The sequence below is a fragment of the Rhinoraja longicauda genome, chromosome 2 (assembly GCF_053455715.1).
Source record: "Rhinoraja longicauda isolate Sanriku21f chromosome 2, sRhiLon1.1, whole genome shotgun sequence".
Taxonomy (NCBI): Eukaryota; Metazoa; Chordata; class Chondrichthyes; order Rajiformes; family Arhynchobatidae; genus Rhinoraja; species Rhinoraja longicauda.
Window position 1 is genome coordinate 113320696 of NC_135954.1, and position 71208 is coordinate 113391903.

Genomic DNA, 71208 nt, shown 5'->3' on the forward strand with positions numbered 1-71208 from the left:
TTTATCTCCATCTTGCCTCAAACACACACACACACACATTCATACATATATACAATATATATATATGTGTGTGTGTGTTAAACTTGTGCAGCGTGTGTGTTGGAGCAATACAGGGGGAACTGCACAAAAGAGGGGGGCTGGGGAGGAAGGATGGGAGGGAAATGGGCAGAAACGAAGAAATAATAAAATCAGAGAAATTAAGCAGCGGGAAAACATTAAAAAATAAAAATAACAACAAAATCTGAGTTGACAGATGAGATATATTCTGCATTATAATGGTATCATCACACACACACTGTTCCCCCACAACACTGATTACACTGCGAGAGGCAGGGTTTGCTTACTAAAATGGCGGACGTTACGCTCCGTTGCGGACTACACTTCATGTGTGCGCAATTTCAACGGAGTAGTTCATCTTGCTCCTCTAGTATCTTTGATTTTGACGGAGTGGTCCATCTAGCTCCTCTAGTATCTGCTCCGAATGGCGGGGTTTGCTTACTAAAATAGATCCGTTGCGGACTACACTTCAGTATAGGCAATTTCTACGGTGTGGTCCATCTTGCTCCTCTAGTATCTTTGATTTAGACGGTATCACAAAATGCTGGAGTAACACAGCATGTATAGACGGAATGGTCCATCTTGCTCCTCTAGTATCCTTGATTCAGACGGAGTGGTCCATCGTGCTCCTCTAGTATCTTTGATTCAGACGTTGTGGTCCATCGTACTCCTCTAGTATCATTGATTCAGACGGAGTGGTCCATCGTGCTCCTCTAGTATCTTTGATTCAGACGTTGTGGTCCATCGTACTCCTCTAGTATCATTGATTCAGACGGAGTGGTCCATCGTACTCCTCTAGTATCATTGATTCAGACGGAGTGGTCCATCGTACTCCTCTACTATCATTGATTCAGACGGAGTGGTCCATCGTGCTCCTCTAGTGTCTCTGACGTTGACTGTCGTGGCGAGGGCGGGTGGTGGTGGTGGCGCGCGCGCGCGCGGCTGCCGGGCCCGGTGCGCATGCGCGGGGTGCAGCGCGTGCTCGGTCTTTCTGACGGTTTGGAAACGGCGAGAGAGAGAGGTGAGGGAGGGAGAGAGGGAGCGCCGCGGGGTGGGAGGGAGCGCCGCGGGGTGGGAGGGAGTGAGGGAGGGAGCGCCGCGGGGTGGGGGGGAGTGAGGGAGCGCCGCGGTGTGGGGGGAGGGAGTGATCGCCGTGGGGTGGGGGGGAGTGAGGGAGCGCCGCGGGGTGGGAGGGAGGGAGCGCCGCGGTGTGGGGGGAGGGAGTGAGGGAGGGAGCGCCGCGGGGTGGGGGGGAGTGAGGGAGCGCCGCGGTGTGGGGGGAGGGAGTGATCGCCGTGGGGTGGGGGGGAGTGAGGGAGCGCCGCGGGGTGGGGGGAGGGAGTGAGGGAGGGATCGCCGTGGGGTGGGGGGGAGTGAGGGAGCGCCGCGGGGTGGGGGGGAGTGAGGGAGCGCCGCGGGGTGGGGGGAGGGAGTGAGGGAGGGATCGCCGTGGGGTGGGGGGGAGTGAGGGAGCGCCGCGGGGTGGGGGGGAGTGAGGGAGCGCCGCGGGGTGGGGGGGAGGGAGTGAGGGAGGGAGCGCCGCGGGGTGGGGGGGAGTGAGGGAGCGCCGCGGTGTGGGGGGAGGGAGTGAGTGAGGGAGCGCCGCGGGGTGGGGGGAGTGAGGGAGCGCCGCGGGGTGGGGGGAGTGAGGGATCGCCGTGGGGTGGGGGGGAGTGAGGGAGCGCCGCGGTGTGGGGGGAGGGAGTGAGGGAGGGATCGCCGTGGGGTGGGGGGGAGTGAGGGAGCGCCGCGGGGTGGGGGGGAGTGAGGGAGCGCCGCGGTGTGGGGGGAGGGAGTGAGGGAGGGATCGCCGCGGGGTGGGGGTGTGAGTGAGGGAGCGCCGTGGGGTGGGGGTGAGGGATCGCCGCGGGGTGGGGGTGAGAGTGAGGGAGCGCCCCCGGGGTGGGGGGGGGGGGTGTGAGGGATCGCCGCGTGGTGGGGGGAGGGAGCGCCGCGGGGAGGGGGGGAAGGGAGGGAGCGCCGTGGGGTGGGGGGTGAGGGATCGCCGCGGGGTGGGGGTGAGAGGGAGGGAGCGCCGCGGGGTGGGGGGGGAGTGAGGGAGCGCCCCCGGGGTGGGAGTGAGGGATCGCCGCGTGGTGGTGGGAGGGAGCGCCGCGGGGAGTGAGAGGAGGGAGCGCCGCGGGGTGGGGGTGAGAGTGAGGGAGCGCCGTGGGATGGGGGTGAGAGTGAGGGAGCGCCGTGGGATGGGGGTGAGGGATCGCCGCGTGGTGGGGGGAGGGAGCGCCGCGGGGAGGGGGGGAAGGGAGGGAGCGCCGTGGGGTGGGGGGTGAGGGATCGCCGCGGGGTGGGGGTGAGAGGGAGGGAGCGCCGCGGGGTGGGGGGGAGTGAGGGAGCGCCCCCGGGGTGGGAGTGAGGGATCGCCGCGTGGTGGTGGGAGGGAGCGCCGCGGGGAGTGAGAGGAGGGAGCGCCGCGGGGTGGGGGTGAGAGTGAGGGAGCGCCGTGGGATGGGGGTGAGGGATTGCCGCGGGGTGGGGGGGGGGAGTGAGGGAGCGCCCTCGGTGAGGGGGGGGGGTGAGGGAGCGCCCCGTGGTGGGGGTAGAGTGAGGGAGCGCCGCGGGAGGAGTGAGGGAGAAGGTTGAGGTTGTGGGGGGGTGTGGTTTCAAGAGGGGAAGTGAGGGAGCGCCCCTGTGTGGGGTGGGGGATGTGGATTGAGGGAGCGCCCCGGAGAGAGGGAGGGAGGGAGCAGGGGAGAGGGTGAGGTTTGAAGAGGGGCGAGGGAGGGGAGGGGGGGAGTGAGGGAGACCAGCGGCGAGAGAGCAGGGAGGGGGGAGGGGGGAGGACAAAACACGTGGGTGGGGGGGGAGGGGAGATGGGATACGAGGGTGGGGGAGAGGGTGTGAGGGTGTGGCTGTCTGGGCAAGGGGGTGGGGGCAAAGGGAGATTGGAGGGGGGGTGATCATCGTGATCAGAGGGTGTGGAGAGAGGTAAAGTCAAAGTCAAAGTCAATTTTATTGTCAATCCATAGCCAGTTTACACAGACAGAAAATCGAAATACCGTTTCCCACAATCCCGAGGAACAATGTGCATAAAACTAAGTTTTATGCACCCCCGCGGGGGGGTGGGGGTAGGGAGAGGTGTTAGATTGTGTGGAGGGGGGGGTAGGGTGTTAAACGGTGTGGAGGGGGAAGGGGTAAGAGGTTGTGATGTTGGGGCAGGTGGGGGGTGAGAGTTAGATCAGGAAGGGTGGGTGGAAGAGGGTGTTGTGGGGAAGTGGGAGGGCGTTTGGGGGGGGAGAGAGGATGAGAAGGATGTTCTGGGGAATCTGGATTTCCAGGGGAGAAAGATGCGGGGGAGACGGGGGGAAAGAAATTGACAATCTGGGGGGCGGGGAGGAGAGAGAGAGGAGGGTGTGTGGTGTGAGGGGCCATCGTGGGGGGAGAGGGAGAGAATGGTGACGAGTAGAGAGAAAAACTGCAGATGTTGGATTAAATCAAAGGTAGACACAAAATGCTGGAGTGACTCAGCGGGTCAGGCAGCATCTCGGTAGAGAAGGAACGGGTGATGTTTCGGGTCGAGACCCTTCTCCAGTCTGAAGAAACGTCACCCTTTTCCTTTTCTCCCAAGATGCTGCCTGACCGGAGGAGTGAGTGTTGCGTTTGGAGGAACGGGTGCCAGGGGGAGAGTGGGTTACTCTGAGGAGAGTTTATAACCAGCATTTTGTGTCTACTTTTAAAAGAGGAGGTTGTTCAGAGGGAGTGTGTTTTGAGACGGAGGGTGTATCGAACAGTTGGAGATTGAGGAATGAGGCGCTCAAGCCTATAATAGGATTGAGACAGAACCGGTGTATGTGAAGAGATAGACACAACGTGCTGGAGTAACTGAGTGGACCAGGCAGCATTTCTGGAGAAATGGCTGCCGTTTAGGGTCGAGACCTTTCTTCAGAATCCTTCTCTCCAGAGATGCTGCCTGACCCGCTGAGTTACTCATGCATTTTGTGTTTCTGTTCAGTGTAAACCAACGTTTGCATTTCCTTCCTATACAAATGTAAAGAGATGTAAGATGCGTTATCGTCCCTCGCTTTTGAGTACGAGCACTACAAATTGACTTGTAGCCTCTGAGATGACTGGAGTGTACCTCTGGACTCAGAACCTGTAGCCTACAGAAGGTGCAGTGTGTGAAAGATGGGATGAAGGTTTGATGAGGGGACTATCATCACATGGGTTGGGTGGACCCATCTCTGTCTCATCATCCCTATGGTGGGCCAGTTGTCCTGTGTTGCTTGTTCCTGTGCTGCAACATCCATACCCGTCTATGTGGTGACGTTGACCTGAGATGAACGTCTTCACACGTACACAGTGTGTCGTTATCAATCCAGCGGTCGTGAGATCGTGCCCACATAGACTCATTATAAAAGGACTGGACAAGCTAGATGCAGCAAAAATGTTCCCAATGTTGGGGGAGTCCAGAACCAGGGGCCACACAGTCTAAGAATAAAGGGGAGGCCATTTAAAACTGAAGTGAGAAGCAACTTTTTCACCCAGAGAGTTGTGAATTTGTGGAATTCTCTGCCACAGAAAGCAGTGGATGCCAATTCACTGGATGAATTTAAAAAAGAGTTAGATAGAGCTCTAGGGGCTAGCGGAATCAAGGGATATGGGGAGAAGGCAGGCACGGGTTACTGATTGTGGATGATCAGCCATGATCACAATGAATGGCGGTGCTGGCTCGAAGGGCCAAATGGCCATCTCTATGTTTCGATACATTCAGAAGAAGTGCAGAAGGAACAACCTTGGAGACTACAGCTTGGACTTGAATTCCTGCCCCCATTTGATATAGTTTTGTCCATAACTTAGTCGTGTACAACAGCAGATTCTGACCTGATCAGATTTCTTTCTTGTGCCCACAAATGTGGTTTGAGAGAACTGATGGGAATTTTCAGCTCTTATCACTTTTTTATACCAAACAAGAAGCTTAACATGCTGTTCTTAAACCGTTACAACTCTTCCTATCACATACATTCTCCATGTTCTTCACATAACCTCCCCACCTTCATACATCCTAGGAGCAGAATTGGGCCATTGGGCCCATCAAGTCTCCTCCGCCATTCAATCGTGGCTGATCTATCTCTCTCTCTGAACCCCATTCTCCTGTCTTTGCCCCACAGCCCTTGATACCCTGACTAATGAAGAATCTGTCAATCTCGACCTTCTACTGAAAACTATCTTGCATTCCCCCTCTTTCCCACTTTTAATGAAGAGTCACAGACATGGAACATTGGCTGCTTCTCTCTCCACAGATGCAGCCTGACCTGAGTTTTTCCAGCATTTTTGTATTTTGTTTGGTAATTGTGATGTATTGGAACTGTAGGCAGTCAATATTTCTTGGAGCACAACAATTCTGCCATGGCTCGAATGCAATTTTGGTGGCCGTGTTACAGGGCAGATGTGTGATGGCACTGGTGTGGGTACTTAGGAGATTTAATATTCCCAGGGTGGAAATTAACTCCAGAGGGCACCGCTGGAAAGTGAGAGGAGAAAGTTTATTGGAGATGTGCGGGGTTTCTACACAAAATGGTGAGGGCCTGGAATGCATTGCCTGGAGAGGTGGTGGAGGCAGATTATGATTGTGGAATTTAGGAGGCTTTTACGTAGACACAAGGAGCGGAGAGATAGACACAAAATGCTGGAGTAACTCAGCGGGTCAGGCAGCATCTCGGGAGAGAAGGAATGGGTGACGTTTCGGGTCGAGACCCTTCTTCAGACTGATGTCAAGGGAGGGGGCGGGACAAAGAGAGGATGTAGTCGGAAGCAGGAAGACGTGGGAGAACTAGGAAGGGGAGAGGATAGAGAGGGAAAGCAGGGACTGTCTGAAGTTAGAGAAGTCAATGTTCATACCGCTGGGGTGTAAACTACCCAAGCGAAATATGAGGTGCTGTTCCTCCAATTTGCACTGGGCCTCACTCTGACAATGGAGGAGGCCCAGGACAGAAAGGTCAGATTGGGAATGGGAGGGGGAGTTGAAGTGCTGAGCCACCGGGGGATCAGGTTGGTTAAGACGTACTGAGTGGAGGTGTTGAGCAAAACGATCGCCGAGAGCGAGGAACGGAGAGATATTGATCATGTACAGGCAGATGGGAACAATTTACCATGGGTTCATGTTGGGCATGGACATTGTGGGTTAAAGTGCCAATGTGGGTTACAGTGCTGTAACTCCATAGGGGAAAGTGGTGATGGGAAGAGACCGCAGGGAAATGCAGCAGTGTTCTGATTGTTTTAGGGCAGTCGGGAAACCGTGTCTATACGTAATGGGGCGGCGCAGCGGTAGAGTTGCCGCCTTACAGCGCCAGAGACTCGGGTTGGATACTGACCTCGGGTGCTGTCTACGGAGTTTGTACTTCTCCCCGTGACCACGTGGGTTTTTTTCCAGGAGTTTCCTCTGCATTCTAAAACTGCAGGTTAATTGGCTTCTGTAAATTGTCCCATGTTTATAGGATAGAACTAGTGTACGGGTGATTGCTGAAGGGCCTATTTCCACGCTATCTCTAAATTAAACTAAAACTAAACAGTATAATTGTGAATATAAGAAAATAACTGCAGATGCTGGTGCAAATCGATTTATTCACAAAATGCTGGAGTAACTCAGCAGGTCAGGCAGCATCTCGGGAGAGAAGGAATGGGTGACGTTTCGGGTCGAGACCCTTCAGACATAATTGTGAAAGCTGTTCTCTACTCAGATCCAGTGAAACTCAGTGTCAATTGACTTGAGGACGACAGCTGTTTAATGTACACACAGAGCAGAGCCTTGGCTGAGTTTGCAGGGGTGGTGACATGTATCCCAGCGATGTCATCACTGAGGCTGCTACTGTGCCTGAATTACACCAGCATTGCAGTGGCAGCTTCTTGTCATAGAGTGATGCAGTGTGGAAACAGGCCCTTCAGCTCAACTTGCCCACACCGGCCAACATGTCCCAGCTACATCAGTCTGAAGAAGGGTCTCCACCCGAAGCGTCACCCATTCCTTCTCTCCCGAGATGCTGCCTGAACTGCTGAGCTACTCCAACATTGTGTGTATCTTCAATTTTAACCAGTATCTGCAGTTTTTTTCCTACACACTAGTCCCACCTCCCTGCGTTTGGCCCATATCCCTCCAAACCTGTCCTATCCATGTACCTGTAACTGTTTCTTAAATGTTGGGATAGTCCCTGCCTCAACTACCACTGACAGCATATTCCACCCTTTGTGTGAATACGTCACTCCTCAAATTCCAATAAACTCTTTTCCCCTTCACCATAAACCTGTGTCCTCTGGCCCTCGATTCACCCACTCTAGGCAAGAGACTCTGTGCATCTACCTGATCTATTCCTCTCATGATTTTATACACCTCTTTAAGATCACCCCTCAGCCTCCTGCGCTCCAAGGAATATAGTCCCAGCCTCTCAACCTCTCCCTCTAGCTCAGACCATCTAGTCCTGGCGACATCCTTGTGAATCTTCTCCGTACCTTTTCCAGCCTGACGTCATCTCAACAAATATTTTGGGAGATGGCTGAGATCAGACTTGGCAATCAGCAGTGAATAATTGCTCTGTTTGATGCTTGCTGCCGATTGTTCATGGTACCAGGAACTAGTGTCCGATCAGTCAGAGCTGCTGATCTCTAATGCTGATGATTCTGGTGCTTGTGAGAGATGGTTGCTTGTCAACAACAGGGGGAAGGGCAAATTAAGTATTTTTGCAGTGTCGGGCACTATTGCAGCATCCCACTTGATCCATACACAGGATCCTCTCACAGAAAGCAACGTTGTAAGGGCATCCAAAAGCTGGAATCATGAGCAAAACCCAAAGTGCTGGAGGAATTCAGTGGGTCGGGCAGTATCTGTGGAGGGAATGGACAGAGGATGCTTTGGGTCAGGTCTGAAGAAGGGTCCCGATCTGCTCGGTTGCCTGTCCCATTCCCTTCACAGACACGTGGGTAGCAGGGATTAGAGGGATATGGGTCACGTGTGGGTAGCAGAGATTAGTTTAACTTGACATCATGTTCGATGCGGACATTGTGGGAAGGACCTGTTCGACTTTTAATGTGGCTAAAGCATAATGCCAGTTACTTTCAACCTGCATTGATAGGTAGACTATTGGATTTCACTACACACTGCATGCATTCAATAATGCCTCTTTCGCAACTTCTACAGATAACAATTTACCTCGGTACCACGCTCAGCACAGACATTGTGGCCCGGAGGGCCTGCTCCTGCACAATACAGTTCCATGTTCTTTGCTGCCTGACTTGCTGAGTACCTCCAGCACGTTCGTGTTTTGTATGGACGTCTTTCTCTTATGTCCAACTGTGTATGTGAAGGGACACAACATGGAGGCAGAGCTCCATGTGGGCTGCCTGCTATCCTGTGGGAGAGGAGAAAGGGTTAATGGCCATAACCTACACCATTGGGAGGGGTGGGTGATGCATGTGCTCATGAGCCCACGATACATGACTGACTTGCTCCATGGCCCGCAGGGCCGCCCGCGAATGTTATCTGCAAAGCAAGTGGTTAGCAACATTTGAATCGTGACGTTAAATCGCTTAATTTTTCTTTCTTCTCTTTATTCCTCTGCTGGCAGCTGTGGGATGAGAAGGTGAGTACCTGTCAGACCTTGGTCTCTTTTCTCTTTCACCCTTCCTAGCTCATTTTCTAAAGTGTGTGTAAAGATGCCACTGGATTGGTGTGATCAGTGTTGCAGTCGACTTCCAGTGCGGTTCCCTGGTGCCTGCGTGCTGGACAGGCTTGTGATTACAGTGTTGCTGCACCTCATTGAGCAAGGCTTTGTGCTAAACACACTGCCCCACCCACAGGAGTGGAGCCACTCCCAGGCACAGCCACGATTCATTTTGCCTGTCCATTGAGATGAGGTAGCATGGTTTCTTTTTGCCGTCTTTTATATCTTCAAGTCGATGAAATTGGGCTGTAAAGCGATTTCTATCCGTCCTAACTGCACCATGACATCCCATCACATCTAGCTTTCTCTACCCTTGCTCCCATCTCTACCCTTGCTCCACACCCATTCTTCCCCAACCCCACCCATTACCCTAATGATGGGGCATTCCCCCCGTCTCAGACCCTCCCTGCCGACCACCGACGGCCCGTCCACACTAGTTCTGTGTTATCCCACTATCTCATCCACTTCCTTACACACTCCATTCCAGCTTTTGGGTGGTCACGGTGGCGCAGCAGTAGAGTTGCTGCCTTACAGCGAATGTAGCACCGGAGACCAGGGTTGGATCCTGACTTCGGGTGCTGTCTGTACGGAGTTTGTACGTTCTCCCCGTGACCTGCGTGGGTTTTCTCTAACATCTTCGGTTTCCTCCCACACTCCAAAGACGTACAGGTTTGTAGGTTAATTGGCTTGGTAAATGTAAAAATTGTCCCTAGTGTGTGGAGGATAGTGTTAATGTGCGGGGATCGCCGGTTGGCGCGGACCCGGTGGGCCGAAGGGCCTGTTTCCGCACTGTATCTCTAAACTAAACTTACCCCTTCCCTTCCCTCTCTCATCCCAACAGTCTCCGCCACAACCCATTGCCCTAATTTAGTTTAGTTCAAAGGAACAGCATCGACACAGGACCTGCCAACCACCGACGGCCCGTCCACACTAGTTCTGTGTTATCCCACTATCTCATCCACTTCCTTACACACTCGGGCCAATTTACAGAGGGCCTATTAACCTACAAACCCACTTGTCTTTAGGATGTGGGAGGAAACCAGAGCATCCGGAGAAAACAATACAATACAATACAATACAATACAATATATCTTTATTGTCATTGTACAGGGGTACAACGAGATTGGGAATGCGCCTCCCATACGATGCAATAAATTAATTAGCTAATCAGTATACACAGAGAGAACGTGCAAACTCCACACGCAGACAGCACCTGAGGTCAGGATCGAACCCGGGTCACTGACACCGTGAGGCAGCAGCTCGACCAGTTGCCCCACCCCTATTGATGAGGCATTCCCCAATGTTGAAACCGCCTCCCTCCCTACCTCCCCGATCTACTCCTCTCCAGCTGTTGCCCCGACCCCTCCCTCCTTCCAAATATCTCAGAACCCCACTTCACCCTGGAAGCCCCCATACCCAACCTAATTCTCTTCGAGCAAGTACCTCAAGTTTACTAAGTGACCTGAACTGTGTCTTTCTGAAGATAGACACAAAATGCCGGGGTAACTCAGTGGGTCAGGCAGCATCTCTGGACAACATAGATGGGGGACGTTGCGGATCCGCACCCTTCAGTGTCAAGTCTGAAGAAGGGTCCCGACCTGAAACATCACCCATCCATCTTCTCCAGAGATGCTGCCTGACCCACTGAGATACCCCAGCATTTTGTGTCTCTGGTATAAACCAGCAGCTAAAGTTCATTTTTATTGCTCCTTGTCTTTCTGATTTCCTCGCTGACTCAATTTGCTCTTCAAAACTATTTTAGTGATTGGACTGCACGCGGGCATGTGTGTGTGCGTAAGACTAACCCCAGTTAAAATGAGTGGAATGGGGCAGTGAGATCAGAAAGACGAGTTGCCGTTGAGGCTAAAGTCTGTTGTCTGGTGTTGGCGGGCTGCATTGCTGTGCTGACTGTGAGCTTTCTTCCCCTGTGTTGTGCTGCACTGTGAGGATGAGGAGCACACGCCATCCCTTCCTGCTGGAGACCGTCTGGATGGACAAGTGGAGGTTCGACGAGGCAGAGAGGTTGTTCCAGGAGGCCGGGCAGAGGCGCCCAGAGGCTGGGGTCGGCCCGTCTGCACGGGACGGGGCGGGCAAGAGGAGGCAGGAGAAGTGCGCTCCGCGGTGCAGGCCGGTAGTGGCGAGGGAAGCTGACCGGCACTGGGTAGAGGAGGCGGCGGGCGAAGCTGGGACTGTGGCCCGCAAACAGCGGCCCGCCGTGGCCTGCCATCACCTGGTGGCCGGGGTCTGGATCAACAGGGGCGCCTTCGACCAGGCTGAGCTCCAGTTCCTCACCCGTTCCCAGGCACGGGCAGTGCCACGCTCTCTCCCCATCCCGAAGTCACCGCGGCCCACCCCAGACGAGGGCTACGGCAGCGTCGGCGCCACACCGGTGACCCCGGCCACACCCGGGCCCCGGGGGAACAGGACATCTCCCAGTGCTGGCGTCTACCACCCACCGGCCCGCGAGGTGTGGCTGGAGCAGCCGCGGCCCACTCCAGACGATGGCTACGGCAGCGTCGGCGCCACACCGGTGACCCCGGACACACCTGGGCGCCGGGGGAACGGGATGTCCCCCAGCCTGCCCATCCGCCCACCTGCCCGCGAAGTGTGGCTGGAGAAGCCGTGGCCCACTCCAGGCGAGGGCCACGCCAGCGTGGGCACTACATCGGTGACTCCGGCTACACCCGAGCCCCGGGGGAACGGGATGTCCCCCAGCCTGCCCATCCGCCCACCTGCCCGCGAAGTGTTGCTGGAGAAGCCGTGGCCCACTCCAGACGAGGGCTATGCCAGCGTGGGCACTACGTCGGTGACTCCGGCTACACCCGAGCCCCGGGGGAACGGGATGTCCCCCAGCCTGCCCATCCGCCCACCTGCCCGCGAAGTGTTGCTGGAGAAGCCGTGGCCCACTCCAGACGAGGGCTACGCCAGCGTGGGCACTACGTCGGTGACTCCGGCTACACCCGAGCCCCGGGGGAACGGGATGTCCCCCAGCCTGCCCATCCGCCCACCTGCCCGCGAAGTGTTGCTGGAGAAGCCGTGGCCCACTCCAGACGAGGGCTACGCCAGCGTGGGCACTACGTCGGTGACTCCGGCTACACCCGAGCCCCGGGGGAACGGGATGTCCCCCAGCCTGCCCATCCGCCCACCTGCCCGCGAAGTGTTGCTGGAGAAGCCGTGGCCCACTCCAGACGAGGGCTACGCCAGCGTGGGCACTACGCCGGTGACTCCGGCTACACCCGGCCCCCGGGAGAACGGGACGTCTCCCAGTGCTGGCGTCTACCACCCACCGGCCTGCGTGTGGCTGGAGAAGCCGTTGTACGACGAGGCAGAGCGGCTCTACCACGAGGGGCGGGCGGCGCAGAGGGACGGCCCGCACCAGAGCGGCACCACACCGCCACCACCCCTCGCCATGGACCCCGGCCCCTCGCCCACACCGGCCCATCGCCACCTCGTCCATCAGGATAACGAGCCGGTGTGGTTCAACAAACCCGCCCACGATGCTGCAGAACTGCACCGCCACCTGCTCGACGCCCGGGGAATGCCCGGCAAAACCCACGAGCTGTCGTCTGCCTCTCCACCAGCACCACCGACAGAGAGAAGCACCCCTGCACCTCGCTGTCCCAGGACCCAGGATAAGTAGGCTTGCATCATACTTAATGCACCCTCACCCAACACAGGGTCCCTGAAGAACCCCACAGGACATTGCCTTTTCTTCCCACTTTTTGAAGTCCTCCAACACACTTGCATCTAATTTATTTTCTTGGGCATCTGGTAAAAATGATGCGGAGCCACACACTCCCATTAAAACATGAGGGGGGGGGGGGTGGTGGGAGTGGTGGGGCAATTAGATTATAAACTTAACCTGGGTGTCATCAAATTAGTCACCGGGGGATCTTACCTGACTCGACTGACAAGTAAAATGAGACACAAAGTGCTGGAGTAATTCATTGGGTCAGGCAGCATCTTTGGAGAAAAAGGATAGAACCTGGATAGGAACCATTTAGGACTGAGATGAGGTAAACGTTTTCACCCAGAGAGCTGTGAATCTGTGGAATTCTCTGCCACAGAGGGCAGTGGTGGCCGATTCGCTGGATGCTTTCAAAAGAGAGATAGAACTCTTAGGGCTAGTGGAATCAAGGGATATGGGGAGAAGGCAGGCACGGGTTACTGATTGTGGGTGATCAGCCATGATCACATTGAATGGTGGTGCTGGCTCGAAGGGCCAAATGGCCTGCACCTATTGTCTATGTTTCTATGAAAGGCTTTCAGGGATATGGGCCAAACGCAGTCAAATAGAACTAGCTCAGGTGGGCATTGTGGACAAGTCGGGCCGAAGGGCCTGTTTCTGTGCTGTGCAACTCTGATCGTATGAGATTCCAATCAAATCAATACAGGATCCTGTTGGTGACTCTCCGACCACTTTACAATTGGCATCGGATAGGGTTTGCACCATGGGCAGATTTATTTTAACATAGAAGGTTTCTTTAACTGTAGAAGGTTACTTTAAATGCGTTCTTTACACGCATTTTTTTGTGTGAAAATAGTTTTCATTCGTGGGCTCTGGATAACTGATAAGACTGGGGTTTATTGGCCATGGGTAGAGCTCTGTGCCGGTGCATAGGGTCACTTTGAACCAGTGCGGGCAGCGTGGTAATGGGCAAGTGTTGTGCCATCTAGGGTCAGGTGGACTAGTCTGATGCACACAGGAGGTGTGGTTCCAAAGCTGCTCAGATTAGTTTAGAGATACAGCATGCAAGTAAGCCCCTCGGCACACTGAGTCCGCACCAGCCATAATGACCCCAATCCGACACACTCAGGACAATTTACAGAAGCCGATTAATTTACAAACCTGCACGTCTTTGGAGTGTGGGAGGAAACCGGAGCACCCGGTGAAAACCCATGCGGTCACACGGTGAACTTACAAACTACACACAGACAGCCCCCGGTGTCAGGATTGAAACCGGGTCTCTGGCGCTGTGAGGCAGCAGCTCTATCCGCTGCGCCACTGTGCCGCCCCACTATCGAACCGGCCAAAACTTTACAATAATCCATCGACTTCTCAAAATCGGGGTCCTTGATTACATGACCAGTGCTGCTTCATGGTGTTAATGGTGGGTTTGGACTTGGTGGGTAGCAGGGCCTATTTCTGTGCCGTACCTCTCCGCAGCTATTTCTTTCTTGGTCGCTGGCGAGCCCTGCAGTGATGCAGTGACATGGCATGCAGAGGGCTGGTGGGGTTTGCATGCCAGGCAGCGGCCAGTGTTTCTACAGTATTGTGCGCGTACTGCTCGGACTTTGCACCCGACATTCCCCTTGCAACATCACTTCAGCTGAGTACTATTATTTACTGTACACTACATCCCTCCTGGGATCGCCCTGCCCTGAACCAACAACAGGGAGCCTCGCTGCTGAGGTCATCTGTTCAGAGGTTATAGGAGCAGAATTTGGCCCGTCAAGTCTACTCCGCCATTTAATCTATCTTTCCCTCTCAACCCCATTCTCCTGCCTTCTCCCCATACACCCACTAATCAATCTGTTGCCGGCTCTGATCTGTCCTGGTCTTTTCTTACTTCCAGTCATCCTCCACCCTCCCTCTACAATTACTCTGAAGAAGGGTCTCAATCTGCCTGACGTGCTGAGTCACTCCAGCATTTTTTGTCTGAAGAATGGTCTCGACCCGAAACATCACCCATTCCTTCTATCCCGAGTTGCTGCCCGTCTCGTTGAGTTACTCCAGCATTTTGTGTCGATCCCGATCTTGAACGTCACCTGCCTTATGTTCTCCAGAGTGGCTGCCCGGCCTGCTGAGTTACTCCAGCATTTTATGTTTGTGATATAAACCAGCGTCTGCAGTTCCTTTTTATTTCCAAAATTTGCCACTTGCATCGGTCTTAATCTGTGCATTATTTGTGTTTCGTAAGAGCAATGCACGGGCAAATAATAGTACTCAGCTGGTGTGAATCTGCAGCCCTTTTCCCACCCGACAGCAAGCAATGAAATTCTGCATTGTGGGTAGACACAAAATGCAGGAGTAACTCAGCGGGTTAGACAGCATCTCGGGAGAGAAGGAATAGGTGACGTTTTGGTAAACGTCACCCATTCCTTCTCTCCGAGATGCTGCCTGATCTGCTGAGTTACTCCAGCATTTTGTGTCTACAGCATCTGCAGGTTTTTTTCCTATAAATATTGCTTTGTGTTGACTTGAGGTGATTGTTGTGCCGGACTGGCCAAACGACCAGTGACGTGAGATGATTGTTCTGTCAGCAGGTCAAGCAACCTGTGGCGTGAGGTGTATTTTAGTCGGACTGGCCACACGGCCCAGCATTGCAACCACGTTGAAGGTGTTGTCCTCTCTTGTCAAGTCGCCTGAGGACTGCTCACTCCCAGTGTCGGGCCTCAACGAAGCTGCCTTGTTTAATTTTGCAGTGTTTGAGTGATGGGCAGCAGTGAGACTTGAGTGAGCAGTGGGGTGTTTGATTGGCCGTGTTGCTACGTAAGGAAGTTTGGACTGATCTTTCAGGTTGGGGTGCCTTCCTGCCGCCATTTGACTTTCCTTCCATGATGTGTGAACCATTGGCAGGAGCGGAAAGGCGATACGGAGAGGATGGTTCCCACTCGTGGGAGAGTCTAAGACCAAAGTCATAGCCTCAGAATAAAGGGGCGTACTTTTAGAAAAGAGATGAGAAGGAATTTCTGTCGTCAGAGGGTGTTGAATCTGTGGAATTCAATGCCACAGGAGGCTGTGGAGGCCAGGTCAATGGATATTTTTACGGCATAGATAGATAGGTTCTTGATTGATATGGGGAGAAGGCAGGAGAATGGGGTCGAGAGGGAAAGGTAGATCAGCCGTGATTGAACGGCGAAGTAGACCCAATTGGCCGAATGACCTAATGCTGCTCCTTTTATCACTCATGAACATTTTATGGGCGATGGTTTTGTAATGAAACTTGTGTAATGGCAGCGGATTAGAGAATGGGGCTGACCAGTGGGGAATGGGGCTGCACAGTGGGGAATGGGGCTGACCAGTGGGGAATGGGGCTGACCAGTGGGGAATGGGGCTGACCAGAGGGGAATGGGGCTGAGGAGTGCATCAGTTACAGTGGGACAGTACTGAGCTTATCCCGCGGTCAACCAACAGCACCCCATCCATGTATTGATTGGGGGCTCTCATCTCTGCTTTGAACGGGGTCTGACTGTGTCTTTCATCACCTTTCCCACCATCTAGGACCATGGCAGTTAACATGTTAGCAAACGAGAATATCTGGTTTGACAAGTACAAGTATGACGACGCGGAGCTGAAGTACTACAGCCAGATGCACGGTTCAGTTCCTACCAACACCCCAGTACAAAATACAGCGCAAAATCCTCCAGCCACACAGGTACAGTATGGTGCTTGGACGTGTGTGTGAGAGAAAAACAAATAACATGTACAGACAAAACCCAGCAATATTAACCTTTCAAGTTGCAAAAGTCTTGGTTTATAATTAAAGAGCAAAGGATATCTTTTTGCAAGATGATCGCTTACCCTTTAAACAAGAACAGGGAGGAGAGGTTTGGTTCTTAAGGTCTTCTCTGCCACTTCCTATGATCGTGGGTAATTGTCCAAATTTATTCCCCTGTGCCAGCTTTCCACCCATATTCTCTGATTCCATATAGCAGTAGGAACATAGAAACATGGAAAATAGGTGCAGGAGGAGGACATTTGGCCCTTCAAGCCAGCACCGCCATTCATTGTGATCATGGCTGATCATCCACAATCAGTAACCCGTGCCTGCCTTCTCCCCATATCCCTTGATTCCGCTAGCCCCTAGAGCTCTATCTAACTCTCTTTTAAATTCATCCAGTGAATTGGCCTCCACTGCCTTCTGTGGCAGAGAATTCCACAAATTCACAACTCTCTGGGTGAAAAAGATTTTCTCACCTCAGTTTTAAATGGCCTCCCCTTTATTCTTAGACTGTGGCCCCTGGTTCTGGACTCCCCCAACATTGGGAACATTTTTCCTGCATCCAGCTTGTCCAGTCCTTTTATAATTTTATACGTCTCTATAAGATCCCCTCTCACCCTTCTAAACTCCAGTGAATACAAGCCCAGTCTTTCCAATCTTTCCTCATATGACAGTCAAACATGGGTGGCGCAGTGAGTGGAGCCGCTGCCTCGGAGCGCCAGAGGCTCGGGTTCAATCTTCACCTCTGCTGTCTGTGGAGTTTGCACGTTTTTCCTGTGACTGCGTGGTTTTCCACCGGATATCCCAGTTTCCTCCCACGTCCTGAAGACGTGCGTGTTTGTAGGTTAATTGGCCCTCTGTAAATTGCCCCCTTATGTGTAGGGAGCGAGATAATATTAAACTAAAGTGAACGGGTGATTGGTGGGTTGGCGTGGGCCGAAGGACCTATTACCATGCTGTATCTCTGAAAAACTCACTCTCTAAACTGAAAGAAATATCAAACTCCTTGAACATATCAAATGATTTGGTTTCAACCAATGTAGTGGAGAATTCCACAGACGCATCACTTACTGGGAGACAACATTTCTCCTCATCTCAGGCTTAGACATCCTTCAAGATAGCCAAGAGTGTTAATAACTGTCATTTGGCGCTGCTTTACAGGCACATTGATGCGACAACACACAAAAAAACTATTTACATTATCGGTTGTTCTAGGTAAATTGGATCATAATAGTGCAAACCAAACTACAGAGTGTAACCTTACACAAGGTCCATGGTAGTTCAGTTCTGCGGTAGGGTTAAACATAGAAAATAGGTGCAGGAGGAGGCCATTCGGCCCTTAGTGCCAGCACTGCCATTCATTGTGATCATGGATGATCATCCACAATCAGCCTTCTCCCCATATCCCTTGATTCCTAGAGCTCTATCTAACTCTAAAAGAGAATTTAATTCATCGAGTGAATTGGCCTCGACTACCTTCTGTGGCAGAGAATTCCACAAATTCACAACTCTGGGTGATTTTTTTTTTTCACATCTCAGTTTTAAATGGCCTCCCCTTTATTCTTAGACTGTGGCCCCTGGTTCTGGACTCCCTCAACATTTGGAACATTTTTCCTGCATCTAGCTTGTCCAGTCCTTTTATAATTTTATACATTTCCATAAGATCCCCTCTCATCCTTTTAATTCCAGTGAATACAAGCCCAGTCTTTCCAATCTTTCCTCATATGACAATACAAGTCCAGTCTTCCCAATCTTTCTTCATTACAGACATGTGGTTGTACAGTGTGGCTCAAGAGCCTGATAGTTGATGGGGGGAGGGGTGTGAAAAAGGCTATTCCTCGAACCTAGAGGCAGTGGTTCTCAGGCTCATTTGTATCTCTTAACAGGCTAGAATTTTCCTCAGCCTAATCAGTCTGGAATTTCTTATCCAAATCATTCAGCCAATCTCCTCTCTAAAGCTCTATTTAAAAATCTGGTTACCGATCAGAATGGAGAAAACGCACAACTCCTCGGTAATTGACCATTAAAAAAAAAAACCAGTGCTGGGCACCTGTGGTGCCTTCTCAGGTTAATAGAATCATGTAACCACTCAACTAAATTTCACCTGCTAATGGACCTTCATATGGTCATAAGTGATCGGAGCAGAATTAGACCATTTGGCCCATCATGTCTGCTCCGCCATTCAATCATGGCTGCTCTATCTCTATCTCCTGCTTTCTCCCCATAACCTCTGACACCCGTACGAATCAAGAATTTATCTATCTCCGCCTTAAAAATATCCATTGACGGTATGGGGATATGGGGAGAAGGCAGGAACAGGGTACTGATGGTGAATGATCAGCCATGATCACATTGACTGGCGGTGCTGGCTCAAAGGGCAGAATGGCATACTCCTGCACCTATTGTTTATTGACGACCTCCACAGCCTTCTGTGGCAAAGAATTCCACAGATTCACCACCCTCTGACGAAAGAAATCCCTCCTCATTTCCACCCGAAAGGAACTTCCTTTAATTCTGAGGCATTAACCTCTAGTTTTAGACTCTCCCACTGGTGGAAACATCCTCTCCACATCCACTCTATCCGGGGCTTTCACTGTTCGTAAACTTTCCTGTAAAGCAACAAGCAGTTGTGTTATGGTTGACACAATGGCACAGCTGGTTGAGCCACTGCCTCACAGCACCAGAGATGTGGTTTAATCCTGACCTCCAATGCTGTCTGTGTGGAGTTTGCACGTTCTCCTTGAGACCTCAAGGGTTTTCTCCGGGTGCTTCCTTTTCCTCCCATATCCCAAAGACATGCGGGTTTGTAGGTTACTTGGCCTCTGTAAATTGCCCCTTGTGTGTAGGGAGCGGGTGGGAAAGTGGGATGACATAGAACTAGTGTGAGTGGGTGATCGATGGTTGGCGTGGACTCGTAGGGCCTATTTCCATGGTGTATCTCAAAACAAAACTAAACGGCATTCACTGGTGGGTTTAATGCAGTAGAACATCCCTCTAGCACTTCACTGCATTGTCATTCAATAGAAAATGCTCTCAATATTTGGCAGACAGATTTGAGAGAGAAACAGGCCCTTCACCCTATCGAGTTCGGACCATCGATCCCTTATATACTAGTTCTACCCTACACACGAGGAACAATTTGCAGAAGCCATTTAACCTACAGCTGAGGCACTATAAGGTGCTGGTCAGGCCGCATTTGGAGTATCTAGGGGCAATTTACAGAAGCAAATTAACCTGCAAACGTGCACTTCTTTGGGACGTGGGAGGAAACCAGAGCACCCAGAGGAAACCCACGCAGTCACAGAGAGAACGCACAAACTCCACATAACGGCAGCACCCATGGTTGGGATCGGACCCGGGTCTCTTGAGCTGTGAGGCAGCAGCTCTACCCGCTGCACCGGTGTGCTGCCCAGAGCTAGGCTGCCAGGAGTCGAGCGGGTTCCCTGCCATTCCCACTGTCATAGAGTGATACAGCGTGGGAACAGGTCCTTCGGCCCAACTTGCCCACACCGGCCACAGTGTCCCAGCAACACTAGTCCCACCTGCCTGTGCTTGGTCCATATCCCTTCAAACCTGTCCTATCCATGTACCTTGTCTGACTGTTTCTTAAACGTTGGGATAGTCCCAGCCTCAACTACCTCCTCGGCAGCTTGTTCCATACACCCACTACCCTTTGTGTGAAAAAGTTACCCTTCAGAATCTATTCCAGATTCCTGTGTGCAGTAATTTCTCTGTGTCCTTGCTGTGGGCAGGGTTTGGCCTGGGTGAGTGTGTGTGACCACTTTGCCTCTGAGATGTCTGTGGTGCAGTCCCTAAGTGGACAGACAATCTGGACCCAGACAGTTGAGATCTTGGCCCTCTTGAACTGATTGGAAACCTGCGGCAGCACGCAGGTATTTGAAACAGGCGGCTCAATAGCTGCACAGATTGGTGTCGAATGTCGGCGAGGCCCCATGTGACTGAGTCCCAGTTAAGGGGTGATCCCAGCAGAAGAATCACTTGACACTTTGTCTTGTGAAGCTGGTTCAACTCGCAGCAGCCCCCCTGGTGCTGATCATTACTAATCTCCACTGTTCTGTCACACTGCCGTCCCATGAAAGCAGCCAACCTGATCAAAGACGTTCCGCCCCGGTCATTCCTCCTCCTCCCTGCTCCCCTCCGGCAGAAAGCACAGCAGCTTGGAAAGCGCGCACCACCAGACTCTTCCCACTCTGTTATCAGGCTTCTGAACGGTCCTTCCATGAGCTAGGGTGCTGTCTAATTCACCTCTACCCCTTGGCTGACATTTGTCTCCGGAACTGGTGCACTACAGTGCTGGGAACTATCTGTCCATTGCATCTGTTCCAAAAGGCAGGAGTCCCCTCTTTGAGCAGAGCTCCCTTTATTTCTCACAGCCCCGTCTTTATAAAACTCAAAACCACTTCTCATAAAGGTACTACTTGGAATTAGAATCTGCACTCTGTATCTCCCCCTTTGTATGCGAGTTTGACTTGATGTTTGGTATAATCTGATTTGTTTGGATAGTGAGCAAAACAAAACTTTTGCCTCGGTGACAATAATAAACCCAAACCAAAACGTCCCATCAGAAGACGTGGGCCCGCACTTTCCATATTAAGTGCTAGGACATACTCCTTGTCTGTACCACAGTGGCATGTTGCTCACCTGGCAAAGGATGGCACAGGGAGCTGGTCCTCAAAACCCTTCCACTGAGTGTTGCATTGCGGACTTGTATTCACTGGAGTTTAGATGGATGAGAGGGGATCTTAGAGAGACGTATAAAATTATAAAAGGGCTGGACAAGCTAGATGCAGGAAAAATGTTCCCAGTGTTGGGGGAGTCCAGAACCAGGGGCCACAGTCACAGAATAAAGGGGAGGCCATTTAAAACCGAGGTGAGAAAAAAACGTTTTCACCCAGAGAGTTGTGAATTTGTGGACTTCTCTGCCACAGAGGGCAGTGGAGGCCAATTCACTGGATGAATTTAAAAGAGAGTTAGATAAAGCTCTAGGGGCTAGTGGAATCAAGGTGTATGGGGAGAAGGCAGGCACGGGTTACTGATTGTGGATGATCAGCCATGATCACAATGAATGGCGGTGCTGGCTCGAAGGACCGAATGGCCCCCTCCTGCACCTATTTTCTGTGTCTATGTTTCTATGGGAAGGTCAGAAGTTAATGCTGATAATTTTGGGGTTGCTCAGGCTGTTATTAGTGCCAGGAGCACCCCTAGTAAGGATCGCGTTCCTGCTGAGGTGCTGGGATGAGAAAAGGATTAACTCGGTCGAGGGATTTGCCCAAATCAGTGCTCTGTTCTCAGATCCTGTGTGGTGGTCTTAATGACATCTCCGCCTATTTAGCATGGGAGGGAACTCCTAGCGTAGTCTGAACGAAGTTTGTACATTCTCCCTGTGACCACGCAGATTTTTTCCTTCCACACTCCAAATACGTGCAGGCTTGTAGGTTAATTGGCTTTGGTAAGTTGTAAATGTAGGATTCCCAAAGGCCCTAGTTATCACCGACTAACTGAGCCGTGCACACCAGGAACGGTCACGGTGGCACAGCGGTAGTTGATGCCTTGCAGCGAATGCAGCTCGAGCAACATGCCGCTCTGGTTAGATCCCGACTACGGGTGCTGTCTGTTCGGAGTTTGTACCTTCTCCCCGTGACCTGCGTGGGTTTACTCCGAGATCTTCAGTTTCCTCCCACACTCGAGATGTACTGGTATATAGGTTAATTGGCTTGGTAAATGTAAAAATTGTCCCTAGTGGGTGTAGGATAGTGTTAGTGTGCAGGGATCGCTGGTCGGCGCAGACCCGGTGGGCCGAAAGGGCCTGTTTCCACACCGTATCTCTAAACTAAACTAAACTAAAGGAACACCTCAGTCTGATTTACCTGGGATTAACCACTCTAGGGTGAGGCATATGTATCGGTAATGGAACAATGGCAATCTACTTTCTAGCTTTCTAAACAATGTTAGTTTAGTGGCAGTGGTAAAGTTGCTGCCTTACAGCACCAGCGACACTGGATTCCATCCTAACTACGGGTGCTGGCTGTACGGAGTTTGTGACCATGTACGCTTTCTCTGGCTGCTCCGGTTTCCTCCTGCACTCCAAAGACGCACAGGTTTGTAGGTTAATTGGCTTTGGTAAACATTGTAAATTGTCCCAAGTGTGTAGGATAGTGTTAGTGGATGGGGATCGCTGGTCGGCGCGGACTCGGTGGGCCAAAGGGCTTGTTTCCAAGCAGTGTCTAAACCTAAAAAAACGTTCAAATGTCTTGTCTGATCTTTTGAAGTGTTTTAATGTTATTTACCGAGCTGTCTACGCACAGTAATTTACACCTTTGTAATTATGCTCCCTTTTTCTCCCTGTGCTCTTTAGAAATTAAATCTGAAATTACCCTTTCTTTTTCATTCACTGTGCATGTCTTTCTTATTTCCTCAGCCAAAGATCGGGTGCTTGTTGAGGGTCTGATGATGCTTTCTGTCAAGTTACTTTGAGAGCAGCTGCAATCTGATCCTGTCTGATCCTGCATTTGTTTAAAGCAAACCAGAAAGTCCTTTTTCACTGCTGGTCTTGTTATCTTAACACCTTTGAACACTGCCCCTTCCCAGGGGCTGTTGGTTTACTGGTGCCGAACGGTCTCTGATACTATACCCTCCATTTTGTCTGCTTGTCATGATCCTGATGGAATCTGCCTGAAGGGGATGACATTAGAGCACATGTCCTGGGGTACCTCTGATTGCGGAGGGGGTAAATACTCCAGGGGATGGGGGGGGGGGCAGAGGGCTGTGGCTTTCCTGTCAACTCAACGGTAATCTCAGCCCTCGTGGGTCTGCTTCCGTTGCAGAGGAATAGATTGCATGGAAGGAAAGAGCGCTCTGACTAGGGGTGCCAACTTCCTCACACCCAAATACGGGACAAGGCGGTGTCACCGCCCCACGTGACCTCACCCAGCCAGCGGCCACGTGCAATCGCTCCCGCAATGGCTGCTACCCGGGCTGGGAAGCGGGGTGCTACGCAACCTCCGTTAGGCGGCGCCCGGGCCTCCGGACACACTGCGGCCCCCAGGCCTACACTATCCAGACCTACAGCGCCCCCAGGGCCTAATACGGGACAAGGGCGGTCCCGTACGGGACAAACCAATTCAGCCCAAAATACGGGATGTCCCGGCTAATATGGGACAGTTGGCAACCCTAGCTCTGACTAACAGCGTTGGTTTTGTTTGCAGCAGCGGCTTCCTGGTGTTATTTTGAGGGGCAGATGTGATCGTTCAGGGGCTTTGCTCATCCCTTGCTGCATTGAAATCTCTGCTTTCTGGTTGCTGCAGTTTTGGGCCCTTCCTACAGCCACTTGGTCGATGGGGCACTGTGCTTGGGCGATCTCTGGTAGCCGGTCATTCAAACCCTCAGGCATGCAGTGCTGGAGTGAGTAACTCAGCAGGTCAAGCAGCATCTCTGGAGGATATGGATAGGTAACATTTGACGCCACTTCTCTCCTTATCTCACGCCCGTTTGTCTTCTCTGGCTTTTGTCATAGAAACATAGAAAACAGGTGCAGGAGGAGGCCATTTGGCCCGTCGAACTAGCACCGCCATTCATTGTGATCAAAGCTGATCATCCACAGTCAGTAACCTGTGCCTGCCTTCTCCCCATATTCCTTGATTCCACTAGCCCCTAGAGCTCTATCTAACTCTCTTTTAAATTCATCCAGTGAATTGGCCTCCACTGCCCTCTGTGGCAGAAAATTCCACAAATTCACAACTCTGGGTGAAAAGGTTTTTTTCTCATCTCAGTTTTAAATGGCCTCCCCTTTATTCTTGGACGGTGGCCCCTGGTTCTGGACTCCCCCAACATTGGGAACATTTTTCCTGCTTCCAGTTTGTCCAGTCCTTTCATAATTTTATATGTTTCTGTAAGATCCCCTCTCATTGTCCACCCATCTTCCAATCTCCCCTCTCAAAGTGCAGACTCTGCAATCGTTTTGTCAAACACTTGCGCTTGGTCCACCAAGTGCCTGCTGGTTGCCACCATTTTTACTCCCATTCCTACATCAGCCTTTCAGTCCTGGGCTGCCTGCTTTGCCAGAGTGAAGCCACACGCAAACTGAAGGAACAAGCGCCTCATATTCCTCACGTGGGATAATCCTGTATTCCTTCCTCTGGTTCTTCGATCCTTACCTCCCACTTTTTGCTTTTCATTTCCAGCCTTTGTCCACCGACCTGCAAATCCAGCTCCCTCTCGCCTGTGTCCAACTCCCTCTCACCTGCTTGCCTGGTTTTGTTGTCCTGCCCCCACCTCTCCTCCAGCTCTCCCCCCTCACTACGATCATAGTCACACGGCGTGGAAGCAGGCTCTGCGACCCAACTTTCCCCACATCAACCAAGATGCCCCACATCAACACTAGTCCCTTCTGCCTATGTTTGGCCCATATCCTTCTGAACCCTTCCTATCCATGTTAAAATAAGTCTGAAGAAGATCAGTCCCGACCCAAAGCATGGCCTAGCCACATTCTCCACAGATGCTGCCTGGCTTGCTGAGTTACTCCAGCACTCTGAGGTTTTTTGGTTTGCAAACCAGCGCCTGCAGTTCCTTGTGTCAACTTTCAAAGCCCTCAGACTGTGTTGTTGCTGTGGTTTGACCAGAGATGAAGCCTTTGACTAAATTCTTTCTCCACTACCTAGGAGAACGGAGCGAGTAACATCCTTCGAGACATTGCCAGAGCCAGGGAGAATATCCAGAAGTCACTGGCCGGAGTGAGTACCTGCTCCTCTTAGCTGGCTGCGGACTTCAGACGCCCCATTGAATTGCACACAAACTCTTACTCCTCAGACCTGCTCCAACTTCTGGACAGCATGCAGACCCAGTTCACACCACATTTTGTTTTAACAAATGTCTACACAAATTATTAGAGCAGACTGTCCTCAGGGTTCAGCTCAAATATCCCAAAGGTCGTACCTTGAAGTAGGGCAGTCAAGAGTGTTTTATTGTCATACGCCGATCAGCCATAACATTATGACCTGATGAGCCAAAACATTATGACCAGCTGCCTAATATGCTGTTGGTCCTCCGTGTGCAGCCCCATACGCAGCAGGGTGCGAAGCACTGTGTATTGTGACACATTCCTCCCGTAACCACCATTAACATTTTCTGTGACTTATGCCACAGTCGACCTTCTGTCGGTTCGGACCAGACGGGATAGCCTTCGTTGCCCTCGCGCATCGATGAGCCTTGGGCGCCCAACACCCTGTCTGTCGCCGGTTTGTGGTTTGTCCCTCCTCGGACCACTGTCGGTAGGTACTCACCACTGCTGACCGGGAGCACCCCACAAGCCTTGCCGTTTCAGAGATGCTCTGACCCAGTCGTCTGGCCATAACAATTTGGCTCTTGTCAAAGTCGCTCAGGTCTTTACTCCTGCCCATTTCTCCTGCATCCAACACATCAACTTCAAGAACTGACTGTTCACTTGCTGCCTAATGTATCCCACCCCTTGACAGGTGCCATTGTAACAAGATAATCAATGTTATTCACTTTGCCTGTCAGTGGTCATAATGTTTTGGCTGGTTGGTGTATTTCCCAGATAGAGCACTGAAATTCTTGCGTGCATCAGCACAACAGATTATATATATTGGATGTTGGGAACTATAAGCCAGTCAGCCGAACATGAGAAAGGGAGAAAGTTATTGGATGGGATTCTGAGCAACAGGATTCATCTGCAATTGGAATGCAGAGGACTTAGTCAGCATGGTTTTGTATGTGGGAAATGAAGTCACATTAATTTGAAGATAGACATAAAATGCTGGAGTAACTCAGCGGGGCAGACAGCATCTCTGGAGAGAAGGAATGGGTGACGTTTCTGAAGAAGGGTCTCGACCCGAAACATCACCCATTCTTTCTCTCCAGAGATGCTACCTGACCCACTGAGTTATTCCAACATTTTGTGCCTTACCTTTGGTATAAAACCAGCCTCTACAGTTCCTTCCTACACCAAGTTCTTTTGAAGAGGTAGCCAAGGGGATTGACGATTTTAAACATTGTCAGAACGTGTGGCAAGATCCAGGTTGAGTTAGTAAGTTGGATTGAAGATCTAGGGCGGCACAGTGGCGCAGCAGGTTGAGCTGCTGCCTCACAGTGCCCGAGACCCGGGCTCGATCCTGGCTTTGGGTGCTGTCTGTGTGGAGTTTGCACGTTCTCTGTGTTAACACCTGGGTTACTTCTGGGTGCTCCAGTTTCCCCCCCACATCCCAAATTGCCTCCTTGTGTGTGGGCAGTGAATGGGGAAAGTGGGGCAACTTAGAAATAGAGTGAGCAGATGGGCCGAAGGGCCTGTTTCCATGTTTTATCTCAAAAACTAGCATAAAATTGTCTTAATAATAATGGAGGGTAGTTTTTCTGATTGGAGGACTCTGACCAGGGGATTTGTGCAAGGTCTTGTGTTTGTTATGCATACTAATAATGTGGATGAGAATGTTTGTGGCGTGGTTAGTATGTTTGCAGATGTTCACAAGTAATAGGAATAGAATTAGGCCATTCGGCCCATTGAGTCTACCCCGCCATTCAATCATGGCAGATCTCTGCCTCCTAATCCCATTTTCCTGCCTTCTCCCCATCACCCTTGATGCCCGTTCTATTCAAGAATTTGTCTATCTCTGCCTTAAAAATATCCACTGATGGCCTCCACAGCCCTCTGTGGCAGAGTTCCACAGTTTAACTACCCTCTGACGAAAGAAGTTCCTCCTCACCTCCTTTCTAAAAGAGCACCCTTTAATTCTGAGGCTATGACCTCTGGTTCTCGACACTCCCTCCAGTATAAACATCCTTTCCACATCCACTCTGTCTATGCCTTTCATTACTCTAAAACTTGTGATTTAGTGGACACTGAAGTAGGTTGTCTAAAGTTACAAAGGATTAAGATCAACTTGGAAAGTCAGCAAAGGATTGGCAGGTGGAATTTAACTGGCAGGTATGACGCCATGGATTTTGGGAGGTTCAACCAGGTTTGGGTATTCATAGTGAATGATACAGCCCTGGGGAGTGTTAGAGAGATAATGGGGGTACAAGCAAGCACGTGGTACCCTGAAAATGTGAACCCAGGTAGACAAGATGGTGATGAAGGCATACGACCTGCTTGCCTTCATCGGCCGAGACCTTAAGTACAAGTGTTGGGGGGGGGGGGGGGGTCATGTCCGAGTTATACAAAATGTAAGCTGTGTGCATTCCCGGTCCCCACACTATTGGAAGGACATAATTAAGGTGGACATGGGTGCAGGAAAGATTCACACACGTGGCACTTAGGGCTTGTTATCGGGAGATGGACACAAAATGCTGGAGTAACTCAATTAGTCAGGCAGCGTCTCTGGAGAAAGGGAATCGGTAATGTTTTGGGTCAAGGCCCTTCAAACTCAGGAAGTCTGAAGAAGGGTCTCAACCCGAAACGTCAACTATTGCTTCTCTCCAGAGATGCTGCCTGACCCGCTGAGTTACTCCAGCATTTTATAACAGGTATAACAGAGCTTTATTTGTCGTTCGGTACCGAAGTACCAAACGAAACTACATAGCAGTCATAGAAAAAAAAAAAGAACACAAGACACATAACCCCAACACAAACGTCCATCACAGTGACTCCAAACACCCCCTCACTGTGAAGGAGGCAACAAAACTTCCACTCTCTTCCCCACGCCCACGGACAGACAGCTCGTCCCCGACCGACCCGCACAGTCCCCGCACCGGGCGCTGAAACGTCCCGCGGCCGAACCGGGCGATGAAAGGCCCGCGACCAAGCCTTGCGCAGCTAAGTCCCGTGGTCGAGCCGCACCGGGCGATGTCAAGTCTGCAGTCGAGCCGCACCAGCGATGAAAAGCCCCGCAGTCGAGCCGCACCAGCGATGAAAAGCCCCGCAGCCGAGCTGCACCGGGCACTGTTAAGTCCAGCGGCCAAGCCGCACCGGGATGTAAAGTCCAGCGGCCAAGCCGCACCGGGATGTAAAGTCCAGCGGCCAAGCCGCACCGGGATGTAAAGTCCAGCGGCCAAGCCGCACCGGGTGATGTAAAGTCCAGCGGCCGAGCCGCACCGGGATGTAAAGTCCAGCGGCCAAGCCGCACCGGGATGTAAAGTCCAGCGGCCGAGCCGCAGCGGGCGATGTTAGGCCCCGCAGCCGAGCGGCACCCCGCGCCGTGAGGAAGAGAAAAGTTCCCCCCCCCCCCCCCACACCCACCCCTACCCACCCACACCACCACCCCCTCCCACACATACACAACCAAAAAAATATATATAAAAACCATCCGAACACCGACACACAACAAAAAAAAGACGAACAGACTGCTAGTCAGCCGCTGCCGTTAGGCGCCGCCAAGAAATTTTGTGTGTCTTTGGTGTAAACCAGCATCTGCAGTTCCTTCCCACACACTTGTTATTGGGAGAGATTGGATTGGCTGGGCCTCTGTTCCCTGAGAAAAAACTCTTTCACCCAGAGAGTTGTGAATGTGTGGAATTCTCTGCCGCAGAAGGCAGTGGAGGCCAATTCACTGGATGAATTTAAAGGAGAGTTGGATAGAGCTCCAGGGGCTAGCGGAATTAAGGGATATGGGGAGAAGGCAGGCACAGGTTACTGATTGTGGATGACCAGCCATGATCACGGTAAATGGTGATGCTGGATAGAAGGGCCGAATGGCCTTCTCCTGCACCTATTTTCCATGTTTCTATGGAGCCAGAGGGGTGACATGATAGAGGTTTGTAAAATTCTGAGAGGCAGAGACAAGGTAGAGAGCCAGAGTGTGTTTCACACGGTAAAGATGTCAAACGGTGTGTTTCACACAGTAAAGATGTCACATGTGTGAATCACATGGTAAGACTGTACTGGACCTTGTGGTGGGAAACAAGCCTGGCATGTCAGTCGTGGAGCATTTAGGGAACAGTGATCAAAGCTCTTTCAGTTTGAAGGTAGTTCTGAACAAGGATACGTCTGGACCTTGCAGAAGGTGCTATATTGTGGGGTGACAACATCCTCAGGCCAGGGCTCGGGAGAGTAAACGGGGAGCAGCTGTTATTGGGTAAGTCCACACCAGGCGTGGGATGGTTGTTTAAAGAGCAGCTATTCAGGGTGGGCATAAATGCTAAATTGTCCCTCGTGTGTGTGTGGGGTGGAGATCATGTGCAGGGTCGGCGCGGAACTCCGAAGGGGCTGTTTCTGCGCTGTATCTGTTTAAGAATAAGGGGGAGGCCATTTAGAACGGAGATGAGGAAAAACTTTTTCACCCAGAGAGTTGTAAATCTGTGGAACACTCGGCTTCCTCTGCCTTCTGAGGCAGATTCTCCAGATGCTTTCAAGAGAGAGTTAGCTGGAGCTCTTAATGATAGCGGAGTCAGGGGGTATGGGGAGAGGGCACCAACCTGATCTCCCGGTTGCTGGACACTTTAATTCTCCTCACCATTCCCACACTGACCTTTCTGTCCTCGATCTCCTCCATTGTCAGACTGAGGCTAAACACAAATTGGATGCTTTACCTGATTGGAAGTGGTAATACGCTGAGATGTTAACAAATTAGATTTCTTTATTTCACACTGCATTTAAGACATTTGGGCAGGCACATGGATAGGAAAAGTTTGGATGTGGGCCTAATGCAGGCAAATGGGACTAGCTTAGATGGGGTAACTTGGTCAGCATGGACACGTTGGGCTGATGGGCCTGTAACTGTGCTGTATAACCTCTACGATTAGTGTAGATGGGGCATCTTGGTCAGCATGGACACGTTGGGCTGAAGAACCTGTAGCTGTTGTGAAGCTTCTGCGATTAGTGTAGATGGGGCATCTTGGTCAGCATGGACACGTTGGGCTGAAGAACCTGTAGCTGTTGTGAAGCTTCTGCGATTGGTGTAGATGGGGCATCTTGGTCAGCATGGACACGTTGGGTTGAAGGGCCTGTAACCGTGCTGTATGACTCCATGAGTATAGTGAAGCGGTAATATTGTCAATAAATGAACACGTCCATTCTTGTGCATCTAGGCAGAGGTGCACCCATATTAGCGAGGCTCCTTCAATGGGCCATCCGTTTAAAGTACACGCCTGATCTGCTTAACTTCTCCTGTGACAATCTACTCACCACCCCTGCCAATCCCGGGAGTCAATCCAATGAACCTTTGTTTCACGGGCCCTTTGGCCCAACCTACCTGTGCCGACCACAATGCCTTATCTATGCAGGCCACATATTCCCCTGATCGTTTCCTATCCAAGTACCTGTCCAAATGCTTTTTAAACATTATGATTGTTTCTCCCCCCCCCCCCCCCGCACCCTCTAACTTCTGGTAGCGCATTTCTGTGCACTTCTGTGTTGGGGATAGGGTTGCCAACTTCCCCACCACCAAATACGGGACAAGGTGACGTCACTGCCCCGCGTGACCTCACCCAGCCAGCGGCCACGTGCTCCCGCTCCACCAATGACAGCCGCCATTGGCAACCCTACTAATACGGGACAAGACAAATGTAGCCCAAAGTACAGGATGTCCCAGCTAATGCGGGACAGTTGGCAACCCTAGTTGGGGAATTAAACTTGACCCTCAGACGTGCTGTGGTAAATACATCATAATGTAGGAAGACCAGACCTGTGTGCACCACGCGTGTGGGAAAGAACTGCGGATGCTGGTTTAAACCAAAGGTATACACAAAAAGCTGGAGTAACTCAGCGGGACAGGCAGCATCTCTGGAGAGAAGGAATGGGTGACGTTTCTGGTCGTAACCCTTCTTCAGACTGAATGTCAGGGGAAAGGGAATTGAGAGGTATAGTTGGATGTAGAGAGATATCAAGTCAAATCAAGTCAATTTTATTTGTATAGCACATTTAAAAACAACCCACGTTAACCAAAGTGCTGTACATCTGATTAGGTACTAAGGGAAAAAAATGAAACATACAGTAGCACACAAACATAACAGCACATACAAAACAGTTCACAGCACTTCCTCAATGAGCCTCAAACGCTAGGGAGTAGAAATAGGTTTTGAGCTTGGACTTAAAGGAGTCGATGGAGGGGGCAGTTCTGATGGGGAGAGGGATGCTGTTCCACAGTCTAGGAGCTGCAACCGCAAAAGCGCGGTCACCCCTGAGCTTAAGCCTAGACCGCGGGATAGTCAGTAGCCCCAAGTCGGCCGACCTGAGGGACCTGAAGTTAGAGAGGTGGGTTAGAAGATTTTTGATGTAGGGGGGGGGAATGTCCATTTAGGGCTTTATATGTGAATAGGAGGAGCTTGAAGTTGATTCTGTACCGTACAGGGAGCCAGTGGAGAGAGGCCAGAATCGACGTGATGTGGTCCCTTTTACGGGTACCTGTCAGGAGTCTCGCTGCGGCGTTTTGGACCAGTTGCAGGCGGGACAGGGATGATTCGCTGATCCCAGTGTATAGGGAGTTGCAGTAGTCTAGGCGGGAGGAAATGAAAGCGTGAATGATTTTTTCAGTGTCGTCGAATTGGAGGAAAGGTTTGATTTTAGCTATGGTACGAAGTTGGAAGAAGCTGGCTTTTACCACAGCGTTGACTTGCTTGTCAAACTTTAATGCAGAGTCAAATATCACGCCGAGGTTTTTGACATGCGGTTTGACTAGGCTGGATAGGCTTCCAAGACTGCCTGTTATCGATTTGATGGAGTCGGGGGGGGGGGCCGAATAGGATGACCTCAGACTTGCTCTCGTTTAATTGGAGGAAGTTCTGTGCCATCCAACTTTTTATGTCCTCAAGGCAGTGTAAGAGGCTGTTTAAATTTGACTGGTTGTTGGGTTTCAGGGGGAGGTAAAGCTGAGTGTCATCGGCATAGCAGTGGAAAGAAATGCCGTGCCTTTGAATGATTTGGCCAAGGGGGAACATGTATAGGGAGAAGATATAGAACAAATGAATGAAAGAAATGCAAAAAAGTAACAATGATAAAGGGAACAGGCCGTTCTGTTTGCTGTGTGCTGGGTCTTCGTGTGTATGGCGTGCACAGCCTAAAGTTGTAGGCCAAGGGTAGACATCCAGGCCAGGGCAGTATCAGTTGCTGGGTGGATGGCCTTGATGCCACCAGGGAAGAGCCTCTGAGCAGTCATTCACGACGTGTGGGATGGTCTGGCCTGGATATCTGCAGTCGCAAGCAGTCGCTCAGCCCGCCTGAACCTTCCTGATCTCTCGGCTGCTGGACACTTTAATTTTCCTTCCCATTCCCACACAGACCTTTCTGTCCTGATGGGTGGGAGATTGCAACCTTCACGTGGCCCACCCTGTTTCAACTAATGCAATCAACCCGATGTGCACAATCTAATAGATGTGTGCTAGGTGAAAACGAGTTACAAAGAGACACAACAAGACGGAAGTCTGAAGAAGGGTCTTGACCCAAAACATCACCTGTTCTTTTTCTCCAGACATGCTGTCTGACCCGCTGAGTTACTCCAGCTTTTGGTGTCTATCTTGCTGTGTACACTACTCCAAGTTATATTCTCAGCTGGTGAAGCCCTCTTTACTAAAGGACAACATGCCTTTCTAATGACTTGCAGTACCTATGCGTTGCTGACCAAGACTTCCAACTACCTCGTTATGCCAACATCAATGTTTGTTAACCATTTAAAAGACATGTCATAGCATAATGCAGCTAGTCCACACTGACCAAGATCTCTTGCTGATTCGGTCCCACATCCCCCTAAAGCTTTCCTATCCACGTACCGGTTCAAATGCCTTTTAAACGTTGTAATTGGGTTGCTGTCTTGCAGAGCCAGAGACCCGGGTTCCATCCTGACTACGGGTGCTGTCTGTGCGGAGTTTGTACGTTCTCCCCGTGACCTGCGTGGGTTTTCTCTGAGATCTTCGGTTTCCTCCCACACTCCAAAGACGTGCGGGTTTGTAGGTTAATTGGCTTGGTATAAGTGTAAATTGTCCCTAGTATATGTAGGGTAGTGTTAATGTGCTGGGATCGCTGGTCGGTGTGGACTCGATGGGCTGAAGTGGCCTGTTTCCGCACTGCATCTCTAAACTAAACTTGTACCCACCTCTACTACTTTGTTCCGCGTGCCTGCCACCGTCTGTGTAAGGATATTCTGCTTTGCTATGTTTTTCTCGCAAAATTGATGACGTTGTATTTTTGCAGTATTCCCCTGTGGCCTCTGCATTCTTCACAACCTGCTGCCCTCAGCTTTGTATCATCAGCAAATTTGAACATGCTGATCTAGACCCCTTTATCCAAAATCATTGTGATGGATCAATCGAGGCCCCAAAACTAATCCTCCCCCACCCCTGCCGCCATACCACTAGTCACACTCCCCCAGCTCCAAAATTATTCATCCTCTTCTCTATCCTTAAACCAGTGGGTGCCGTCTGTACGGCATTTGTACGTTCTCCCCGTGACCTGCGTGGGTTTTCTCCAAGATCTTTGGTTTCCTCCCACACTCCAAAGACACACAGGTTTGTAGGTTAATTGGCTTGGTAAATGTAAAAATTGTCCCTAGTGGGGATAGTGTTAATGTGCGGGGATCGCTGGTCGGCGTGGACCCGGTGGGCTGAAGGGCCTATTTCCGCGCTGAAGGGCCTATTTCCGCGCTGTAGCTCTAAACTGAACTAAACTCAACAATCCTCAGTCCAGACCACTAATTTAGCCCTATTGCTTTCATCTTGTTTGATCAGAGTCAAGGGTGTTTCATTGTCATGTGTACCAACAACGGAACAATGAAATTATTAAAAGGACATAAAGTGCTGGTGTAATCAGAGGGCCAGGCAGCATCTCCTGCGTTTGCTATGAGGCAGTAACTCTACCGCCACACCACTATGACCGCCCTTTTGTTATGGCCTTCTCTATCTTTCAGTCTGACGAAGGGTTCCAACCCGAAACGTTGCCTATTCCTGTTCTCCAGAGATGCTGCCTGACCCGCTGAGTTGCTCCAAGAGTCTGTGTCTATCTTTGGTGTAAACCAGCATCTGCAGTTCCTCCCTGCAGCATTTCATGGATAGGTGATGTTTTGATCGGGACCCTTCTTCAGAATGAAATTCTTGCAGCAGCTCAACAGGCCCATAAAACACAATGCACACAGTTAATATATATTTAAAAAAATACTAAATCGTTAATTGTAAAATTAGGTTACCATAATCAAGTATAATAAGTTGCCAATTTTTATGGCCTACGGAACACTCGATATTTTTTATGATTTCAAAGATGTTTACAGCATGGAAACAGACTCTTTGACCTAACCCCAGGCCAGAGAACATGTTTCCATGCTGGATAACTATGATGCATCTCTGTAGGAGATGCAACACCTGTCCCTTTACTTCCCCCCTCAACTCCATCCAAGGACCCAAACAGTCTTTCCAGGTGAGACAGAGGTTCACCTGCACCTCCTCCAACCTCATCTATTGCATCCGCTGCTCTAGATGTCAACTTATTTACATCGGCGAAACCAAACGCAGGCTCGGCGATCGCTTTGCTCAACACCTTCGTTCAGTCCGCCTCAACCAACCTGATCTCCCGGTGACTGAGCACTTCAACTTCCCCTCCCACTCCCAGTCTGACCTTTCTGTCATGGGCCTCCTCCAATGCCATAGTGAGGCCCACCGGGAATTGGAGGAACAGCACCTCATATTTCGCTTGGGCAGCTTACAGCACAGCGGTATGAACATTGACTTCTCCAACTTTAGATAGTTCCTCTGTCCCTCTCTTCCCCTCCCCCTTCCCAGATCTCCCTCTATCTTCCTGTCTCCACCTATATCCTTCCTTTGTCCCGCCCCCCTGACATCAGTCTGAAGAAGGGTCTCGACCGAAACGTCACCCATTCCTTCTCTCCAGAGATGCTGCCTGCCCCGCTGAGTTACTCCAGCATTTTGTGTCTATCTTCGATTTAAACCAGCATCTGCAGTTCCTTCCTTCACATCATGGTAACTGATGTGGACTGAGGATAGGTTTAAACATACGACTCGCCCTTGCTGACTAAGGTTTTTCCCTGAGTTTGGCCTGCAAGCGATCGATGATCGGGTTTCCTGATTAGTCCCGGTCTCGAGCAACCAATAGCCTCCCCTTGTCCTTTACGATAGGAGCCCAAAAATACATGAAGCAGCGCTCCAAATCGTTGTCAAACACCATCACCAGGAGTTTGGCCAGATAGCGCGTCCAGGGCTCTTGTTAAAGGACTGCACTGCTTTTAATCTCTAGTCAGAGGGTGGTGCATCTGTGGAATTCATTGCCACAGAAGGCTGTGGAGGCCAGGTCAATGGAAATGTTTACGGCAGAGATAGTCTGATTCTTGATTAGTACGGGTGTCAGGGGTTACGGGGTGAAGACAGGAGAATGGGGTGAAGGGGGAAAGATAGATCAGCTGTGATTGAATGGCGGAGTAGATTTGATGGGCTGAATGGCCTAATTCTGCTCCGATCACTTATGAAGTTAATCGGGGGGGTGAGGGTGGGGAAAGGGGGGTAGGAGAATCTCATTTGTACACAAAATCAAATGAAAGCTATTGCTTAAAACGTATGAGGCATTTTAAAGCATCTTAAAGTGGTGGGATCATGGGAACAAGCGGGAACTCAGGGGCCTGCTGGGAAGTATATCTTTTTTAACAAAAGTGATTTAAATTAAAATTATTAAGCCTTTTGATTAAAAATGACGACTTCAGTAGAGATTTATGTTTATTAAAGATCTGAGGTCTGTTTCCCACCCTGTTAATAAGGTCACTAAATTGGCAAAGAGGGGTGGGTGGGTGAGGGAGTTTGTGTTGCAATTAACTGGGTGGCTAGCTTTACATGGGTGCAAACCCATGAACATTGCAGGAGAGAGGACGGGGGGGTTGCCAGGATGTTGCCAGGACTTGTGGGACTGAGCTGCAGGGAGAGGTTGGGACAGGTTAGGACAGGACAGGGGTAGAGAGGGTTTACCAGGTTGTTGTCAGGACTCGAGGGACTGAACTATATGGGGTACTGATTGTGGATGATCAGCCATGATCATACTGAATGGCGGTGCTGGCTCGAAGGGCCGAATGGCCTACTCCTGCACCTATTTTCTATGTTTCTACAGGGAGAGGCTTTGGGCAGAGGTGGAGAGAGTGGGTTTACCAGGATGTTGCCAGGACTCGAGGGACTGAGCTATTGGGAGAGGTAGGGCAGTCTCAGGCAGAGGTGGAGAGAGTGGGTTTACCAGGATGTTGCCAGGACTCAAGGGACTGAGCTTTAGGGAGAGGTGTAGAGAGAGTGGGTTTACGATGATGTTGCCAGGTCTCTGGAGACTGAGCTTTAGGGGGAGGTCAGGGCAGAGGCGGAGAGAGTGGGTTTACCAGGATGTTGCCAGGACCAGCTACAGGGAGAGGCTGTGCAGTCTCAGGCAGAGGTGGAGAGAGTGGAGCCCGCTGGGTTTCCCGGTGCCAGTCCGCTGTGGTGTGGGGCGTATCTGTGGGGCTTTGTGTCAACTGCAAGAGCAGTTGGGGGCTCATGGAGCCTGGTGACCTGTGGCACCCGATAACCTCCATCATGCGTGTATTTCCGTGACCAGATCTCGTCTGTTTGGGAGGCCGGCAGAGAAACAGTCTGTGATAACGGCGACCCAGTCTCGGCCCATGTGAGATGGCATGGCAGTGCTGGCCTGGCCTGGCCCTCCCTCCCGTTCGCCAACCACATCACCAACCTTGGTCACCCCCCTACTCTGCTGACCCCAGCCTCTAACCCAGCGTTTCTCAACCGGGCTTCCCTGGAACACAAGGGTCCCCGCTAGAGGTCGCCAGGGGTTCCGAGAGAAATAGTGATAAACTGGCCGGGCGTGGACCTGTCGGGTCCAAAACCCTCCTGTGGGCCTCTCTCTACGGCTCAGCAGCTCGACAGCAACGACTTCCTTTGAGCGCGAAGATGGGCACACCTCCCCCCCCTCATTGGCCGCCACTCCTGTCACGGGCGGGTCCCACCCCCAACAGCCATCTTGGCCCTCCCCCCATTAATGATTTTTATGTAGGGGTACCCTGAGACATGAAAATTATTTCAAGGGTTCCGCAGGGGTACAAAGGTTGAGAAGCGCTGGTCTAGCCGCTCACCATTGCTGGCTTGTTGGAGTGCTATGTGTGCTGTGCTGTGTTGTGTGCCTGTTGCGTTTGTTAACATGCCGTGCAATCGTGCTGCGAGGATACTGCCGCTCTCTCGCTATTTGCTGCCACAATCCGTCCTCTTCCGTGCGGTGTGTGTGCTCTGGTGTCGATGTCCTGTGCCTCTGACCCGGGCCTGAATCACTGCGGGCGGCCTTTCACAACCCCGCACACGCACCTTCGCAGTGTCACCCCATGGAGAAGCTGCAAGGCGTGAACATCCCTCCAGTGTGTGGCTGTTAAATCCACGTGGCATGCTTGCACTAACTCGTGCCATCCAAAACCACTGAAGATTTGTGTTTATTCCACCCCCCTCGAAAAGAATGTGTTTCTTGTTCAGCTCCAGCGAGTAAGTGGCATGTGTCTGTTTTGGCATTTTGATTTGAGTTTCACACCCCTTCTCCCCTCTTCCCCCACCCCCCCCTCGCTCTCTTCCTTTCCCCCCCTCTCTCTCCCCCCCCCCACTCTCTCTTTTTCTGTCTCCATCCCTCCCTCTCTCTGCCCCTCTCTCTCTTTCTGTCTCTCTCTTTCTCTCTTTCTCTCTCTCTCTCTCCTCTCTCCTCTCTCTCTCTCTCTCTCTCTCTCTCTCTCTCTCTCTCTCTCTCTCTCTCTCTCTCTCTCTCTCTCTCTCTCTCTCTCCTCTCTCCTCTCTCTCTCTCTCTCTCTCTCTCTCTCTCTATCCCCCCCTCTCTCTCTCTCTCTATCCCCCCCTCTCTCTCTCTATCCCCCTCTCTCTCTCTATCCCTCTCTCTCTCTCTCTCTCTCTCTCTCTCTCTCTCTCTCTCTCTCTCTCTCTCTCTCTCTCTCTCTATCCCCCCTCTCTCTCTCTCTCTCTCTCTCTCTCTCTCTATCCCCCCTCTCTCTCTATCCCCCCCCTCTCTCTCTCTCTCTATCCCCCCCTCTCTCTCTCTCTCTCTCTCTATCCCCCTCTCTCTCTTTCTCTCTCTATCCCCCCCTCTCTCTCTCTCTTTCTGTCTCTATCCCCCCCTCTCTCTCTCTCTTTCTGTCTCTATCCCCCCTCTCTCTCTCCCCCCTCCCTCTCTCCCCCCCTCCTCTCTCTCTCTCCCCCTCGCTGTCTTTTTCTGTCTCTCCGCCTCTCCCTCCCTCCCTCCCTCCCTCCCTCTCTCTCTCTCTCTCTCTCTCTCTTCCTCCCTCCCTCTCCCCCCCCTCTCTCCCTCTCTCTCCACATTGGAGCTCCGTGTCAGAGTGCAGGACGTGACTCCCTCACCCCAGCAGCAGCGTGTGGGTGCGGGGTCCCTCCCTGCCGTTTGCTCTTCACCAGCCCAGAGCATGTCCTGCCATGGGCAGCACTTTAGCAGCAGCCACAGTTGGACTTGGCAGCCCTCGATCCTGGAGCGATCGTGCATCTCACCTGGCCCCGACCAAGCCCACGCTCAGCCCTCCCCCTGGCCTTCTCAGCTTGACTGTGATGAGGTGCCACATTAGAGTCATAGAGTGATCCAGTGTGGAAACAGGCCCTTCAGCCCAACTGGCCCACACAGCCCAACATGTCCCAGCTACACTAGTCCCACCTGCCTGCGCTTGTTCCATATCCTTTCCAAACCTGTCCTACCCATGTACCTGTCCAACTGTTTGTTAAACGATGGGATAGTCCCAGCGTCTAGTGCTGTTGTGGTGACAACCCTGCACGATTCAGTGGTCTGTGCCCATCCTGTCCTGCGTTGTAACTGCGGGCAGCCGGGAGGTGCTGCCGGATTCCCTGTTGGAAGATGGAGCCGCACTCCCAGCTCTTCCCTATCCTGGTGTGCCGGGAGCCAAGTGTTCAATGCCTTTTCACCCAGAGAGTTGTCAATGTGTGAAATTCTCTGCCACAGAAGGCAATGGAAGCCAATTACAATAGGTGCAGGAGGAGGCCATTTGGCCCTTCGAGCCAGCACCGCCATTCATTGTGATCATGGTTGATCATCTACAATCAGTAACTCGTGCCTGCCTTCTCCCCGTTTCCCTTGATTCCGCTAGCCACTAGAGCTCTATCTAACTCTCTTTTAAATTCTTCCAGTGAATTGGCCTCCACTGCCTTCTGTGGCAGAGAAACATTCCAGATCGTTTCCCTGGATTGCTGGAGGAACTCTGAACCTTCTCACGCCTCTAGTTTCTCTCCCCCTCTGACTCTCAGTCTGAGGAAAGGTCTTGACCCAAAACGTCACCCACCCATGTTCTCCAGAGATGCTGCCTGGCCCGCTGAGTTACTCCAACACTTTGTGTCTATCTTCACCGGAGGAACTCGGCGGATGAGGCAGCGTCTGTGGAGTGAGACGGACAGACAGCGTTTCAGAGACCAAAGAAGGGTCCCGATATGAAACGTTGCCTATCCATTCCCTCCACAGATGCTGCCTGACCCGCTGGGTTACTCTAGCACTTTGTGTTTTGCTCAAGATTGCAAGATTGTAGGTCCTTGCGCGTCCATGCAATCTCTCACCTGGGCCCCAGAGTGTACTTGGGTTTAATGTCTCAGCCTGAAAGGCATAGAAACATAGAAAATAGGTGTAGGAGTGGGCCTTCCGTCCCTTCGAGACAGCACCACCATTCAATGTGATCATGGCTGATCAGCCACAATCAGTACCCCGTTCCTGCTTTCTCCCCATATCCCTTGATTCCGTCAGTCCTCAGACCTAAATCCAACTCTCTCTTGAAAGCATCCAGTGAATTGGCCTCCACTGCCCTCTGTGGCAGAGAATTCCACAAATTCACAACTCTCTGGCTCAAAAAGTTTTTCCTTATCTCAGTCCTAAATGGCCTCCCCCTTATTTTTAAACTGACCCCTGGTTCTGGACTCCCCCAACATCGGGAATGTTTTTCCATCATCTAGCCTGTCCAATCCCTTAAGGATTTAATATGTTTCCATAATATCCCCTCTCATCCTTCTAAATTCCAATCGACCCATTCTAGTCGGGCATCTCAGCTAGCGTTCCATTCCCACACAGACCTGGGTTCGATCCTGACTAAGGGTGGTGCTAGTACAGATGTCTGTGCCTTCACCCTGTGACAGCGTGGGTTTTCACCAGGTGCTCTGGTTTCCTCCCACACTCTGAAGACGTGCAGGTTTGTAGGTTAATTGCCTTTGGTCAAGAAAAAAATTGTCCCTGGTGTGTAGGATAGTGCCGGTGTGCGGGGTTCGCTGGTTGGCACGGGGCCTGTTTCCACGCTGTATCTCTAAAGTCTAAAAGAGCCCCGACCCGAAACGCCGTCTGTCCTTTCCCTCCGCGGATGCTGCCCGACCCGCTGAGTTCCTCCAGCACTTTGTGTTTTGCTCAAGATTCACGCGTCTGCAGTCCCTCGTGTCTCCATGAGACTGATCCAAAAGCGTTGAATCTGTTCTGGTTTGTTACAAAATAATGATCTCGGAGAACCTGTCTAGTTATAAAGAGTGTTCCTGAGAAAGGGAGGACGTTTGTGCAGAGTGATTCTGATCTCCGGGTGCTGACTGAATATACACCGATCTGCCTAAACATTATGACCTGCTGAGCCAAAACATTATGACCACCTGCCTAATATGCTCCGTGTGCAGCCCCATAAGCAGCAGGGTGCGATGCACTGTGTATTGTGACACATTCCTCCCGTGACCACCATTAACATTTTTCGTGACTTATAGACAATAGGTGCAGGAGGAGGCCATTCGGCCCTTCGAGCCAGCACCGCCATTCAATGTCATCATGGCTGATCATTCATAATCAGTATCCCGTTCCTGCCTTCTCCCCATACCCCCTGACTCCGCTATCTTTAAGAGCTCTATCTAGCTCACTCTTGAATGCATCCAGAGAATTGGCCTCCACTGCCTTCTGAGGCAAAGAATTCCACAGATTTACAACTCTCTGACTGAAAAGGTTTTTCCTCATCTCCGTTCTAAATGGCCTACCCCTTATTCTTAAACTGTGGCCCCTGGTTCTGGACTCCCCCAACATTGGGAACATGTTTTCTGCCTCTAACATGTCCAATCCCTTAATAATCTTATATGTTTCAATAAGATCCCCTCTCATCCTTCTAAATTCCAGCATATACAAGCCTAGTCGCTCCAGTACTGTGACTTGTGCCACAGTCGACCTTCTGTTGTTTCGGACCAGACGGGATAGTCTTCGTTGCCCTCGCGCATCGATGAGCCTTGGGCGCCCAACACCCTGTCTGTCGCCGGTTTGTGGTTTGTCCCTCCTCGGACCACTGTCGGTAGGTACTCACCACTGCTGACCGGGAGCACCCCACAAGCCTTGCCGTTTCAGAGATGCTCTGACCCAGTCGTCTGGCCATAACAATTTGGCCCTTGTCAGAGTCGCTCAGGTCGTTACTCCTGCCCATTTCTCCTGCATCCAACATACCAACTTCAAGAACTGACTGTTCACTTGCTGCCTAATATATCCCACCCCTTGACAGGTGCCATTGTAACAAGATAACCAATGTTATTCACTTTGCCTGTCAGTGGTCATAATGTTTTGGCTGCTCGGTGTAGTCTTGCAGTCAGCCATGGTTCACAAATGCCGAGCTGAGGGAGTGCATGTTTGCTGCCTTTGCCTGTCCTCTTGCTGCTCTCTTCCTCTGGTGTCCCTGTTGCTGTGTGCCCGTCGTACCCCGTCTCTCCTTGGTGAGAGGTCTGTTTTGCAGTTGGGCCTCTTGTTCTCACGTGGGCGGCGCGGTGGCGCAGCGTAGAGTTGCCGCCTCACAGAGTCAGGGACCCGGGTTCCATCCCGACTACGGGTGCTGTCTGAACGGAGTTTGTACATTCTCCCCGTGACCTGATTTGGGTTTTCTCCGGGTGCTCCGGTTTCCTCCCACACTCCAAAGACGTACAGGTCTGTAGGTTAATCAGGTTGGTATAATTGTAAAATTGTCCCTAGTGTGTGTAGGGCAGTGTTAATGTGCGGGGATCGCTGGACGGCGCGGACCCGGTGGGCCGAAGGGCCTGTGTGCGCTGTATCACTCTGCTATCAAACAGCTCGTTGGCCTCTTCCCAACGGGGGCGGGGGCTGAGGGCCTGCATTGTGCCTCCTGTTCTGCTCAGTGCACTGAGCTAACACTGACCCTCTTCTCTCCACAGAGCGCCGTGCAGGGTGCAGATGGAGAGCTGTGTTCCCGGGTCACTACCTTGGAGAAGGAGAACCTCGGCCTCCACAAAGGTAGGTGGTGACGGGTGGGCTAAGAGGCCCAGGAGTGCTGGCTCCAAGTGTCTCGATTCGGAAGGTTATGGGGAGAAGGCAGGACCACGGGGTTGAGAGGGACAGTGGTGCAGCGGTAGAGTTGCTGCCTCACCGCGCGAGAGACCTGGGTTCCATCCTGACTACAGGTTCTGTCTGCTGCCGAATTTGTACCTTCTCCCCGTGACCGTGTGGGTTTTCTCCGGGTGCTCTGTTTAGGTTTAGTTTAGTTTAGAGATACAGCGCGGAACCAGGCCCTTTTTGCCCACCGGGTCCGCGCCGACCAGCGATCCCCGCACATTAACACTATCCTACACCCACTAGGGACAATTTTTTCATTTACCAAGCCAATTAACCTACAAACCTGCACGTCTTTGGAGTGTGGGAGGAAACCGAAGATCCCGGAGAAAACCCACGCAGGTCACGGGGAGAACGTACAAACTCCGTACAGACAGCACCCGTAATCGGGATGGAACCCGGGTCTCCGGCGCTGCATTCGCTGTAGGGCAATAACTCTACCGCTACGCCACCGTGCCGACCTAACGGGAACGGGGTTCAGAGGGATAGTGGCGCAGTGGTAGAGTTGCTGCCTCACCGCGCTAGAGACCCGGGTTTGATCCTGACTACGGGTTCTGTCTGCGTGGAATTTGTAACGCTCTCCCTGTGACCGCGTGGGTTTTCTCCGGGTGCTCTGGTTTTCTCCCACACCCCCTAGTACAAAGACGTACAGGTTTGTGGTTAATTGGCTTTGGTTAAAAATTGTAAATTGCCCCTGGTGTGTAGGGTACTGCTAGTGTACGGGATGATCGCTGGTCAGCAACAAGTCTTTAGCCAGAGTTGGGAAATCACAAACCAAAGGGCCGAGGATTAAGTTAAGTGGAGAAATATTTAATGGGAAGCCGAAACAGAAACACAGAAAATAGGTGCAGGAGAAAGCCATTCGGCCCTTCGAGCCAGCACCGCCATTCATTGTGATCATGGCTGATCATCTACAATCAGTAACACGTGCCTGCCTTCTCCCCATATCCCTTGATTCCACTAGCCCCTAGAGCTCTATCTAACTCTCTTTTAAATTCATCCAGTGAATTGGCCTCCACTGCCCTCTGTGGCAGAGAATTCCACAAATTCACAACTCTCTGGGTGAAAAGGTTTTTCTCTCACCTCAGTTTTAAATGGCCTCGCCTTTATTCTTAGACTGTGTGGCCCCTGGTTCTGGACCCCCCCAACATTAGGAACATTTTTCCTGCATCCAGTTTGTCCAGTCCTTTTATAATTTGATATGTTTCTAAAATTATAAGTGCGATTATCTCACTCCGAGGGCGGTGGGTGTGTGGAACGAGCTGACAGTGGAGGGAGCTCAGAGATTAGTGTAGAGATACAGCATGGAAACGGGCCCTTCGTCCCACCGAATCCGTGCTGTCCATCGATCGCCCATTCACACTAGTTGCACATTTTCCCACTGCGTCATCAACTCGCTACACACTAGGGGGCAATTTACAGAGGTCAATTAACCTACAAACCTGCATGTCTTTGGAATGAATGAATGAGTAAGTTTATTGGCCAAGTATGTACACATACAAGGAATGTGCCTTGGTGCTCCGCTCGCAAGTAACAACACGAACATGCAGTTAAAAATAAAGCATAAAACATTAAGAATACGACATTACAGTTTAAACATGTGAGTGAAATAAACAAGAGCACAAAGAGACAGCAGACTTTTGGTTGTTGAGTAGAGCTACTACTCGCGGTATAAAGCTGTGTTTATGTCTGGCTGTGGCTGCTTTGACAGTCTGGAGTCGCCTTCCAGAGGGAAGTGCTTCAAAGAGTTTGTGGCCAGGGTGAGAGGGGTCAGAGATGATCTTGCCCGCTCGCTTCCTGGCCCTTACAGTGTACAGTTCGTCAATGGGGGGGAAGGTTGCAGCCAACAACCTTCTCAGCTGCTCGAACGATTCGTTGCAGCCTCAGGATGTCGTGCTTGGTGGCTGAGCCAAACCAGACCATGATGGAGACCAGAGCACCTGGTGGAAACCCATGTGGTCACAGGGAGAACGTGCAAACTCCACACAGAGAGCGCCCGAGGTCAGGATAGAACTGGGGTCTCTGGCGCTGTGCGGCAGTGACTCTACCAGCTGTGCCTCTGTGACATCTTAGTTGATGCTGTTACCATAACAGCATTTTAAAGATACTTGGATACACCTTACAGAGGTGTATAAAATTATGAGAGGAATAGATCGGGTTGACTTTTACCAAGAGTATAGAATCGAGAACCAGAGGACATAGGTTTACGGGAAAGATTTAATAGGAATCTGAGGGGTGATTTTTTTCACACAAAGGGTGGTGGGTGTACGGAACAAGCTGCCAGAGGAGGTAGTTGAGGCTGGGACTATCACAACATTTATGAAACAATTTAGACAGGTGCATGGATAGGACAGGTTAGAGGGATGTGGGCCAAACGCAGAGAGGTGGGACTAGTGCAGCTGGGAATGTTGGCCAGTTTGAGCAAGTTGGGCCAAAGGGCCTGTTTCCACACTGTGTCACTCTATGAAAGGTTTATAGGGATGTGGGCCAAATGCGGGAAAATGGAGTTGGTTTGATGGGGCATATTGGTCGGCATGGACGAATTGGGCCGAAGGGCCTGTTTCCGTGCTGCGCTCTTATCTGAAACCCTCTGGCAAGACCTCCTGTTGAAGGGGGTTTGTTAATTGGTCCCAAAGTGGTGGCACGGTGGCACAGCGGTTGAATTCCTGCCTCACAGCGCCGGAGACCCGGGTTCCATCCTGACTACGGGTGCTGTCTGTACGGAGTTTGTACGTTCTACCCGTGACCTGCGTGGGTTTTCTCCCAGATCTTTGGTTTCCTCCCACACTCCAAAGACGTTCAAGTTTGTAGGTTAATTGGCTTGGTAAATGTAAAAATTGTCCCTACTGGGTGTAGGATAGTGTTAGTGTGCGGGGATCGCTGGTCGGTGCGGACCTGGTGGGCCTGTATCTCTAAAGTAAAACTAAATTAAAAGTGCTGACCTTACTGGCAATGCAGAATGAATGGGGGTGGGGGGTGGGGGTTACGAGTGTGTTGTGCTCTGGAGCTGCTCAATACTCTCTCTCTCTCTCTCTCTCTCTCTCTCTGTCTCTCCCTCTCTCTCTCTCTCTCTCTCTCCCTCATTCACACGGCCAGAGGTGGAGCAGTTGCGGCTGACGCTGTCCAAGTTGGAGATCCGTCTCGCGACCGTGGAGAAATCCTTGGGCGGCAGCATGCCCGCGTTGTGCCCCCCCGCCCAGACCCGCGCCCAGGTAGGTGGCAGCTGCCCCGCAGCACAGCCTCACACACACTGGGGCAAGGACAGCAGGGGCAATGGGTGAGGGGGTGGCAACTGAGGGGGAGGGGAGAGTAATCGATGGGGGCAGGGAGGAGGAGAAATGGGGTGGGGGGGCGAGGGGTAGATGAGGGGTGGGGTAAATGCGGAGGAGGGTAATTGAGGGGGGTGGGGTGGGGTAAATGCAGAGGAGGGTTATTGAGGGGAGTGGGGTGGGGTAAATGCAGAGGAGGGTAATTGAGGGGGGTGGGGTGGGGTAAATGCAGAGGAGGGTTATTGAGGGGGGTGGTGGATGGGGAATGGGGAGGGGTGGCTGTGGGTTCACTAAGGAGGGGATGTTGGCCGATGTCTGGGAGCAGTTTATTGCCCTCTGTCCCGGTGCCCGGCACTGCCCTGTAACCCCCCCCCCCTCCCCTCACCCTGGAAACCCCCCCCCCCCCCCGCCCTGTAAGGCCCCCTCACCTACACCCTGACCCTGTAATCACCCTCACCCTGCGCCCCCCTCACCCACACCCACACACCCCCCTCACCCTGACCTTGTGCCCCCTCCGCCTTCACCCTGTGCCCCCCCTCACCCTGTGCTGCCCCCCCTCACCCTCCCCCTCACCCTGTGCCCCCCCTCACCCTGTGCCCTCACCTTCACCCTCACCCTGTGCTCACCCACGCCCTTCACCCTCACCCTGTGCCCCCCCCTCAGCCTGCAGCCCAGCAGCCGGTGGAGGATGGTGACGATGAGATTGACCTGTTTGGGAGCAGTGATGACGAGGCGGCGAGCAGGGAGAGCGAGCGGGTCCGTGAGGAACGTGTGCGGCAGTATGCGGCGAAGAAGTCCAGCAAGCCCGCCCTGGTGGCCAAGTCCTCCATTCTGCTGGACGTCAAGCCCGTGAGTCACCCGCCCGCCCAGTTTCGGGCTCAGTCTCGTTCACTGGCACCTGTGCCCAGGTACAGGGAAAAGCTAATCTGTCAGCAGAAAGACAACACCTGATTACAATCAAGCCGACTGCCTAAGGAGGCAGAGAGCAGCCATGATTGAATGGTGGAGTAGACTCGATGGGCCGACTGGCCTCATTCTACTATAACTATGAATGTGAACATCCACAGTGCACCGATACACAGAAACATGGAAAATAGGTGCAGGAGGAGGCCCTTCGAGCCAGCTGTGATCATGGCTGATCGTCCACAATCAGTAACCTGTGCCTGCCTTCTCCCCATACCCCTTGATTCCACTAGCCCCTAGAGCTCTATCTAACTCTCTTTTTAATTCATCCAGTGAATTGGCCTCCACTGCCCTCTGTGGCAGAGAATTCCACAAATTCACAACTCTCTGGGTGAAAACGTTTTTTCTCACCTCAGCTTTAAATGGCCTCCCCTTTATTCTAAGACTGTGTGGCCCCTGGTTCTGGTCTCCCCCAACATTGGGAACATTTTTCCTGCATCTAGCTTGTCCAGTCCTTTTATAATTGTATACATTTCGATAAGATCCCCTCTCATCCTTCTAAACTCCAGTGAATACAAGCCCAGTCTTTCCAATCTTTCCTCATATGACAGTTCAGTTCCGCCATCCTGGGGATTAACCTCGTGAACCTATGCTGCACTGCCTCAATAGCAAGGACGTCCTTCCTCAAATTTGGAGACCAAAACTACACACAATACTCCAGGTGCGGTCTCACCAGGGCCCTGTACAACTGCAGAAGGACCTCTTTACTCCTATACTCAAATCCTCAAATGTATGGCAATTATCCACAAGATGGTTCCTGTTAGAAACAAGCAACTGCAGATCCAAAGACAGACACAAAGTGGCTCGACAGGTAGCATCTCTGGGGAACATGACTTTAGAGATACAGCGCAGAAACAGGCCTGTGGCCCACGGAGTCTGTGCCGACCAGCGATCGCCCATACACTAGCACTACCCTACACACACTAGGGACAATTTACAGTTTTACTGAAGCCAATTAACCTACGAGCCTGCACGTCTTTGGAGTGTGGGAGGAAACCGGAGCACCCGGAGAAAACCCACGCGGTCTGGAGAATGCACAAACTTCGTACAGACAGCACCCGTAGTCAGTGTTGAACCCGGGTCTCTGGTGCTGTGAGGCAGCAACTCTACTGCTGCGCCACCGTGCAACATGACGTTTCCAGCTGGGGCCCTTCGTCAGACTCCAGAAGCATCCCAACACAAAACATCCCCACAGATGCTGCCTGACTCGCTGAGCCTCAGAATAAAAGGATGTACCTTTAGAAAGGAGAAGGGAAGGAGTTTCTTTCGGCAGAGGGTGGTGAATCTGTGGAATTCATAGCCACCGACGGCTGTGGAGGACGTCATTGGGTATTTTTAAGGCAGGGATTGATAGGTTCTGATTGGTACGGGTGTCAGGGGTTATGGGAAGAAGGCAGCAGGATGTGGTTGAGAGGGGAAGATAGATCAGCCACGATTGAATGGCGGAGTAGATTCGATGGGCCGAATGGCCTAATTCTGCTCCTCTCACTTATGAACTTGTGTATAGGGAAAAACTGCAGACGCTGGTAGACACAAAATGTTGGGGTAACTCAGTGGGTCAGGCAGCACCTCTCCCGAGATGCTGCCTGACCTGCTGAGTTACTGCAGCATTTTGTGTCTACCTATAAACTTATGTTACTCCAGCACTTTGTGTCTTTTTTATGGTAAATATGAAAGCTTGGTTTTCCGCTGCTGGGTTTGGTTATTGGTCACCTTATCCAGAGAGAGAGAGAGAGAGGGAGAGGGGGGAAGTGCTGGAGTAACTCAGCGGGTCAGGCAGCATCCCTGGAGAACATGGATGGGTGACGTTTTGGGTCGGGACCCTTCAGTCTGACAGTGAGGTCGTGGGGGTTTGGTGGGGGACGGGGGTTGCCTGTGTGGGTTCCGGGTCCTGTAATGTGTAACCGTCCCTCTTCCCCGCAGTGGGACGACGAGACGGACATGGGGAGGCTGGAGGAGTGCGTGCGTACGGTGCAGATAAACGGGCTGCTGTGGGGAGCCTCCAAGCTGGTGCCCGTGGGCTACGGCATCATGAAGCTGCAGATCCAGTGTGTGGTGGAGGACGACAAGGTTGGCACCGACCAGCTGGAGGAGGAGATCACCAAGTTTGAGGACTACGTGAGTGATGACCTCTACTCTTGCCGAAGCCCGCAGGTGCAGGGCACCAGATACACACAGACAGGGTTGCCAACTATCCCGTATATTGGGCTGGATGGGTTTGTCCCATACGGGACCGCCCTTGTCCCATATTAGGCCTGGGGGGCGCTGTAGGCGCGGACACTGTAGGCCCGGGGGGTGCTGTAGGCCCGGATAGTGTAGGCCCGGACAGTGCAGGCCCAGGTGCCGCCTGACGGAAGTTGCGTAGCAACCACCCTCCCGACCCAGACGGTCGGTGTTGGTGGAACAGGAGCCGCTGGCTGGGTGAGGCCACGTGGGACGCGGAGCGGTGACGTCACCTTGTCCCTTATTTGGGGGTTAGAAAATTGGCGACCCTACTCACAGAGCCACCTGTTCCTCGCGGCCCAACGCTGTGAATGGTGGGACCCAGGCAAATGCAGATGATTGTGTGCAGATAAACACACACACACAGTGCTGGAGTAACTCAGCGGCTCAGGCAGCATCCCAGGAGAACACGGATAGGTGATGCCTACAGCCATCCCCACCCGAAACGTTACCTTTCCATACACGCCAGAGATGCTGCCCGGCCTGCTGAGTTGCTCCTGCACTTTGTGTCCACTCCTGATCGATACAGCATGGAAACAGGCCCACGAGACCACGCTGACCATATTGATCACCAGTTCCATGTTATCCCACTTTCCCATCCGCTCCCGGCACACTGGGGCCAATTGATTGCTTCCCTTTCTCCTGTATCAACAGACCTGTATTAAAGTGGCTGTGGAATACATGGCACTTTCTACAGCTGTGGTTATGAGATACAGCACGGAAACAGGCCCTTCATCCCACCGAGTCCATCGATCACCCGTTCACACTAGTTCCATGTTATTCCCACTTTCCCATCCACTCCCTAAACACTAGGGACATTTTACAGAGGGCCGATTAACCTACCAACCTGCATGTCTTTGAAGTGTGGGAGGAAACCGGAGCTCCCGGAGAAAACCCACACGGTCCCGGGGAGAACGTGCAGACAGCTTCCGTGGTCAGAGTCAAACCCGGGTCTCTGGCGCTGTGAGGCAGCAACTCTGCCGCTGCGCCACCGTGCCGGCCCAGATTTAATCCATCATTGGGCTTGGGTAACATGGTTTGAATTTGTGTCCAGTTCCTTGATTGGAGCCTCTGTGGCTTCCAGGTCAGTTGTCCTGGAAGCTCAGAGCTGGGCTTGTGTGCTGGGTTTCCCCTGTGGTCCTGTGCCCTGTGGACAGGCTGACTGGAGGTGGGTGATGCTGTTCAACCTGTGTGCTCACCTGTTCCCTGCCCCTCATCTGTGTTTCCACTCTGCTCTTGTTTTCAGGTGCAAAGTGTTGATGTTGCTGCCTTTAACAAAGTCTAAAGTCTGCCTGCACTCCCAGAGTTACTGACAAATAAAGGAATCCTGTGCTGAACCCATTTCTCTGTCTACTTGTCTTCATCATAGCATTCAGCTTAAGTTTTGGGCAAGGATTCCCAACCTGGGGTCAATTTACCCCCAGGGGGGTAAATCTCACCGACCAGTATTGTTATTTGAACTTAAAATAATAATGTTAATAGCAGTATTTTAAAATGTTCCCTTTGTCGGTTGCAGTAGAAGTGTAAAAAAACAGGGTGGGGGTAAATTTACTTTTGAAATGTTGCCTGGGGTAAACGGGACAAAAAAGGTTGGGAACGCCTGGTTTAGGGGTATTAATGGTTCAATGGTCCGTTATTGTCACGTGTGCCCTTGAGGTACAGTGAAATTTGATTTGCCATCCAGTCATACCAGAAAAAAGGAACAAGACACACAACTACATAAAAGTTAACATGAACATCCACCACAGCGGCTCCCCCACATTCCTCACTGTGATGGAAGGTAATAAAGTCTAATCTTCTTTCTTCCTCATTCTCCCGCGGACGAGGTTGTCGAACCATCCGCAGTCGGGGCGATCGAAACTCCCGCGATCGAGGCTCCCAAGCTCCAGCGGCTTGGAGCTCCCGAAGTCGGTCCCTGACCAGGGATCGCCAGCTCCACTATGTTAAATCCCGTGGGCTCCCTCGGTTGGAGCTCCCAAAGTCGATCCCCAGCAAGAGTCCGCCAGCTCCACAACGTTAGGCCACCGTGCAGACGGAGATACGATACGGAAAGAAATCGCATCTCCGTCGATGAAAGAGATTAAAAAAGGTTCCTCCACACCCCCACATAATACGAAGCTAAACATACACTAAAACATACATTTAACAACAGACTAAAAAAACAAAGAAAAGGCTAAAAAGGACTAAATGTATGTCAGTGGAAAGCTTTGTTTGCATGCTTTAGACCAGCGGTCTCCAAACTATGGCCCGTGGGCCACATCCGGCCCGCCACGAGATTTTATCTGGCCCGCAGCAAGCTCTGAGGCGGCGGGGACGAGGCAGAAGCTGCCGGCGAAGGTTCACCGGAGAGGGGATCGCCATCGACCCAGAGCCAGGACAAAGCAAGAGATCGCAGCGCCCCCTCAAAACGTCCCTCCTCTCCGCCGCCGCCGTTCAACCTGGGGAGAGGGGGGGGGTGGAGGGAGCAGCGGGTGAGAGCGGGGGGAGGGGGAGGGTGTCAGCGGGTGCTGCTCTCTCCCTCCCTCTCTCCCTCCCTCCCCCTCTCCCTCCCTCCCTCTCCCTCCCCCTCTCCCTCCCTCTCTCTCTCACTCCCTCCATTTCTATCCCTCCCTCCTCTCTCCCAGAGCCAGCGAGATCTGCGCCACTACTCCACTCTGTCTCCGGCCCCGTCTCAAACACAGCGCAATACGAACAAACACAAGTGAATCTTCCCTCCTCGCCGCCACCGCTCACCCCTGGGGATGCAGGGGCTTCTGAACAACAACAACTACACTTGTGTTTGTTCTTATTTCGCTGCGCTAGAGGGAGACTGGGCCGGGGAAGAGAGTGGAGCAGTGGGGCAGATCTCGTTGGCTCGGGGAGGGAGGGGGGAGGGAGACAGAGTGGGAGAGGGCAGCCCCCCAGAAATGGCGGCGCTTCTTCACCCTCCCCCTCCCCTGACACCCTCCCCCTCCCTACGCTTCCGCTCTCACCCGCTGCTCCCTCTACCCCGACTCTCCCCTCCCCCCCACTCTCTCTCCCCTCCCCCCCCCCCCCCCCCCCCCACTCTCTCTCTCCCCCCCACCCTCTGTCTCCCCAGTGATGGCCACAGTATCTTTTCTGTTTTAATAATAATTGTTTACCTACGGTATATATATATTCCGATATTTCAAACTCTTTAAAAAAATTGAGTATTATTCATTTGTTGCCATATAAACCTAACGTAAACTAACCTAACCTAGTTTAACCTTTCCTAATCTAATTGAACGTAACCTAGTCCATTAAATTTATAAAACTCACGCTTCTTTATTTTCTCCTGCGACCCACAGAAATGTGTCAAATATATAATGTGGCCCTCGTGCTGAAAAGTTTGGAGGCCTCTGCTTTAGACTTTAGAGATACAGCGCGGAAACAGGCCCTTTGGGGTTATGGGGAGAAGGCAGGAACGGGGTACTGATTGAGAATGATCAGCCATGATCGCAGTGAATGGGCGGCACGGTAGCGCAGCGGCAGAGTTGCTGCTTTACAGCGAATGCAGCGCCGGAGACTCAGGTTCGATCCTGACTATGGGTGCTGTACTGTAAGGAGTTTGTACGTTCTCCCCGTGACCTGCGTGCGTTTTCTCCGAGATCTTCGGTTTCCTCCCACACTCCAAAGACGTACAGGTATGTAGGTAAATTGGCTGGGTAAATGTTAAAAAAAAATTGTCCCTAGTGTGTAGGATAGTGTTAATAGTGTTAGTGTGCGGGGATCACTGGGCGGCGCGGACTTGGTGGGCCGAAAAGGCCTGTTTCCGCGCTGTATATATATGATATGATATGAATGGTGGTGCTGGCTCGAATGGCCTCCTGCACCTATTGTCTATTTGGAATTTTATAACCCAAAATATTTTTAACAGCCGCATTAACATTTTCCCAGTGTGGCCTTATCTTTGCATCCTCCCGTACAGCCTCCAACAGTGTTGCTGGGCAGCAGGTTTTGCCTGCTTTTTATTTTGGGTAGTTATAAAAAAGCGAGTTAAATTCTTCCAGCAGAATTCTCTCCACACGAGTGAGTTTGTGGATGTACATTGTGTCTCACACATTTGATACCATTCTTCTTCTGTTATTTGAATCTTTAACTCTGCTTCCTATTTTAAAAAATCTCAATGGTGTCAGGTTAGGTAAGGGGGAGGTGCAGCGAGACCTGGGTGTCCTTGTACACCAGTCACTGAAAGTTGGCGTGCAGGTACATACAGCAGGCAGTGAAGAAAGCTAATGGCATGTTGGCCTTCATAACGAGAGGATTTCAGTATAGGAGTAAAGAGGTCCTTTTGCAGTTGTATTAGGCCCTGGTAAGATCACATCTGGAGTATTGTGTACAGTTTTGGTCTCCTAATTTGAGGAAGGACATCCTTGTAATTGAGGCAGTGCAGCATTGGTTCACGAGATTGATCCCTGGGATGGAGGGAAAGATGGAGGAAAGATTGAAAAGACTAGGCTTGTATTCATTGGAGTTTAGAAGGATGAGAAGGGATCTTATAGAAACATATAAAATTTTAAAAGCACGGGACAAGCTAGATGCAGGAAAAATGTTCCCAATGTTGGGGGAGTCCAGAACCAGGGCCACAGTCTTAGAATAAAGGGAAGGCCATTTAAAACTGAGGTGAGAAGGAACTTTTTCACCCAGAGAGTTGTGAATTTGTGGAATTCTCTGCCACAGTAGTGCCTTCTCCCCATACCCCCTGACTCCGCTATCATTAAGAGCTCTATCTAACTCTCTCTTGAAAGCATCCAGTGAATTGGCCTCCACTGCCTTCTGTGGCAGTGAATTCCACAGATTTACAACTCTCTGACTGAAAAAGTTTTTCCTCATCTCCGTTCTAAATGGCCTCCCCCTTACCTGATGGTGTGAGAGGGAAGGTGAATACTAAAGTTAAAGTGTTGTATTTGAATGCGCAAAGTATAAAAAAATAAAGTGGATGAGCTTGAGGCTCAGTTAGACATTGGCAAGTATGATGTTGTGGGAATTACAGAGACATGGCTACAAGAGGACCAGGACTGGGAGCTGAATATTCAGGGGTACACAACGTATAGAAAAGACAGACAGGTGGCAGAGGGAGTGGGGTCGCTAAAAAGACCCTATCAGGAGAACACTAAATCTTATATCATGTGCTAAAAATAATCCCAGACCTACCATGCTGCTTAGCCTAGATGCACAAAAAGCGTTTGACCGTGTGAAATGGAACTTTTTATATCAAACATTGAAGGTTTTTGGGTTTCACTCAACGTTTATAGACTGGGTAAGAATTGTTTATAAAAATCCCAAATCACGGATCAGAATTAATGGCTGCTGCTCAGACTTCTTCTACCTCAAAAGAGGAGTCAGGCAAGGAGATTGCCTGAGCCCGCTACTGTTTGCTGCAAGTATTGAACCGTTAGCAGAGTCAATAAGACAAAATAAAAACATTAAAGGAATAAAAGATGAAGGGGGCATAGAACACAAGACGTCATTATTTGCGGACGATTTATTAACATACATAGTGGAGCCCTCCACGTCTATACCAGCTCTACTAGATAACCTAAAAGAATATGGTGAAATATCAGGATATTTGACAAATGAAGCCAAATCAATAGCAATGATGCTCTCAGGAGATTGTCCAGTGGAACTTAAAGAAAAAGTCCATTTTAAATGGACCAAAAAAGGGTTTAGATACCTTGGTATAATTATCACTTCGAATACAGCACAGCTATTTGAAGCTAATTATGGGAAACTGATATCTGAGATAAAGGATGATTTGGCTGGATGGGAGTTTTTACCGTTGACTCTGGTGGGAAGAGTAGAAACAGTCAGAATGAATATATTGCCAAGACTGTTGTTTTTGTTCCAATCGTTGCCTATTATGATCTCGGGAGCTTTTCTAAAAAAACTGGATAAAATTATATCGAAATTCTTATGGCAAAGTAAAAAAGCAAGAATTAAATACAAGACGCTTCTTAGCAAAAAAGAAAAGGGAGGGTTGAACTTGCCTAATTTAAGAAATTATTATTGGGCAACGCAACTCAGAGCCTTAATCATGTGGACCACTAAAGAGAAAGATTCAATGTGGGTGGAGATGGAGCAAAACGCTTGTAAAAATTTGCCTTTAGAATCACTCCCATTTTTAAACGAGAAGGCCCTGAAGAGGCTCAGGATGGGCAACGAGTGGATTAGGGTAACAATGAAAATCTGGTCAGCAGTAAGAAAGAAGCTGAAGCTGTCAAATTCGGTAAGCAGGGCTACTAGAATAGCAAAAAACCCAGACTTTGTACCATCTATCATGGACTCAGGATTTGACAGATGGGCTGACAAAGGGCTAATATACATAGATCAAATGTTTCAGGGACAAACAATGAAAATATTCACACAACTTCAAAAAGAATTCAATTTACCTGCTCATGACTTTTACAAATTCTTACAGCTAAGAGATTACCTACAGAAACATCAGGAATGGGAGAACATCTGCAAGGCTCCATCTAAATTAGAGGAAGTGTTGTGGGGGTTCTCGGAAGACAAGTCAAAAAAAGGGATTATATCAAAAATTTATGAAGCACTACAACATGAATCCAAAGAGAACAACTTACATATCAAAGAAAAATGGGAACTGGAAGCGAATATCATAATATCAGAAGAAGGGTGGGAGGAATCATTTAAAGAGGGACATAAACTAACTAAGAGCCCAACATGGAGGGAATTTGACTGGAAAGTTAAAATGCGTTACTTTTATACTCCATTCATTACATCGAAATATAGTAATACAACTGATTTATGTTGGAGGGAGTGTGGAGAAGTTGGGGACTCCACTCATATATTCTGGGATTGCCCAAAAATACAGGATTTCTGGAAGAATATTCAAAAGGAAATTAAACAGATTATGGGCATTAACTTCCCTCTGGAACCAGCACTTTACATTTTGGGTATAATTCCTGACAGTATGACAGATAAGAGTTCGAAACATTTACTGACAATCCTGCTGCTGATAGCAAAGAAGACGATAACAACTTCGTGGTTGAAACCACAGCCTCCAAGCATAATGCAATGGAGAGATAGGGTAAAAAATGTGTATATAATGGAAAAAATCACAGCAAGGTTACAGTTGACAACAGACATGTTTGATAAAAGATGGTCATTATTAATACAGGCAATGCCGGGACTCGAGTCTCTTCCGTTTTTGGGAACTTAAAGTAAGGGTATTTACATTCAATATGCATCTCCTATGTTTGTTTAGTTTGTGTTTGTATGTATGTAAAAAAAAAAAATAATAAAAATAAAGTAAAAAAAAAAAAAAGCACGGGACAAGCTAGATGCAGGAAAAATGTTCCCAATGTTGGGGGAGTCCAGAACCAGGGCCACAGTCTTAGAATAAAGGGAAGGCCATTTAAAACTGAGGTGAGAAGGAACTTTTTCACCCAGAGAGTTGTGAATTTGTGGAATTCTCTGCCACAGAGGGCAGTGGAGGCCAATTCACTGGATGAATTTAAAAGAGAGTTAGATAGAGCTCTAGGGGCTAGTGGAATCAAGGGATATGGGGAGAAGGCAGGCACAGGTTACTGATCATGGCTGATCATTCTCAATCAGTACCCCGTTCCTGCCTTCTCCCCATACCCCCTGACTCCGCTATCATTAAGAGCTCTATCTAACTCTCTCTTGAAAGCATCCAGTGAATTGGCCTCCACTGCCTTCTGTGGCAGTGAATTCCACAGATTTACAACTCTGACTGAAAAAGTTTTTCCTCATCTCCGTTCTAAATGGCCTCCCCCTTACCTGATGGTGTGAGAGGGAAGGTGAATACTAAAGTTAAAGTGTTGTATTTGAATGCGCAAAGTATAAAAAAATAAAGTGGATGAGCTTGAGGCTCAGTTAGACATTGGCAAGTATGATGTTGTGGGAATTACAGAGACATGGCTACAAGAGGACCAGGACTGGGAGCTGAATATTCAGGGGTACACAACGTATAGAAAAGACAGACAGGTGGGCAGAGGGAGTGGGGTCGCTAAAAAGACCCTAATGGGAGTTATCTACAGGCCCCCAAACAGTAGCCTGGATATAGGGTGCAAGTTGAATCAAGAGTTAATATTGGCAAAGGTAATGCTACGGTGGTTATGGGAGATTTCAACATGCAGGTAGACTGGGAAAATCAGGTTGGTAATGGACCCCAGGAAAGAGAGTTTGTAGAGTGTCTCCGAGATGGATTCTTAGAGCAGCTTGTACTGGAGCCTACCAGGGAGATGGCTTTTCAGGATTTAGTGTTGTGTAATGAACCGGATTTGATAAGGGAACTCAAGGCTAAAGAGCCATTAGGATATGATAAGTTTTAATCTACAATTTGAAAGGGAGAAGGAGACTAGCTGGGAAGACAGTGGAACAACAGTGGAACAAAAGGCAATACGGGGAGAAAAGATGAGGTACGAGGGTAAGCTAGCCAATAATATAAAGGAGGATAGTAAAAGCTTCTTGAGGTACGTGAAGAGGAAAAAAATAGTTAAGACAAATGTGCGTCCCTTGAAGACAGAAGCAGGGGAATTTATTATGGGGAACAAGGAAATGGCAGACGAGTTGAACCGGTACTTTGGATCTGTCTTCACTAAGGAAGATACACACAATCTCCCAGATGTTCTAGTGGCCAGAGATCCTAGGGTGACGGAGGAACTGAAGGAAATTCACATTAGGCAGGAAATGGTGTTGGGTAGACTGATGGGACTGAAGGCTGATAAATCCCCAGGGCCTGATGGTCTGCATCCCAGGGTACTTAAGGAGGTGGCTCTAGAAATCGTGGACACATTGGTGATAATTTTCCAATGTTCTATAGATTCAGGATCAGTTGCTGTGGATTGGAGGGTAGCTAATGTCCCACGTTTTAAGAAAGGAGGGAGAGAGAAAACGGGAAATTATAGACCAGTTAGTCTGACATCAGTGGTGGGGAAGATTATAAAAGAAATTGCGGAACATTTGGATTGCAGTAACAGGATTGTTCCGATGTCAGCATGGAGTTACGAAGGGGAAATCATGCTTGATCGCGTTACTACTTTGTATGTATGGTTTTGTTTTTGGAATAAAGTATTTGTTAAAAAAAAAGGTACCTTGTGGTCGAGACGTGCCTAGTGCCTTGTCTTGACCAGCCGGTCAACACAAGGCACTTGTTGAAACAGGGCACCTCGACCAGCCGGTCGACACAAGGCACCAGGAACTTGTCTTGACCAGCTAGTCTAGACAAGGCACGTAACACAAGGCACTAGGCACTTGTCACGACCAGCTGGGTGAGACAAGGCCCACCCTCCCACCCCCGCAGACAGACGGCGCCGGCCGCCCTCCCGTTCCCCACTCCCAGAACGTGCTTTTGTCGGGGGGATGGGTCGGCCACATTGACCAAGGCATCACTCTCCCTCCGGCCACTCACTCGTGTGAAGGAGATAACTAAATTCACCCCTGCACCCGTCAGATTAGCGGTGTGGTTGCTCGCTGTGGTTCTCGTGCAGCTCACCCTCTTTCTCTTGAGGAGGACGACGTAGCCCCGAGTAGTGGCGACTGGACAATTTGCTGAAGATTTGTTGGGGGGAGCTCTTTCTCGTTGGCGGAAGTTTCAGTGCATTTGGGTGGAAATGCGAGCAGAGCCTCCTCTTTTCCCTTTAAAGTAAAGGAAGGCAAAGAAAGGTCAGCACACACACACACACACGCACACGCACACACACACACGCACACACACACACACACACAGAGACAGACACGCCAGCAGGCAAGCCGACACGCAGCAAGCGATCATGAGGAGGAATTTTTGTCTTTTCTTTTCAACATTATTAATCCCCGAAAGGGGAGTGCACCGATCCCGGAGGTACTGCAATACCGGGCCGATGCGTGGAGTGGACGGAGCAAGCCCCTATTCCATCTCCCAGTTCCAAAAATCAATTTAATATATGGTCCCTAGATAAGGGACGTATCAGATATTAAACTGATAAGAACAGATACTACACTTGATCTTAGCCAAAAGGCCGAGAAGCGATAACTAAAACTGCACGCACCCTTCCACATCCCTTCCGCGCCCACACCTCACAGCCACGGTGAGGGCTTGCAAACGCCTCCCTCGCCACCGGCTGCTGGCGTTTCTCCCCCCGGCCGCCCCCCCCCTCACCCTCACCCCCCTCACCCCAACCCCCCGCACACTTTACCCCCTCCGAGCCAAACCTTCCTTGCCCCTCCAATCACACGGCACAGGCTGGTGCTGGAACGTCACACCCGGCCGGCGCGCAGTCTGCCGGCAGTTCCTCCGCTCGCCAACAGAGGTCGCTGGTGGTTGGATCAGCCCGCATAACCGCCCGTTTCCACAGACGCCAGCAGAGGGAGCTGGTGCTACTATCACCGCCGCTGGGGCCCTTCAGCCCGTCAATGCCGGCAGCCCTGCTCGTTCCCGGGAAACGCAGCGGTCGGCCGTCAGTGATTGCTTCGGCGGCCGGCCAGATTCATCGCATGTTTGCGTGGGATCGCTGCACCGGGGCTGAGGTGAGCGTCCTTCCCCCTTCGAATGCTGACCTCCGCAGTGGTAAACGTGGGCCCCTCCTTGCCGCGGCAAACGGGACTCCAATCCGCTCATACAGGGTGTGCACGCTCTCCCTCAACTTCGGAGAGGGTCGCTTCTCATGGCCATTCGTCATTGTGGATGTGTCCCAGCCGTGCGGTGCGGACTTTCTACGGGCACATTCCCTGCTCGTGGACGTCAAGCTGCAACGTTTGGTGCACTCCGTCACCTTGCAGCCTGTTTCCCTCTGCGTGGGCGACCCGGTCGTGCTGCCTGATGGGCCCCTGTCGTCCGTAGGCGTTACGTTCTCGCGCATTCTGGCTGAGTTCCCCGACCTCCTCGCCCCCCGGTTCCACTCCTCCGCCCCGAAGCACGGGGTGGAGCATCACATTCCCACCACTGGCCCGCCCCTGCACGCCCGGGCGCGGCGTCTCCCACCGGACAAGCTCCGTCTCGCTCGGGAGGAGTTCCGCCTTATGGAGTCGCTGGGTATTGTGCGCCGCTCAGACAACTCGTGGGCGTCCCCGCTCCATATGGTTCCCAAGGCAGACGGTGGTTGGCTTCCTTGCGGGGACTACCGTCGGCTTAACGATGCTACCATCGCTGACAGGTATCCGGTCATCCACATTCAGGACTTTAACGCACACCTGGCTGGGGCCAGGGTGTTTTCCAAGGTCGATCTGGTGCGTGGCTACAATCAGATTCCCGTCCACCCAGACGACGGCCATCGTGACGCCATTTGGCCTTTTCGAATTCCTCCGTATGCCGTTCGGACTTAAGAACGCGGCGCAGGCTTTTCAGCGGCTTATGGACTGTGTGTGCCGTGGCCTGGACTTTATGTTCGTGTACCTCGATGACATTTTGGTGCCAAGCCGCTCGAGACAGGAACATGCTACCCATCTTTGAGGATGTAACTAGGAAAATTGACAGGGGAGAGTCAGTGGATGTGGTGTACCTCAACTTTCAGAAAGCCTTCGACAAGGTCCCACATAGGAGATTAGTGGGCAAAATTAGGGCACATGGTATTGGGGGTAGGGTACTGACATGGATAGAAAATTGGTTGACAGACAGAAAGCAAAGAGTGGGGATAAATGGGTCCCTTTCGGAATGGCAGGCAGTGACCAGTGGGGTACCGCAAGGTTCGGTGCTGGGACCCCAGCTATTTACGATATACATTAATGACTTAGACGAAGGGATTAAAAGTACCATTAGCAAATTTGCAGATGATACTAAGCTGGGGGGTAGTGTGAATTGTGAGGAAGATGCAATAAGGCTGCAGGGTGACTTGGACAGGTTGTGTGAGTGGGTGGATACATGGCAGATGCAGTTTAATGTAGATAAGTGTGAGGTTATTCACTTTGGAAGTAAGAATAGAAAGGCAGATTATTATCTGAATGGTGTCAAGTTAGGAGGAGGGGGAGTTCAACGAGATCTGGGTGTCCTAGTGCATCAGTCAATGAAAGGAAGCATGCAGGTACAGCAGGCAGTGAAGAAAGCCAATGGAATGTTGGCCTTCGTAACAAGAGGATTTGATTATAGGAGCAAAGAGGTCCTTCTACAGTTGTACCGGGTCCTGGTGAGACCGCACCTGGAGTACTGTGTGCAGTTTTGGTCTCCAAATTTGAGGAAGGATATTCTTGCTATGGAGGGCGTGCAGCGTAGGTTCACTAGGTTAATTCCCGGAATGGCGGGACTGTCGTATGTTGAAAGGCTGGAGCGATTGGGCTTGTATACACTGGAATTTAGAAGGATGAGGGGGGATCTTATTGAAACATATAAGATAATTAGGGGATTGGACACATTAGAGGCAGGAAACACATTCCCAATGTTGGGGGAGTCCAGAACAAGGGGCCACAGTTTAAGAATAAGGGGTAGGCCATTTAGAACGGAGATGAGGAAGAACTTTTTCAGTCAGAGAGTGGTGAAGGTGTGGAATTCTCTGCCTCAGAAGGCAGTGGAGGCCAGTTCGTTGGATGCTTTCAAGAGAGAGCTGGATAGAGCTCTTAAGGATAGCGGAATGAGGGGGTATGGGGAGAAGGCAGGAACGGGGTACTGATTGAGAGTGATCAGCCATGATCGCATTGAATGGCGGTGCTGGCTCGAAGGGCTGAATAGCCTCCTCCTGCACCTATTGTCTATTGTCTATTGTAATCGAATATTGCTGCCGCAATAAACTTCTTTAACAAAGAACAAGCCTCCAGACTCGCCATACACTGTAGGCCCCGACATTGTAGGCCCTGACACTGTAGGCCCGGACACTGTAGGCCCGGACACTGTAGGCCCGGACACTGTAGGCCCGGACACTGTAGGCCTTGACACTGTAGGCCTGGACAGTGTAGGCCCGGAGGCCGACGCCTTGTCTCGACCCGCGGTCCACGCCGTCCTGCAAGTGGCAGATGGTATCGACTACTCAGCCCTGCCGGCGGCCCAGTTGACGGACGTGGAGATGTCCGCCTATCGTACCGCCGTTTCGGGCCTGCGGTTGGAGAACGTTCCCTGTGGCACTGGGGGTGCGACGCTGCTGTGCGATGTATCCACTGGGCAGCCGCTTCGTGTGGCATGGGTTGCATAAACAGGTTGGGCATTGGGCGCGCACCTGCATCCCGTGCCAAACTGCCAAAGTACAGCGGCATGTGCGAGCGCCGCTCCAGGAGTTCATTATCCCTCGACAGCGGTTCGACCACTTCCACGTGGACATTGTGTGGCCGCTGCCGCCTTCTCGGGGCTTCACCCACCTCCTGACCGTGGTCGACCGTTTCACGCGGTGGCCGGAGGCGGTTCCACTGCCGGACACTTCTGCCTCTACTTGTGCCCGTGCCTTGGCGGCTCACTGGATTGCCAGGTTTGGGGTGCCGCCACGACCGACCGACCGAGGGCCGCAATTCACCTCCGAACTGTGGTCGTCCATGGCTCAACTACTGGGGGTTAACCTGCACCGCACCACAGTGTACCATCCGCAGGCGAACGGCCTGGTGGGGCGTTTCCACCGCCAGCTCAAGGCCGCCCTGAAGGCCTGGCTCGTTGGCCCGGACTGGGTCGACGCATTGCCGTGGGTTTTACTGGGCGACCGCACTGCACCCAAAGAGGACTTGGCCACCTCCTCGGCTGAATTGGTGTATGGGGCCCCGCTGACAGTGCCCGGAGAGTTCGTTCCATCAGCCCAGGGTCAGGCGGCACAACCATCGGCCGCCCTGCAACGCCTTCGGGAGACGGTGGGCTCGCTGGCACCGGTGCCGACGTCTCGCCACGGTTCGGTTCAGTCACACGTCCCTTCTGCCCTGCAGGACTGTCCATTTGTTTTCCTGCGCCGGGATGCCCACCGGACGCCCCTTCAGCGTCCGTATGAAGGGCCATTCAAGGTGCTCGAGCGTGGCTCTGCCACCTTCGTTTTGGACATGGGGGGTCGTCCTGAGACTGTCTCTATTGCGCGGCTAAAGCCGGCGCTCGTGGACGTTAGCCAGCCGGTCCTCCTGGCGCGCCCTCGCCCTCGGGGTCGTCCTGCGTCCCGGCCCTTACCCCCAGCGTCCCCTTGGCTTTCTTCCCCTGGCGGGGTGGTTCCGGTTCCTGCGCCCGCCGTGGTGCGCACACGGGCTGGTCGTCTCATACGTCCCCCTGTCCGTTTCGTGCCTCCGGTTCTTGGGGGGGGGGGGGGTCCTGTGGCGGTGCCCGGGGATTAGGCCACTCCCTGGGTCATTCCCCTCGGCACAGGTTGGACAGGGTTGGGGAGGGGATTAGTGCTAAAGGGTTTGCCTGAAGGGGCTGGAGAGATAACTGGTGCTTGAGACTGGAGAGGGAGAGTGCATGTTCTGTTGCTGCATTAACATTACTGTTAATATCTACCTGGCGTCTTGCCTGATTCCTACTGCGCCCAGACCCACTACACAATAATAATAATAATATATTCCTTTATTTGCTCCGATATCTCTCCTTCACGCACTTGGGGTGAAGGAGTCTGTCACTGAAGGGGCTACTCAGTGCAGTGACAGTGTCGTGCATGGGGTGGGAGTCGTTGTCCAGCAGCGATGTTAGCTTTGCCATCATCCTCCTCTCTCCTACTGCCTGCACTGAGTCGAAGGGGCAGGGCAACCCAGGACAGAGCTGGCCTTCCTGACCGGCTTGTCAAGTCTCTTCCCCTCCGCCGCTGAGACGCTGCTGCTCCAGGAGACCTGAAGAAAACTGAAGCAAAAGAGCGACCAAAGTCTCCCTTTGGTTACTAGCGGCCAAGGTGTCTGCGGGCCTGAGGGGCCGATAAACGGGGAGGGGGGCAATCGTTCCTCTGGACACAGGGAACTGCAGATGCTGCTGGTCGCACACAAAACACTCACACACACAAAGCACTGCAGTGACTCAGCCAGCGCCTCTGGAGAAGGTGGATGTTCCGACTGAGTTAGGCCTAAAGCCTGAGTTAGGCCTAAAGGGCCCTGAGATAAATAGGCGATGGAGCGCCACGGGTTAGCGGTGAAATGTGAGGCCGCAGGAAGGAATATCGGTGGAGGTGGCCGGGTTAGGGGGGGGTTGGACGAAGGGGCGGGAGATAGTGAGCAAAGATAGTGGTGCACATCCAGGTTGGACACAGGTAAGTCATAAGTGATAGGAGCAGAATTAGGCCATTCGGCCCATCAAGTCCACTCCGCCATTCCATCGCGGCTGATCTGTCCCGTACTAATCGGGAATCACTCTTATCTATCTCTGCCTTAAAAATATCCATTGATTTCTGCGGCACAGAATTCCACGGATTCTCCGCCTTGTGCCTGAAGAAATTCCTCCTCATCTCCTTCTTTTGATTCTGAGGTGAGGCCTCTCCCCGAGGCTCTCCCACGAGGGGAAACATCCACTCTATCCTGGCCTTTCACAGTACGCTAAGTTGCAATCAGGTCCCCCCTCGTCCTTCTGAACTCCAGAGAGTACAGGCCCAGTGCCCACAAACACTCATCATTGGTCAACCTACTCATTCCTAGGATCATTCTTGTAAACCTCCTCTGGACCCTCGTGCAGAGCCAGCACGTCCTTTGTCAGATGTGATTCCCAAAATTGCTCCGAATGTGGCCTGACCAGCGCCCCAGGGCCTCAGCATTACATCTCTGCTTTTGTATTCTAGCCCCCTTGAAATAAATTGTGCTTGCCAATGGGAGCGAGAGGGAGACAAGGGTGGGCTGTTGAGTTTTCTTGGTTCTTGGTCCTCCAAAATATCCCAAATGGAATTTAAACGGGAGTGTGGACTTAAGCAAGAAGGGCTTCTTGGAGAAGAAGAGCTGCCTTAAATGTAGTTGCGTCTGGTTGAGTAACTAGAGTAGGGTGAAGACTATTCCATGCTTTAATTGAGCCTTTGAAGAACGAATTGCTGTACACATCTGTCTTGGCAGCTGGTATCTCGAATTGAATCAAATGCCCTGGTGGTCTGCTCCTGATAGAGTTTGGGTTTGGTGTAGATGTGGTTATCTATGTCGAGCTGACCATTTAACATTTTGTAAAAACAGGTCAAACGGTGGGCTTTACGTCTGTCTTGGAGCGGCTTCCACCCCAATGAATTTAGAAGTTTGGCAACACTCGCTTCTCTCTCATAGGTATTTGTGACAAATCCAGCTGCCTGTCTTTGGACACGTTCGGTGGAAGAAATGTTTCTATTTGTGTATGGGTCCCATGCTGTAACTGCATAGCCCAAATGAGGTCCCACAAGGAAAGGGTCAAGGATAACTTCTCCTTGATAGAAGTTGAACAATGATAAAAGTTGCGAGAAAATCTAGGACACCTGTTGCTTTCACCGTTGCACGATGAGTCTGGCCATTCCAACATAGATCGTTCTGTAATTTGATGCCAAGATACTTGGTCTGTTTGGATTCTTCAATGGTGGCACCCAGTCGACCCATTCTTTCATCATATGTCAGTCCTGCCATCCCGGGAATTAACCTGGTGAACCTACACTGCACTCCCTCAATAGCAAGAATGTCCTTCCATAAATTAGGAGACCAAAATTGCACACAAAACTCCAGGTGCCGTCTCACCAGGGCCCTGTACATCTGCAGTAGGACCTCCTTGCTCCGAAACTCAAATCCTCTCGCAATGAAGGCCAACTTGGAGATATTGCATCCATTAGCTTTCTTCACTGCCTGCTGTACCTGCGTGCTTACCTTCAGTGACTGATGTACAAGGACACCCAGGCCTCATTGCACGTCCCCTTCTCCAAAACTGACCATTCAGGTAATAATCTGCCTTCCTGTTCTTGCCACCAAAGTGGATAACCTCACATTTATCCACATACTGCATCTGCCATGCGTCTGCCCACTCACCCAACCTGTCCAAGTCACCCTGCAGCCTCATAGCATCCTCCTCGCAGCTCACACACAAACTCGGACATGTTGCATTTAATTCCCTCGTCCAAATGGTTAATATATATATCAAATAGCTGCGGTCCCAGCACCGAGCCTTGCGGCGCCCCACTAGTCACTGCCTGCCATTCTGAAGTTAATTCCTACTCTTTGCTTCCTGTCTGCCAATCAGTTCTTTATCCATGTCAACACCCTACCCCCAATACCACATGCTCGAATTTTGCTCTTGTGTGGGACCTTGTCAAAGGGTTTTTGAAAGTCCAGATACATCACATCCACTGGCTCTCCCTTATCTATTCTACTTGTTACCTCCTCAAATAATTAGTCAAGCATGATTTTCCCATCATAAATCCACGCTGACTTTAAAACAGAGAAACATAGAAAATAGGTGCAGGAGGAGGCCATTCGGCCCTTCGAGCCAGCACCGCCATTCATTGTGATTATGGCTGATCATCCACAATCAGTAACCCGTGCCTGCCTTCTCCCCATATCCCTTGATTCCACTAGCCCATAGAGCTCTATCTAACTCTCTTTTAAATCCATCCAGTCAATTGGCCTCCACTGCCCTCTGTGGCAGAGAATTCCACAAATTCACAACTCTCTGGGTGAAAAAGTTCCTTCTCACCTCAGTTTTAAATGACCTCCCCTTTATTCTGTGGCCCCTGGTTCTGGACTCGCCCAACTTGGGAACATTTTTCCTGCATCTAGCTTGTCCAGTCCTTTTATAATTTTACATGTTTCTATAAGATCCCCTCTCATCCTTCTAAACTCCAGTGAATACAAGCCTAGTCTTTTCAATCTTTCCTCATATGACAGTCCCGCCATCCCAGGGATCAATCTCGTGAACCTACGCTGCACTGCCTCAATTACAAGGATGTCCTTCCTCAAATTAGGAGACCAAAACTGTACACAATACTCCAGATGTGGTCTTACCAGGGCCCTATACAACTGCAGAAGGACCTCTTTACTCCTATACTGAAATCCTCTCGTTATGAAGGCCAACATGTCCGATCGTTCTGTAATTTGATGCCAAGATACTTGGTCTGTTTGGATTCTTCAATGGTGGCACCAAGGATATTGTATGATGTTTCGCCTGGTTTACTCCTCCTGGTGACACGCATGGTTTCACATTTGGAAGGTTTGAACTGCATCCCCCGTTGTTGTGACCACGCAACCATAGTATCGAGATCTTTAGACCTCAAATTGGACAATCCAATGGGTTGGGTTATAGACAATAAACAATAGGCAATAGGTGCAGGAGGAGGCCATTCAGCCCTTCGAGCCAGCACCGCCATTCAATGTGATCATGGCTGATCATTATCAATCAGTATCCCGTTCCTGCCTTCTCCCCAAACCCCCTGACTCCACTATCCTTAAGAGCTCTATCTAGCTCTCTCTTGAATGCATTCAGAGAATTGGCCTCCACTGCCTTCTGAGGCAGAGAATTCCACAGATTCACAACTCTCTGACTGAAAAAGTATTTCCTCATCTCCGTTCTAAATGGCCGATCCCTTATTCTTAAAACTGTGGCCCCTGGTTCTGGACTCCCCCCAACATTGGGAACATGTTTCCTGCCTCTAACGTGTCCAACCCCTTAATAATCCCCTCTCATCCTTCTAAATTCCAGTGTATTGTTGTGTTGTGTTGGGATGGGTCCTGATCGCATGCATGGGGCGAGCACAAATTGAAGGGTTTCAAAAAAGAGTGAACCCTCTGAGGTGAGGCCCTGTGCAGACAGAGCCTGCCTGCATCTCACAAATACAGGCAATGCAGCTTCTCCAAGGCTGGAGATGTGAAACCTTGCGAACCATGGTGATGACACAAGTGAAAAAAAGGTGTGAACGGCTCCATCTCATCTCCTTCAGCTGCAAATTCTGGCAAACACAACACCCCCCACTGTGGTTTTCAGCATTCCTTGCGACTCGGGACGGTTTTCTCTTGCTCCCCCCCCCCCCCCCCACGAAGCCTAGATGCAGGAGTAGGCCATTCGGCCCATCGAGCCAGCACCGCCATTCAATATGATCATTGCTGATCATCCAAAATCAGTACACCGTTCCGGCTTATTCCCCATATCCCTTGATTTTCTCAGCCCAAAGAGCTAAATCTAACTATCTCTTAAAAACATCCAGAGAATTGGCCTCCACTGCCTTCTGTGGCAGGGAATTCCACAGATTCACAACTCTCTGGGTGAAAAAGTTTTTCCTCATCTCAGTCCTACATGGCCTACCCCTTATTCTTAAACTGTGACCCCTGGTTCTGGACTCCCCCAACATCGAGAACCATTTTGCGGCATCTAGCCTGTCCAATCCCTTAAGAATTTTATATGTTTCTATAAGATCCCCTCTCATCCTTCTAAATTCCAGCGAATACAAGCCCAGTCGACCCATTCTTTCATCATATGTCAGTCCTGCCATCCCGGGAATTAACCTGGTGAACCTACACTGCACTCCCTCAATAGCAAGAATGTCCTTCCATAAATTAGGAGACCAAAATTGCACACAATACTCCAGGTGCCGTCTCACCAGGGCCCTGTACATCTGCAGTAGGACCTCCTTGCTCCTAAACTCAAATCCTCTCGCAATGAAGGCCAACTTGGAGATATTGCATCCATTCGCTTTCTTCACTGCCTGCTGTACCTGCGTGCTTACCTTCAGTGACTGATGTACAAGGACACCCAGGTCCGTTGTACCTCCCCTTCTCCAAAACTGACCATTCAGGTAATAATCTGCCTTCCTGTTCTTGCCACCAAAGTGGATAACTTCACATTTATCCACATACTGCATCTGCCATGCGTCTGCCCACTCACCCAACCTGTCCAAGTCACCCTGCAGCCTCATAGCATCCTCCTCGCAGATCACACACAAACTCGGACATGTTGCATTTAATTCCCTCGTCCAAATGGTTAATATATATATCAAATAGTTGCGGTCCCAGCACCGAGCCTTGCGGCGCCCCATTAGTCACTGCCTGCCATTCTGAAGTTAATTCCTACTGTTTGCTTCCTGTCTGCCAATCAGTTCTTTATCCATGTCAACACCCTACCCCCAATACCACATGCTCGAATTTTGCTCTTGTGTGGGACCTTGTCAAAGGGTTTTTGAAAGTCCAGATACATCACATCCACTGGCTCTCCCTTATCTATTCTACTTGTTACCTCCTCAAATAATTAGTCAAGCATGATTTTCCCATCATAAATCCACGCTGACTTTAAAACAGAGAAACATAGAAAATAGGTGCAGGAGGAGGCCATTCGGCCCTTCGAGCCAGCACCGCCATTCATTGTGATTATGGCTGATCATCCACAATCAATAACCCGTGCCTGCCTTCTCCCCATATCCCTTGATTCCACTAGCCCCTAGAGCTCTATCTAACTCTCTTTTAAATCCATCCAGTCAATTGGCCTCCACTGCCTTCTGTGGCAGAGAATTCCACAAATTCACAACACTCTGGGTGAAAAAGTTCCTTCTCACCTCAGTTTTAAATGGCCTCCCCTTTATTCTGTGGCCCCTGGTTCTGGACTCGCCCAACTTGGGAACATTTTTCCTGCATCTAGCTTGTCCAGTCCTTTTATAATTTTATATGTTTCTATAAGATCCCCTCTCATCCTTCTAAACTCCAGTGAATACAAGCCTAGTCTTTTCAATCTTTCCTCATATGACAGTCCCGCCATCCCAGGGATCAATCTCGTGAACCTACGCTGCACTGCCTCAATTACAAGGATGTCCTTCCTCAAATTAGGAGACCAAAACTGTACACAATACTCCAGATATGGTCTTACCAGGGCCCTATACAACTGCAGAAGGACCTCTTTACTCCTATACTGAAATCCTCTCGTTATGAAGGCCAACATGTCCGATCGTTCTGTAATTTGATGCCAAGATACTTGGTCTGTTTGGATTCTTCAATGGTGGCACCAAGGATATTGTATGATGTTTCGCCTGGTTTACTCCTCCTGGTGACACGCATGGTTTCACATTTGGAAGGTTTGAACTGCATCCCCCGTTGTTGTGACCACGCAACCATAGTATCGAGATCTTTAGACCTCAAATTGGACAATCCAATGGGTTGGGTTATAGACAATAAACAATAGGCAATAGGTGCAGGAGGAGGCCATTCAGCCCTTCGAGCCAGCACCGCCATTCAATGTGATCATGGCTGATCATTATCAATCAGTATCCCGTTCCTGCCTTCTCCCCATACCCCCTGACTCCACTATCCTTAAGAGCTCTATCTAGCTCTCTCTTGAATGCATTCAGAGAATTGGCCTCCACTGCCTTCTGAGGCAGAGAATTCCACAGATTCACAACTCTCTGACTGAAAAAGTATTTCCTCATCTCCGTTCTAAATGGCCGATCCCTTATTCTTAAAACTGTGGCCCCTTGTTCTGGACTCCCCCCAACATTGGGAACATGTTTCCTGCCTCTAACGTGTCCAACCCCTTAATAATCCCCTCTCATCCTTCTAAATTCCAGTGTATTGTTGTGTTGTGTTGGGATGGGTCCTGATCGCATGCATGGGGCGAGCACAAATTGAAGGGTTTCAAAAAAGAGTGAACCCTCTGAGGTGAGGCCCTGTGCAGACAGAGCCTGCCTGCATCTCACAAATACAGGCAAGGCAGCTTCTCCAAGGCTGGAGATGTGAAACCTTGCGAACCATGGTGATGACACAAGTGAAAAAAAGGTGTGAACGGCTCCATCTCATCTCCTTCAGCTGCAAATTCTGGCAAACACAACACCCCCCACTGTGGTTTTCAGCATTCCTTGCGACTCGGGACGGTTTTCTCTTGCTCCCCCCCCCCCCCCCCCCCACGAAACCTAGATGCAGGAGTAGGCCATTCGGCCCATCGAGCCAGCACTGCCATTCAATATGATCATGGCTGATCATCCAAAATCAGTACACCGTTCCGGCTTATTCCCCATATCCCTTGATTCCCTCAGCCCAAAGAGCTAAATCTAACTCTCTCTTAAAAACATCCAGAGAATTGGCCTCCACTGCCTTCTGTGGCAGGGAATTCCACTGATTCACAACTCTCTGGGTGAAAATGTTTTTCCTCATCTCAGTCCTACATGGCCTACCCCTTATTCTTAAACTGTGACCCCTGGTTCTGGACTCCCCCAACATCGAGAACCATTTTGCGGCATCTAGCCTGTCCAATCCCTTAAGAATTTTATATGTTTCTATAAGATCCCCTCTCATCCTTCTAAATTCCAGCGAATACAAGCCCAGTCGACCCATTCTTTCATCATATGTCAGTCCTGCCATCCCAGGAATTAACCTGGTGAACCTACGCTGCACTCCCTCAATAGCAAGAATGTCCTTCCATAAATTAGGAGACCAAAATTGCACACAAAACTCCAGGTGCCGTCTCACCAGGGCCCTGTACATCTGCAGTAGGACCTCCTTGCTCCGAAACTCAAATCCTCTCGCAATGAAGGCCAACTTGGAGATATTGCATCCATTAGCTTTCTTCACTGCCT

General features: G+C 51.1%; 1 protein-coding gene and 1 non-coding gene across 3 annotated transcripts; one reads left to right on the forward strand and one right to left on the reverse strand.

Annotated features, from left to right (window-relative positions):
* Window positions 1–8634: 8634 nt before the first annotated feature.
* On the forward strand, window positions 8635–50239 carry eef1db (eukaryotic translation elongation factor 1 delta b (guanine nucleotide exchange protein)). 2 transcript variants are annotated; one of them, XM_078426223.1, is made up of 9 exons: window positions 8635–8645; window positions 10674–12362; window positions 15952–16105; window positions 24850–24921; window positions 42269–42347; window positions 45540–45655; window positions 46376–46561; window positions 48599–48793; window positions 50145–50239. In XM_078426223.1, exons 1-9 carry the CDS (start codon window positions 8638–8640, stop codon window positions 50181–50183), a joined length of 2538 nt encoding a protein of 845 aa, XP_078282349.1. In that variant the 5' UTR covers window positions 8635–8637; the 3' UTR covers window positions 50184–50239. The 2 variants fall into 2 exon arrangements, with proteins under 2 accessions (XP_078282349.1, XP_078282357.1); XM_078426231.1 differs by lacking the exon at window positions 24850–24921.
* An 8463-nt stretch (window positions 50240–58702) lies between these two features.
* On the reverse strand, window positions 58703–58893 carry LOC144611090 (U2 spliceosomal RNA). The gene has a single exon (XR_013549477.1). It is a non-coding gene; the product is annotated as a U2 spliceosomal RNA (small nuclear RNA).
* Window positions 58894–71208: the final 12315 nt, after the last annotated feature.

Bases quoted from the DNA above. Each gene is read 5' to 3' on its own strand.
- eef1db (XM_078426223.1), top strand. The intron at 12,363-15,951 runs GTAGGCTTGCAT...CCCACCATCTAG, and splicing joins TGTCCCAGGACCCAGGATAA to GACCATGGCAGTTAACATGT. The intron at 45,656-46,375 runs GTAGGTGGCAGC...CCCCCCCCTCAG, and splicing joins CCGCCCAGACCCGCGCCCAG to CCTGCAGCCCAGCAGCCGGT.